The following is a 72,089-nucleotide window of genomic DNA, read 5'->3' as shown; positions in this document are numbered from 1 at the left end:
TTCTGGCTGCTCTTTATGTCTTTCTCTCATTCAAGAATGATGGTCTCAACCTAATGTCACAAAAAAACTCCAAGTTCTCCAAGCTATTTAGACACAAATCTAAGAAGAACCTTTACCAGAGTGCTGTAGATGAGGCCTTAAAGAGTCCAAATGGACACCTGGACTTGTTCCTACGTTTCCTGCTGGGCCTCTCAGTGGAAACCAATCAAACTCTCTTAAAAAGGTTGTTAAAAAAAACAGAAAATAGTTCACAGACCAACCAAGAAACAGTCGAGTACATCAAGAAGAAGATCAGGGAAAATCTCCCTCAAGAGAAAGCAAACGGTCTGCTCCACTGTCTGAATGAGCTGAATGATCATTCTCTAGAGGAGGAGATCCAACAGTACCTGACCTCGGGAAGTATCTCCACAGACACACTTTCTCCTGCTCAGTGGTCCGTTTTGGCCTTCATGTTGCTGTCATCTGGAAAGGAGCTGGATGTGTTTGACCTGAAAAAATACTCTGCTCCAGAAGAGGCTCTTCTAAGACTGCTGCCCGTGGTCAAAGCCTCCAAAAGAATTCTGTAGGTGAACTAACACATGGATATATTATATGATCTTTCTTTTATAGGCAAGAAAATAGAAACATCTAATTGTAGTGCTATTCTTTCTTTAGGCTGAGTGGCTGCAACCTCTCCGAGAGATGTTGTGAGGGGTTATCATCAGTTCTCACCTCCAACTCTAGTGTTAGAGAATTGGACTTGACTAATAATGATCTGCAGGATTTAGGAATAATGAAGCTTTGTGTTGGACTAGCGAGTCCAAACTGTAGACTGGAGACCCTCAGGTCAGTATTCCTTAACCTTTTATATAAATGAGATATATCAATAATTCCATAACAGGCCAATTTGAATTACTTCCTGTCAAACGCGCAATAACTTATGAATACATTTTGCTTTCATTCACCTGTGTGAGTCCCATAGCTGCATGTTCCTCCAAACACACCTGATTTTAATTACAGGGCTACTCCTTTTTTAATCTCATTCAAGATGACGTCCTGACAGCTTATTATTAGTTTTAAACCTAAATAGTCTAAAATATGCATTTGAAAACATTTAGGCTAGAAATAAGCAATGTAGTGACATGTTTCAGTTTGTATAGAAAGGGGGCGTGTCTGATTAATATATATATTAAATTAAGCAACTTAAAAACTAAATGGGCCCCTGGCTCTCTCTCTCTGTGCGTGTGAGCGTGCGTGCATGCGTGTGTGTGTGCGTTCGCGCGTGTGTGTGTGTGAGTAGGTTGTCAGGCTGTATGGTCTCAGAGAAAGGCTGTTCTCATCTGGTCACAGCTCTGAGATCCAACCCCCATCTAGAAGTGTTGGATATAAGCTACAATCATCCAGGAAAATCAGAAGACACGCTGCGCTCTGCTGGACAACTGCAGATCCTCAGGTAGGGAGAGACTTGCTGCCAGTCATTGCAAACATTCTTAGTTGTTTAAGAGTAGTGAAATCATACTGTGATGCTGTATAGGGCCTGGCAAAAAAACCAAAGGGGGCGTCAACATGTGTCACTTGGTAACGGGGGCCATGTTGGGGGTCAGAGACTACATAATAATGACGCTATTCTTACAGATTGACGTGGATCACCTGGTTTTTGACGGAGGTTTAAACAGTGACTCTTCCGTGCTATTAGATACTTTATTGAATTACAATAACCCGTTATGCAAATACCTCCATCTTTGATGTACCCGAGTGCATTGTGGGCATGCGCAAAGTATTCTGGGGTTTGAAAGGTCCCCCCCCGCGTATCTTTGCAGATATAAATGAATACATAATAAAACATAGATTAATGACTTTACCATTAACCACCTATTTTATACCTAGGCTATTTGAAAATAGCAGATCTACAAGAGAACATTTTAGTACTTATACTTGTGGTACTTTAAGTACATATTGATGCACCCTCAGGAGACAATAGGGCACGTTTTCACCAACGCCATGGTATTGCACATTATGGACATGGTCTGACATGTGAAGGGACTTTCCATCCCTCAAAGCCTCAGCACCACCAGTTAAAATGTCAATGATTATCAAGGAGGAATTGAGTTCCCTTGACAAGGCTGGTGCCTGCTACTGTAAATGCAACACAAAACATATCAGGTTTGCATAAACACCTCACTGGCATTTTGGCATGGTGTAAAAACCAAATGTAATCATTCATGTGTTTTCTATGAGAGAATAAAACACATATTTAGTTGGTGATGATTACAGCTACATTACTAAATTCATACAAGACAGAGGGCTAAAATGTATAGGTGATTAAATATATATTGAAAGAGTTGCCTATTTATTGATGAACAAGACAGTAACAAAATGAAGTGCAGCAAACTGTGATAGGCTGATTCTTATTGATAGGCTACAGTGGTGTAAAGTAACTAAGTACATTTACTCAAGTACTGTACTTAAGTACAATTTAGAGGAACTGAACTGGAGTATTTCCAATTTTCAGTATTTATACTTCTACTCCACTACATCTCAGAGGCAAATATTGTACTTTTTTTAACATTTTGAACTTGTGAAATGGGACATTCTGCACAATGAGTACTTTTACTTTTGGTACTTTAAGTACATTTTGAAAATTTGATACCAATACTTTTGTACTTTTTGTACATTTAGAATTCTGAACTTTTACCTTTAACAGAGTATTTATGCATTGCAGTATTGATTCTTTTACTTAAGTAAAACATTTGAGTACTTTTTCCACCACTGTTGAGACTATACTTACTTTTGTCAAAGTAGGTTTCTATACCACTCTGTAACATATGTGGCTAGCTTGATGGGCTGTCTTCCCAACCATTTTGCAGGGTATCAGGATCGGGTAGGCAAATTATACCCCCATCTAAAATTAATTTGGACCGCCTCTGGTTCTGTATTTCTTTTTCATATTCTTTTGGTGAAGCCTTAGGTTGGAGATTTAAAATATATTTTTAAAATGTATTTGACACTACAATATCACAGTCTAATAAATACTGTCTTAATTGACAAACAGTCAAATGATTGAATTGATCCTCCGTGTCTGACATTCTGGCGTCATTGCACTTCAATCCAAGACTCTCAAAGCAAAGATACGCTGGGGGGGGGGGACTTTTCATACCCCAGAATGCTTTGCGCATACCCACAATGCAGTCGGGTACTTCAAAGATGGTGGTATCTGCGAAACGGGTTATGGTGCAGACTTGCTCAGTTTATAAATCCCATAACAGACGACATATCTTGAAATGTCAACATTGTTCGTTTTTTTTAAACGGCCACATTAATTCATCATACAAGACAGCTGTGTCGTGACCAGTGTTGCCGGATTTTGTGAGAGAAATAAGCAACCAGGTCTATGAAAAGAAGCCCAAAATAAGTGACTATTTTAGGCCACATGAGCACTTTAAACCTATATGCACCTATATGCATACAAGCTCACAACAAATAAAAAGCAATCACAATCCCTTCATTTCATTCAGTGTGCCTGCTTTTCTCTTTTCTCTGTCACCCCCTCTCCCTGTAAAAAGAGCTTTAACTTACATCTTAGGATAAGCCATATTCTTCATGCAACACATATAAGTTTCACCTTTCTCAGAGCATTGTCAACATTGCTCTGAAGCATTTTGTCACTGAACAGTTTTAGGCTACGGGTTGACTGTCACGCTCTCTCTCGACTCGATATTAAACACCACATTAATCTAAGCATATGCTGCCTGGCAGCTGCTATCCAAAGTGACGGACTGACTCTCTCTGGTTGAAATCAATGCTCAACGTCATGACGCTATCCAGTAAAATGACTGAAGTGAAAACACGCAAAAATTACTAGGTAGCTTACCGTACATTTAGTTGCCATAATATGTTGAGCGCGAGGTCATTTCTATCCATCCCGTTCACTATGTAGTCGGCAAAGAAGTACATTTAGGCCAACCCTAACTTTTAAAAATACCCGATTAAATTCAACCTTCAAAATGTTTAACAAATTAGACCCTTCCTGACAGTTGGAGCTGCCAGATCGTATCTTCACTGTATGATCCTATCACACATTGAATACTGTTTTACAAACTGGTCTAAAACCCATTGAACAGCTCTACAAAAGTGCGCTCAAAGTATTTGACAGGAAGCCTCACTCTTATCATCATTGTAACATACTCAGGAGGCTAAATTTTTTTAGCTCGACAACTTCAAAATGTTCAAACAGGTTGGCATCATATACAAGACCCTACATGGTCTGTGCCCGCCCCTAAGTGAATTCATTAAAAGGAAGCCTGAAAGAGGAATCAGTACCAGAGCAACCACTCGAGAAGTGCCGCACCGGCAAACAACTTTCGGTCAAAATGTCCTCTCAGTACAGGGTTGTGTAGCATGGAATGGCCTTCCTCTACGTATAAGGGATTGTGCTACATTTCCATCTTTTAAATTCAATGTGAAAAGATGGTTGCTTGAAAACCAAAGCTGCAACCATTTGTTATCATGTTTTAGGTTTATTTTTAGGCTATGTAATGTTATGTAAATGTATTCCACCGTTTGTCTGTCTGTTTTTCTGCTTTTATGTTTTGTGTGAGGACTGCGGATGAAAATGAGCATCTTTGCTAAATCCGGTGTATTTACGTTCATGTGACATTCATTAATATGCTCTGTCCTGTCTAAATAAACAAATAAAGTATAAGTAAGTAAATGTTTACAAACACAGACCACCATCACTCTCTAGTCTAAAGCGCATCTTTTTGTACTCTCTGACCCCCAACATGGCTGCAGCTGCTACGCTATGTGCCACGCCCCCTTGCTGACGACACATTGCCACGCAATATAGTAGTATTTAATGTTTAATGGCATGAATGCATTATCTGTCATTGTTTCTATTATCAAATATAATATACAGGCATGACTTTGTCTCTCCTTCACCCCAGTGACCATGGTGGAGAGTGCAGGCTGAAACCAGGTGTGAGGAAGTGTAAGTGTTTATTCTGTTTCAATCATGAAATCAAAGCAGCACACATCCTGCTATGTAGAACAGCCCATATAAACAGCAGCATGTGACTTTCACTTAACATAACTGTAATGTGTTTATATTAACAAAAACATGCATTATATTTCCTGGGGTTTATGACGTGACAAAAATAACAAAATAAAAAAGTACCTACTGTACTTCTCAAAGCTTTCAGCACTTCTTCTCTGAATGTAAACTCTCTGGCCTGTAAGAGCACACCAACAGGAGTGATTTAATTAAATAGAGCCTCTTTCTAACTAAACACATGTTGATGTGGGCTTAAATAGGGAACATTAACAATTATGGAGACATTTATTTAAGAGTCTCAATCACTTGAGACCTACGACGAATAGCCAAAATAGCCAATTTACAAGCTTGCAACGTGTTGCATCATGACGCACGCGTTGCAAGCTTCTATATCGGCTACTTTCACTGTCTTTTGACTTTTTGAAATACAGGTTATCAGTACAACCACTGGTTTGTTTACATCTAGGAGATACAATACTCTAAAAGAGACATACTGTAAACACCTTATAAGCAATAAAATACTGAGTAAATTACTTTAATTGTAATTAAGGAACATCTATTGATTTAAAACAAACATTAAAACAAACATTAAGACACAGAAACTATCTGGAGCTTTTATTTTGACTCTGTCCATCAATATATATATTGTGGAAGTTAGTGAGAATGAGACGAACAGACGGAGTATGGAGTCGCTGATCTTTACTTCCAAACAAATGCATCATGAATACAGGTCAAGTCACTTCCTCTTATCACTTCCCAATCTCCTCCCATTACCACCCCACCAATCCATTCTGAGGTGAGATACCTCCATCTAGTGTCCACCTATTATTAACTCTATGGTGTCCACCACACAGGCCCCCCCCCCCCCGAACACTCAGAATTGACATTCAGTGCAACAATAAACCCCCCAAAACAGTACACCCAGTGTCTTTAATCTCTTTTAGGAGGTCTGACCATGCGGCCATAGCGACTATATTTCACAGTCACAGGGAACGTGGAAGGGGAAAGGGTCGAGATAGGGGCAGGGGGACGTCCACGCCGCCGACGAGGCCTCGCCGGTGGAACAACAGGGGTACCCCCGGACGGAGGGCATGGAACAGGGGCAGCTTTGGGCGGCCGGCCCCGGCGTGGGGGCTGAGCCAGCTCCACCGGCTCGTCCGGGACCACATGAGCAGGCTTAAGGCGATCGACTGAAATCCGCTCTCTATTCCCCCCCATGTCCACCACAAAGTTCTTGGGGCCCGCCTCCAGGACGCGGAAGGGCCCGTCATAGGGAGCCTGCAGTGGAGAACGGTGGGCATCGTGACGGATGTACACGTAGCCGGCAGCCATCAGGTCTTTCGGAATGTAGGACTGGGGAAGGCAGTGGTGTGTGGGAACTGTGGCAAAAGCTCTCGCCGCGTCCTGGAAAGCAGACCGGTGAGCCGTTGTGGACCAGGGACCATTTACCAGGGGCGCGAGGAACCAGGGAGGAACTCCCCAGGAACCCTCAGCGGTTGACCGAAAACCAACTCAGCTGAAGAGGACTGCAGGTCTTCTTTAGGGGCAGAACGCAGGCCCAACATGACCCACGGCAGACGGTCGATCCAGTTGCTGTCTGTGAGAGTGGCTCGGAGAGCAGCCTTCATGGAGCGGTGGAAACGCTCACACATTCCGTTGGCCTTCGGGTTGTACGCTGTGGTACGATGGAGTTTCACCCCAAGTCTCTCAGCCACAGCATTCCACAGCTCAGACGTGAACTGGGCTCCCCTGTCCGACGTGAGATCCGATGGCGTGCCAAACCGGGTCACCCAGCCGGAGATTAACGCCCGGGCCACCTCTGCAGTTGTTGTAGAGGACAGGGGAACAACCTCTGGCCACCTGGTGGTCCTGTCCACCATAGTGAGGAGGTGAGTGAAACCCTGGGATGGGGGAAGTGGCCCCACCAGGTCCACGTGGACATGGTCAAACCGCCTCTCTGGAATGCGAAACGGCTCCAGGGGGGCCTTAATGTGACGCTGTACCTTGGCACGCTGGCACGCCACGCAGGAGGCAGCCCACTGTTTAACGTCCTTCCTAAGGCCCGGCCAGACGAACTTAGCCCCCACCAGCTTAACTGACGCCCTTACCCCGGGGTGTCAAAGGGCATGAATGGCGTCAAATACCTGGTGGCGCCAGTCAGTCAGAACCGTGGGCCGGGGCTGGCCAGTGGAAACATCACAGAGGAGCCTCCAGCCGCAGTCCTGTCACAGCCGTCCTGAACGCCTGAAGGCCTGAATCGGTGAGCTGGTCAGTGGCCATAGCAGCATAGTCAATGCCCAGGTGCATGGGACTGATGTGCGCCCGGGAGAGGCAGTCTGCCACCTGGTTATTTTTTCCGGCCACATGTTGAATGTCTGTCGTGAATTCTGATATGGCGGAAAGTTGGCGCTGCTGCCGACCCGACCACGGCTCGGTAGTTTTGGCCATGGCAAAGGTCAGGGGTTTGTGGTCCACAAACGAGGTGAACTCTCTGCCCTCCAGCAGGAACCTGAAGTGCCGTCCTCAACAGTCTTTCATGAGCCCTCAGTGTTCGTTATGTCCCCTAAAGAGAAAGGACGACATTCCAAACACTGTAGGGACAGATCCTGTGCATGCAATGCACATAATGAATCAAATGCAGGTAGAGAAACCAATTGCTATGAATCAAATGTCTCAAATGTATTGTGTAAAACAGGGGCTCTCTGTAAACGAAAATATTCTAACTGCGCCACAGCAGTTCCTTCTTCCGTCCGGCAGATGTCTGCAAAGCGCCACTGTGGGACGGTGGAAGGGCAAGATGGCCGCCTCCCTCAACCTCCCCAATATGGCGGAGGAGAGGCGGAAGTTTACATTGCAGAGGGCCCCGGTGTTATACCGGCGAAACTCCCCTGGTGGAACGAATGTTTCGTTCTGGGTAACGTCACCACACAAGATGGCCGCCTCCCTCGACCTACTCAAGATGGCGGACAAGGTGAGGCGGAAGTCGTCACATCAGAGAGCCCCGGTGTTACACCATCGACACTCCCCAGGTGCGGAGGGAGTTTCGTTCCGGGTAACTACAACACCGCAGAAGGGTTCCGATGTTACGTCACTCGGAGCGACGGCGTCCCCGGTTCCCATGGGAACGGGCTCGCGCTCCAAGACGGTGTCACCATTAGCCCAGCTAGCGCTAACGAGCAATGCTACAGGGCGGATGTCGACGTTGGGCAAGACTCCCGTGCCACGTCACAGGTCTTCCCCACATCCGGTGAACGGACAGACGCTACCGCTGCTGCCCCTCGTGGACGCCTCCTCGATGATCGTTGTGATCAATCCAGAGGCGTCTCTGGTTCCCATGGGAATTGGCACGAGCTCCACGGAGCAGGTGACGTCAGCAGCCCCCACCAACCCCTCGAATCCTCTCGCTCGGTGCTTTTCTCAATGGAAAGCTTGCAAACCGAATCCTTGGGTGCTTCGCACCGTGCTAAAGGGTTACAGGTTGCAATTCTCGAGCAAGCCTCCGCTAACAACCAAAGTGGTATTCTCTCGTGCGTCAGGCCAGGCGGCCATAACGCTGAGGGAGGAGGTTTTGTCTCTCCTGAGCAAGGGTGCGATCAGAGAATTATCCCCGGATCAGAACCCGCTGGGTTATTATTCGGAATATTTTCTGGTGAAAAAGAAAGGGGGGGGGGGCGTGAGACCTATTCTGAACCTGAAGGGTTTGAACAGATTTCTGAAGGTCTTCAACTTTCGAATGCTGACAACGTCAACGTTGTTACGCTCGATACGACAAGGGGATTGGTGGACGAGTATAGATCTCAAGGATGCCTATTTTCACGTCCCAATCTACCCGCCGCACCGGAAGTTCCTGCGCTTTGGCTACGAAGGCAAAGTGTACGAGTACACAATGCTACCGTTTGGCATGTCACTGAGCCCCCGGGTTTTCGTGAAATGCACGGAGGCGGCGATAGCTCCGCTGCGGCAGCAGGGTCTTCGTCTGGCGACGTACATAGACGACTGGCTGCTGGCAGCAGACTCGAGGGAGGAGGTGGCTCGGCACACAGGTTCACAATCAACGCTCGGAAGAGCGTTTTGATTCCGTCCCAACAAACCACGTTCGTGGGGATCTCACTGGATTCGACCACGATGGTGGTAGTCTCACCACGGTGTGTGGTGTCACTCGAGCCGTGGACACATGCGACCTTCTTGTCCGAAGGGGTCAAGATAGGCGCAGTAGTGTCACGGAAGGTGATTACCACGGACGCCAGCCTCTCAGGTTGGGGGGCTGTCCACGAAGGCTACTCAGCCAGGGGGTTGTGGGACTCCGCACTGAGGGAGGCCCACATCAACTACCTGGAGCTGTTGGCGGTCTTCCTCGCTCTCAAGTACTTCGAGAGCCGCATTGTGGGGTGTCATGTCCAGGTCAGAACGGACAATACCACAACGATGTGTTATGTCAATAAACAAGGAGGCTTGGGTTCCCTTGTGTTGGACAAACTAGCGCGCGAGCTGGCGCTCTGGAGCGTGCAACGCTTGGCTTCGCTACGCTCCACCCATGTGCCGGGCCTCCTGAACAGTGGGGCGGACCTGCTGTCCAGAGGGGGGCTCCGTTACGGGGAATGGTCGCTTTGCCCGAAGGCTGTGAACCTGATCTAGGCCCGGTTCGGCCGGGCTCAGGTCGACTTGTTTGCATCCAGAGAGAACGCGAAATGCTCACGGTTCTTCTCGTGAGGGACAGGGACCTGTCTTTGGGAGTGGACGCTCTGGCACACAGATGGCCGAGCGGACTACTATATGCTTTCCCGCCCCTGGAGCTGATCCCTCCGACGTTGGAGAAGATCAGAACCCAGGGTGGGACGGTTCTGCTGGTGGTGCCAGCATGGGGCGTGTGGAGGTCGGAGATCTCTCCTCTCCTCTACGACGAGCCGTGGCTTCTCCCTCTGTTCAGAGACCTTCTGAGACAGGGAGGGAACGAGGTTTTCCACGAGGACCCCCAGAGGCTAGACCTGTGGGTCTACCCCGTGAAAGGACGAGTCTGAGCTCGCAAGGACTGCCCCCTGACGTGGTAGCCACCATACAGGGGGCTAGGGCAGATTCTACCAGGCGTCAGTACGGTGGAATATGTTTGAGTCCTGGTGCCTGGAACAGTCACCGTCGGTGGTGGCTTTCCAGGCCCCTGTGAGAAGCATCCTGGTCTACCTACAGGACAGGTTGGACCAGGATTTGGCTTTCTCTACCATCAAGGTGTACCTGGCGGCCATTTCCGCTTGCCACGATGGGTTTGATGGCAAGTCGGTGGGCCATCACCCGCTAGTGCAACGGTTTATGGCCGGTGCTAAGCGGGCTAGGCCGGTCAACAGACCTTTGTTCCCGAAATGGGACCTAGCAGTGGTGCTGGAGGCACTGTGCCGCCCCCCTTTTGAGCCTTTTGAAACCGTGGATCTGAGGATCATGAGTCTCAAAACGGTGCTCCTGGTGGCCCTATGTACGGCTAAACGTGTCGGTGACATGCAGGCGCTCTCGGTGAGCCAGGACTGCATGTGGTTCTCAGACGACAGCAAGAGGGTTTTGCTGAAACCCAACTTGGCGTTTGTGTCTAAGACCGGCATGATAGCTAGGGCCCCGGTGGAACTGGGGGCTTTCCATCCACCGCCGTTCACATCGGCGGAGGATAAACGGTTGCACTGTCTCTGTCCGGTGAGAGCCTTGAGGCTTTACTGTCAGAAGACGGCGGTCGGCCGTGGGTCGTCTCAGCTCTTCGTCTCCTTTGGCCGGGGTCAGAGGAAGGCGGTGGCTAAACCGACTCTGTCCAAATGGATCGTGGAAGCGATTCGGTTGGCCTATGAGAGTGGTGGGTCTGTTGTCCCGGTGGGACTGAGGGCCCACTCTACTCGGGGTGTTGCTGCTTCCTGGGCCCTTTACAGAGGGGTGTTGATGCAGGAGATATCTGCGGCGAACTGGTCGTCTCCTTCGACCTTTGCGACCTTTTACAGCCTTGACGTGGCGGCATCTGAGATGGCGCACACAGTCTTGGGTGTAGCGGCTGGTTCAAGCCAGGGGAATGCAGAGCGTGCCTAGGGGCATGCTTTTCTTCCTGCTTGAGCGGCCTTTTAAGCCTCCCCTGGACCGGCTAGGCGGGGTCCGGGGAAGAGGAGGCCCTGGTTTCTCTTGTCACTAGTGGGTGGACTGGGGTCTGACCTGTCTAGTTTCATGAGACAGGACTTTTTGTCTGTCAGGGCCTTGCCTTTTGATCCTTTCCGCGTCTTGACCCAAGGGGTCAAGGGTGCCTGGGGGCCAAGCGGATGGGTAGGGTTGTGGACTGGGGGCTCCCCCAGGGGCCGTTTATGTGTCCCATAGTAAGCATATTGCTGGAGATACGCTATAATAACTAGGGGTTACGTATGTTACCCCAGTTTTATTAGTATCGTAAGCCATATGCTTACGTAAAACCCCTTCTGTTCGCGTTGTGGCGTGCAGAGTGAAGGTTTTCAGAGGGAGTGTCCAAGTGACGCGAGGGTATTTATACCCTTCCGGTTTACCGGTGTCGCGTAACATGACCCTATCCAATAGAAATTGTAACCGGGAGCCCATTTGTTGTGCTCTGCGCATCGCTAGGGGGCGATGATATCAGCATATTGCTTACGATACTAATAAAACTGGGGTTACATACGTAACCCCTAGATATGTGGAACTGGGTACCGGTCATGCGTGGTAATGTTATTGAAGCGACGGAAATCACCACATGGACGCCACTTCCCATCCGCCTTGGGGACCATGTGCAGAGTACTAAAATGTTTGAAAATAGCAGATCTAGAAGCTCACAACGCGTCGCGATGCGCTGTGAGCTTGTAGATCTGCTATTTTCAAATAGCCTAGGTATAAAATAGCACTAAAGTGGTTAGTGTATGTTTCATAGTATCATAATATATATCTGAAAAGTAACTAGTAACTAAAGTTTTCAAATCATTGTAGTGGAGTAAAAGTACAATACTTGCCTCTGAGATGTATGGAGTAGAAGTAAAAGTATTGGAAATTGGAAATACTCAAGTAAAGTACACATACCTCAAAATTTTACTTACAGTACTTAAAGGTAGGGTAAGTGATTTTCTTTGGTTAAAATAAGTGTTAAATAGCTCTATATTCTGATTGTACTCATTGCTATAGAGTGTTTGTTCAGTAAAAGGAGTCTCCTTGTCTCTCCAGCTCTTTATAAAACAGAAAATGCATTTTTGTTTCAGTTTCAGTTTCATTTCCAATTTTATCCAATCAGGATAGAGAACTCAATCAGGATATAGATTAAACAAGTGAAATTGGAAGTGATGACACTAAGAAATGAGCAGGCAAAATTGGAACTGGAACACTATAAAAATGAAGCTTAAAAATTGGTACTTTTTCCTGATTGGCTGAGATTTTGACACCTACCGGAAAATGTATTTTCTGTTTATTAAAGAGCTGGAGAGACATGGAGACTCCTGTTACTGAACAAACACACTATAGCAATGATTACTATCAGAATATAGTGCTTTAACCTTTTAACAAAATACTTTTTGTTTTAACCCAAAAATATCACTTACCCTACCTTTAAGTGAATGTACTTAGTTACTTTCCACCACTGGTAATTATACAGTCGCTGAACATTACTCTGAAAATGACAGATCTACAAGCTCTCAACGCATCACACCGTGATGCGTTGAGAGCTTGTAGATCTGTAATTTTCTGCCATTTTTTAAACAGTGCTCCTAGTCTTTAATAAGTTACATTTGTACATTATTATGAAGTTCTATATGATTGTAAACTGGTGTTGTGTTGTGTGTTGTTCTCTCATCAGATGTGTGTGAACTCACACTGGATCCATACACAGCCCACAGAAAACTCTCTCTGTCTGAGAACAAGAAGGAGGCGACACTGGGGGAGAAGGATCAACCATATCCAGACTATCCAGACAGATTTGACTCCTATCCACAGGTTCTGTGTCGAGAGAGTCTGCCTGACCGCAGTTACTGGGAAGTAGAGTGGAGTAGATCGGTTTTTATATCAGTGACACACAGAGGAATCAACAGGAGAGGAAAGGGTGTTGACTGTGGGTTAGGACGCAATGACAAATCCTGGAGTCTGGTATGTGATGATGATGACAACGATTACACTGTCTTTCACAATGGGGAGGAAAAATCTCTCTTTGTCCGTCCCTCTGACGCTGCCAATGGAGGCGACTCTAGGGTCCAATGTACCTCTAGGGTCCACCATTTCAATCGTCGCTCCCACAGAGTAGCAGTGTATGTAGACTGTCCAGCTGGCACTCTGTCTTTCTACAAAGTGTTCTCTGGCACACTGATACACCTACACACCTACCAGACCACTTTCACTGAACCACTCTGTGCTGGGTTCAGGTGTTATCGTGGTTCCTCAGTGTCTCTGTGTCAGATCGAGGACTATTTTTAAACTTGAATACTGAAAAGCAACAGTTTTGGACTTATGAGGTTTCCACTCGGGGCAGAGGATGCTGCTACCAAAGTGTCAGTGGTGTAAAGTAACTAATTACATTTACTCAAGTACTGTACTTAAGTACAATGTTGAGGTATTTTTTACTTTAATGGAGTATTATTTTTTTAAATACTTTTACTTTTACTCCACTACATCTCAGAGGCAAATATTGTACTTTTACTCCACTACAATTATTTGAAAACTTTAGTTACTATTTACTTTGTAGATTTTGATTATCATTACAAAACATACATTAACCACTTCAGCCCAATATATACATTTCAGCCATTTGAAAATAGCAGATCCACAAGCTCACAATGTGTCGCGATGCTGCATAATGCAGCATAATGAGTACGTTCTACTTTTGTTACTTTAAGTACATTTTGATAGCAATACTTCTGTACTTTTACTCAAGTATTTTTTCAATTCCATGCAGCCATTTACTTGTAACAGAGTATTTCTACTTTGCAGTATTGATACTTTTACTTCAGTAAAAAATGAGAGTACTTTCTCCACCACTGTAAGGTGTTCAAGGAGTTAAACTATGCTCACTTTGTATTTTGAGGTCAGACATTCTTTTAGTTTAGCTTTGAGTTTGGGTAGAGAGTCCAGATCTTTAATGGGTTTTGGTAGTTCATTCCACGTTATAGCAAAGGAGAAACACATCAAAGTAACATGGGTATAAATATACAAATGGGTTCTACAAAGAGAAAGGAAACATACATACAGAGACAGAAGAATAAACATCAACCCCACATCCTCCTTTTCTCATCATTCCACTGTTTCTATTGATTTTATTCCTTAGTCTCAGCCTTTTCTTAATGTAATGTAATGACCTATGATTGTATCGATTTATTGTGCTTATCAAAGCCATGTGTTTGGTCAAATGGTCTGTAATGACCTATGAATTCATTGTATGGGACATTGACATGGGTTGTACAATGTTTTGCTTATTAACTCTTATGCTTTCTAATAAACACATACTGTAAGAAAGTCACCATGTTTTGATTCAATCTTTAATGATAAGTCCAAATCTTAGTGTGATTGGAACTTTGTTTAACATTAACTACTTGAACCCTAGCATCTCTATTCTGATGGGAACATTAGCCAAAAATAGCAGATCTACAAGCTCACACTGCCTTGCGCTGCGAGGCGTTGTGAGGTTGTAGATTATTAGTATTTTCGGCAAATAGGTTTGGTATGGGGGGAAAAAAGAGTATTGAGAGTTCACTGAGTTCATTGAGAGTTTAAGTGGTTAACTGTCTAAAGATACTCATTAACATGAATCCCAACATATTTAATAGAAAAGACAATGTGTAAACAAACAAACAAACAAACAATCAAATAAACACACACAGTGTTTGAAACACTGATGATAGTGCTGTCAAATAAGTCTGAAACTATCTATGAAAACTATGAAAAAGTTTAATATGCAACACAATGTTATAAAATATGTATTGGGGGTCCCTGCTTCATCTCTCTCTCTCAGCTAAGGGGTCCTTGGTCTAGAAAACCTTGAAGACCCCTGACTTAAGGACAGGACATGTGTGTTATAACAGTCGGGAAAAGTAACTTAGTAAAGTTCATTTACTCAAGTACTGCACTTAGCTTAAGTGCAATTTATTTGGACCTTTTTTCTTCCGCAACATACAAATGGAACCAAATGGACCCGTAAGGGTTCCATGTACACTCCATGTATCATACCGGTGTTCGCCTCTCCGAACCCTAGAGAGTTCGCAAGATTAAAGGGGGCATTGAAGGATGCCTTCCCTCCCAACACAACAGAACAATTCAAGTTCCGCATTTTATGCGACCTACTGAAGCTTGAAGACGCTTACTTAGTGGCGGAGGCTCACGCAGACTCATCACACCCCTACTCAGAGACTATGGCAGCCCTCGCGGAACAGTTCGGGCAGCCTCATCAAGTGGCAATGCAGGGCATTGCTGAGCTCATACAGGGACCCACCTTTCGGAATGGAGACATCGAGGCATTCCGAACATTTACTCTGAGAGTCCGAGGCCTGGTGGCTCTGTTATCAAAATCCGGGAGAGAAGGAAGAGCGGAGCTGAGATGTGCAACCTATGTCATGCAACTCTTAGCTCGGCTGCCGTATGATTTAAGGGTAATATTCCAAAAGTCCGCCAACAAGAACCGGATTCGGACCCCCTTCCTGCCGGACCTGGCAGAATGGCTCTTGTTTGAAATGAGGATGAGATGTAAAGGAGCACAGATAGGTGGTCACCAGGAACAGAGCCCACAGCGCGACCGGCACAGGACGACACGCGTCCCTAGCCCCCGACAGGCCGTTCGGCAACCGGAGGTACGCAGTCCACGCAACACTGCTCGGACACATAGGATCCGAAGTCCACAGAGAGCTACCCAGCCGTATAAGAGACCTGTGAATATAATGATGAATACCACAACTACGAACCTTGCTCAGTCTAGAAGGCAGAACAGAGGCAAGAGGTACCAAGGGCATTGCCCGTACTGTAAACAGGCTTATCACACACTGAACTCCTGTGCGGGGTTCAAGCAGCTAACTACAGTTCAGAAACGGCGCTGGATCATGGATGAAAGGATGTGCTGGAGGTGCGGTAGATCTCACCAGGCCAGGGATTGCGACCTACTCAAGAAATGCTCACAATGCAACCAAACCCATCTGGACATTCTCCATGACGTACAATCTCGAGAATGGACGAAGGAAGGACAGGGGCCTGGAGAGGATGAGCACCCGCAGGTCTAGAGACAACCGCAGGTCGAGAGCCGTGACAATCAACCAACGACCAACGACGGATCACAACCTGTCACCAAGATCATGCATACCACCGATGGGTTCCTGTACATGGACCACTCTCCCAGAGGACGGAATGTAATGCTGAAGATTGTTAAAGTGTTGATTAGAAACGGTGACCAGGCAACAGAGGCCTACGCGGTGCTAGATGACGGGTCGGAGTGGACAATTCTGCTACAATCTGCTGCTCAACGGATGGGTTTTGTCTGGGCAGCCTGAGGTATGACGTCTCAGAACTGTAAGGGAGCTCCAAGTTCTGCACGGGGCGGCAAAATATCCTCCTCATGGGGCGGCGGGACGCATCGCTACCGCAAGTACTGTATGATGAGTCAGAAATGATGAGCAGACGAAGATGGAGACACAGCCAAATCCTCGCCGACCAGTTCTGGAAACATTTCTTGAGGTGTTACCTATAAAACCTCCAAGTCCGGCAGAAATGGCAGACCGAGATGGCAGACCGAAAGGAGGAAAGGAGGTGTGGGAAAAAGGAGGAAAAAAAAGGGGGGGAGGAATAAGAGAAGGAAGCGGATGCTAGGGAACATCCTGGAATGTTTACGTATTTCCACCGGAAATCCGTAGGGCGGCGTATGCCAGGAATGTTCTTGAAATGTTTACGTTTTTCCATGGGAAAACCGTGGGGCGGCTGTTACGAACATTCAGGGCATACTTAGAAACAATAGCCTATATATGGAGATCCCTATAGATGGAGGCAATAGACCTGCAAAGTCGTCATAGAGACCCAAACGTGCCATATGTACAGAGTCTGACATCAGCGAACCCTTCCCAGAAACTCCATGTATAGACATAACCATCACGTCCAGGGCTGACGTCTTGATCCCATATTTGGCCATAACTAACTAACTAACTAATCGGCAGCTCCATATATGGAGACGTCTGACACTATCTGACATCATCATAGTGATGTCAGGACCGCAAGCCAGTATTATAAAGAGAGGCTCGAAACCTCTCAGAAGGGCATGTCCCAAAGAGATTCCGAGATACTTTGCTACCTACAGAGAGAGAAGCATCGAGGAGAAACCAGTAATAATACTCTCATCATCGGCACTAGACTCAGTCTTAACCCTTCCAGAGTGACCAACATTGACCCAAGCAGGATTAGATCGTCAGACAACCCAGTGCACTCAGCGACGCTCGAACGACTGGCTGGCCGTACAAACCAGCTAGGCCTCTCAGTGGCTCTTGAGCCCGGTTCTAAACAATCAGCCGATTATCAGTGTTTCACCCTAGTTGTTCTTTCGTTTCTTTCGTAAGAAACTTACTTATGGGACACATAGACGTCCCCTGAGGGAGCCCCTGCTGAAACCCATCCCTACCACACCTCATGGCCTCAGACCCTGCCCTCCCGGCAAGGTCCAGGCCACCAGGCACTTGACCACTCAGGTCAAGACAGGAAAGGACCAAACGCAAGGTCCTGACAGACGAAGGTCTGACTCTATCGGTCCAAAGAGACTGAACTTGTCCATCTCTCAGGCCGAAGAACAGGACCCCAGGCCCCCGGACGCATGACCCTCCGGGTCAGAGGCGAGGAAGGCCTCAAGGAAGTCCGTCCTTCACAGCCAAGGAGGTGGCATAGAAGACCAGGTCCTCCTTCCCCCCAGCTCCAGCTCCGCTGGGCCAGGGGAAGCACAGTGTCGCCACGGCCAGGTAGAAGGCCACGAAGTCAAGACCCCCTTGACCTGAGGGCGCCCCGTCAGTGGGAGGCGAAAGAGCTCAAGCCCTGACACCCCCCGCCTGACTGCTACCGGCCGCCACGCCCAGGACCGTGTGCGCCATTTCAGATGCCGCCACGTCCAGGCTGTAGAAGGCTGCGAACGTGGAGGGACACGACCAGTTTGCTGCCGAGCAAATGTCCTGCATCGGAACCCACCTGATTCATAGCAAAGGTTTTACTACCTGCATTTGATTCATCATGTTCAGCATGCACAGGACCCGTCCCTAGAGTGTTCGGAATGCTGTTCCAAGGCACAAACCGAGCACTGAGGGCTCATTGGAGAATCGAGGGCAGGGCACCTCGTTCGACTCGGGATATGAACCGCCTCGTTCATTTACACGTGAAAAGATGAGCATTTGTGATATTGGCAATACATTTATTCCACACGCAGGATGCACATATTTCACACACATTTAGACAAAAAGGACACTGTGAACCTATTGAAGCCCATGGCGAGGCCAGTTCATTGTCTCTTTTAGTCTCTGTGTACCCCTGGATCCGCCCGTGGCCCTGTCCGTGAAGTCCATGGGAGGGAGGCCCAAGACCCCAGGTCCGCCCGCTCTGGAGAGGATTCTTATCGGGAAGTCCCTTTTCTCCGGTTCCTTCCTCCCTTTCTGCCACGAGAAGTGCAGGGCCCTTCGGACTCCGTCAGCCTCGGGCAGTAGTTTGGACTCGTCCCGCCGGGGAGGGAGGGGTGCCAGGCCTTGGCACCCCAGGATGGGGGCCCCGATGATCACTCTTACGTCCTCCATGGGCCGCTCCAGACTTGCCTCTGGAGATCGCCCACTTCAGGATGGCTGCTACGGTTTCGGGGGACTCCGTCGCCTTGCTAGGAGCCGCCTAGGAGGATCCGGGCTGATCATCGTTACCTCCTGGCTGACCTGGTAGGAGGTGAGCTCGCTCTCTTCTCCCCCTTTGTCCATGACGTCGTCTCCTTCGGATCCGTCGCCGTCCGAGTCGATGACGTCTGGCTGGGAGCCGTCCCAGGCGAGGGAGACGGCGGGAGAGAGAGGAGCGTCGATCGGCGAAGAGGTGAGCGGCTCGCGCTGAGTCTTCTTTGCGGCACCGCTGGAACGTGGAGCAGCATGTAGCGGTGGGCCCATGCCTGGGCCTGTGCTCACCGCCGACGCCTATAGAGCCCATGGCGAGGCCAGCGTCGGGGTGAGCACCGCTACCTCCGGAGGCCGCTAACCTCCTGGCTCTGTCGAAGCGGCATTCCAGCTGGTGTCGGGAGAAGTCGCCACAGGCCTTGCAGGCGTCCGAACCCTTCGGACCATCCAGGACTATCCACTCGTGGTTAGGCCCCAGGCAGGAAATGCAAAGGCGGTGACGATCTTCTGCGGCGACGAAGAGGCTGCAGCTGTCCAAGCCGCAGGCACGCGGCGCCTCCATCTTCTCCTCTTGTTTTTCCCCCGAGGCTAACAGGCTAGCTAGCTAGTACTTAGCTCTAGCACTAGCCTGGCTTAGCACTTATCTTAAGCTGCTTCACAGCGGTAGCGCTGCAGCTTCTGCCTCGAGGCAGGAAAAACTTGAGAGGACAGGAAAGAAAATCAAGTAACTCGGGAGAGTTTTCGGTTTCGCGTCCCATGACCCTGAACAAATGGAATTAGTACCGGGAGCTTATGTGTTGTGCTCTGTGCCATCGCCAGAGGGCGATGATATCCCATAAGTAAGTTTCTTACGAAAGAAACGAAAGAAGAACTATCAAACTCCCAACATTCACCAGAACACAGGAAATTACATCTACTCTGTTAAAAAGTAAAACGTGTACTTTTTAAAAAGTAAAACGTGCAACGCTGTGGGCGCTTGGGGCGTGTCTTCTCCTCCGCGTCATCAGCGCCCATACCCTAGGTGGGGTTGGCGAAAGGGCCTTTCTGTGTGGAGTTTGCATGTTCTCCCCGTGTCTCCAAGGGTAGTTAATACCCTCACAAAAACATGTAGTAATCCTGGTCACTATACCGCCTCCCCCATGACAGCCGGGGCGCCTGATGGAGGAGAAGGGAATTGGTTGGAATAACGTGTTCCTTCCACGCGCTACGTCCAACCAGGGAAACTCCCCCCTGTCAGGTGACAAGAAGGTCAGTTGGCTCTCATGCCTGAAGGAAGCATGAGCTCGGCCCTGGCCTCCCTACTGTGGGGGACTGGTGTAATGCTGGTGTAGGGTTGGTGTAGCGCCCAGGATCACTTAGGAAATTGGCACCGGGTGAAAAAAATGGGTTACAAAAATCGCGGGATAAAAAAAAAAAGTAAAAAAAATAAAAAAAGTAAAACGTGTACACCATTTGTGACATGATTCCTAATAAAACATTAGAGAGTAAACTTGTTTTACTGAGTGCAAATGCTTCTCTAATGTAATAATAGCCACACACAATGCTTCTAATCTTTATACATGAATGAAATAAAAAGGACCACACACAATTGATTGATTGAATTAATACTTTATTAGCAGTAACAGTGAAAGTACAAGTACAGTCAAAGGTTATGTAAAAAAGATAATACAAAAAGCCCAAGGGGCCTTGTTTCCATTGTGGTCCATCGTACTCAATTCAGCAGTGATACATATCGTTGCTGTCGGGCAGAAACCTCTTATCTCCATATTCTAACTTGTTGTGTTTTCTTTGTAAATTAACGCCCTACTTGATCATACTACAGTGTCACACCAAAGCATCAAAAGTAGCAGATCTACAAGCTCGAAACACGGCGCACAGCGACACATTTAGAGCTTGAAGATCTGCTACTTTTTCTATTTTTGAACTTGAATCCTGAAAAGTAACAGTTTTGGACATGAGGACATGAGGTTTCCACCCGACAAAGACAATGTAGGCCTAATACATACAATACAATATAAACATACAATACATAATACATACAATGCAATACAATACAATACAATACAATACAATAGGTGTTAGAATCTAAATGTCTTTTTCCCTGGGCCCCGGGGCCTATACTGCTAGGATTGGGGTCCCGACCCCAAGTTTGGGAACCACTGCCCTCGGGGTCCATACTAAGGCTCCTCCTTTTCCCCCTTTACACCAAATCTCTTTGCCGAAAATAGCCGATCTACAAGCTCACAACAATGCTTCACTGCAACAAGTTGTGAGCTTGTAGATGGGCTATTTTCACAGAATGTTCCCCCCTGAATAGAGATACTATAGTTCATGTGGTTAATAGTCCTCTTCAGACTAGCGATGCTAGCGTCTAGACTAGAGCAATAATAATAATAATAATAAGGGTAATGATAATAATAATAATAAGGGTAATAATAATAATAAATATAGCTGCAAGCAGCGATAAGCGGGGCCAGGGAAAAGAGAAGAGAGAGAGAGAGAGAGAGAGAGAGAGAGAGAGAGAGAGAGAGAGAGACGGAATAGATTGAAGAGAGAGAGAGAGACGGAATAGATTGAAGAGAGAGACGGAATAGATTGAACAGAGAGAGAAAGAGAGAGAAACGGAATAGATTGAAGAGAAAGAGAAAGAAACGGAATAGATTGAAGAGAAAGAGAGAGAGAGAGAGAAACGGAATAGATTGAAGAGAACGAGAGAGAGAGAGAGAAACGGAATAGATTGAAGAGAAAGAGAGAGAGAGAGAGAAACGGAATAGATTGAAGAGAAAGAGAGAGAGAGAAACGGAATAGATTGAAGAGAAAGAGAGAGAGAGAGAGAGGAACAGAATATATTGAAGAGAAAGAGAGAGAGAGAGAGAATCGGAATAGATTGAAGAGAGAGAGAGAGAGAGACTTGGAAACGGAATAGATTGAAGAGAGAGAGAGAGCGAGAGAGACATGGAAACGGAATAGATTGAAGAGAGAGAGAGAGCGAGAGAGACATGGAAACGGAACAGATTGAAGAGAGAGAGAGACATGGAAACGGAATAGATTGAAGAGAGAGAGAGAGAGAGACATGGAAACATAATAGACTGAAGAGAGAGAGAGATGGAAGCAGAACGGATTGAATGGACATCTCAGCCTATTGCCATTAACAGGAATCGAACCCTCAACCTTCGGATTGACAGGCTGCAACACTACCTATAGTGCTATAGCTTTGTCTAGGCTGAGGTTGTCTGTTGAAGATAAAATTGAACCAGTGAAAGCAGCCGATCTACAAGCTCAGAAACACGTTGCTATCTGAAAAGTTTTGAGATTGTAGATCGGCTATTTTCAGAATGAAGTATGTCATACATTGAAAAGACATACTCTCAAATAAGCATTTCAGGTTATCTTTAACAATTGCACTTGCATTAATTGACACAAGTAAGACGCGCGAACGCTGGAAGCGAACGCAGATTGACTGAGGCTGCTATATTTCAACCACACTGTAGTAGTGCACTCTGCCGCACTCTGCCGGCTGTATACAGGCAGTGCAGCTGCTGGCATTTCAGCACGGAGTTTCGAGTCACATGGGGGCGCGAGCCAATGAGAGCGTGAACACACGCTGTATACAGGCAGTGCAGCTGCTGGCATTTCAGCACGGAGTTTCGAGTCACATGGGGGCGCGAGCCAATGAGAGCGTGAACACACGCTGTATACAGGCAGTGCAGCTGCTGGCATTTCAGCACGGAGTTTCGAGTCACATGGGGGCGCGAGCCAATGAGAGCGTGAACACACACGGAAAGACCATAAATAAGGGACAGACACACACACACACAACCCAAGCACGTGATATAGTAAGCTCCACTTGGTCGGAGGCCTCCTTCCGCTTTCGCAACAATCATGTTGTGTGCAATGCAACCTAAATGAAGTCTGCATCAAGTGAGGCTTGAACTGGCAACCTTGAGGTTTTAAGGCACACACTTAAGCAAGAAGCCATTGGAACAACAGACCTGACCTGGTGAATAAGAGAGAGAGAGAGAGAGAGAGAGAGAGAGAGAGAGAGAGAGAGAGAGAGACGGAAACGGAATAGATTGAAGAGAGAGAGAGAGACACGGAAACGGAATAGATTGAAGAGAGAGAGAGAGACACGGAAACGGAATAGATTGAAGAGAGAGAGAGACACGGAAACGGAATAGATTGAAGAGAGAGAGAGAGACACTGAAACGGAATAGATTGAAGAGAGAGAGAGATAGAAGCAGAATGGATTGATTGGACATCTCAACCTATTGCCATTAACAAGAATCGAACCATCAACCTTCGAATTGACAGGCTGCAACACTACCTACTGTATAGTGCTATAGCTTTGTCCAGGATGAGGTTGTCTGTTGAAGATAAAAGTGAACCAGTGAAAGCAGCCGATCTACAAGCTCAGAAAGAACGTTGCTATCTGAAAGGTTTTGAGATTGTAGATCGGCTATTTTCAGAATGAAGTATGTCATACATACTTCATACCCTCTCAAATAAGCATTTCAGGTTATCTTTATCAATTGCACATGTATTAATTGACACAATCATGTTGTGTGCAATGCAACTTTAATGAAGTCTGCATCAAGTGAGGCTTGAACTGGCAACCTTCAGGTTGTGAGGCACACGTTTAAGGGAGAAGCCATTGGACCAACAGACAAGAACCTGTGAAAAAGGAGATCACACAGTTGATACAGTTTCACGCAAATAGCTGAAAAATCCTGGGTTTAAGTGTTTTTCAAACTGCTCAAAATTGCGGACAATCTAAGGGGGGAGCTTACTGGTCAACGTGATACATGTGTTCCTCATGAGTCAAGGCACATGTGTAAGCAGGTTTAATGGCTGTCGGCCAAACGAGGCATGACTTTTGCCTGTTTAAAGTTTGCACTTTCAAAAAATCGCTATAGCGCCCCCCTTTGACCAATTGGAGTAAGATTGGTTTCAGTAATATTTGGAATGACCCTCAACATTAACGCAAAGTTTCAAAGAAATGTGAGTCTGCATGTATGTGTTAGGGGCAGATGAATAATTGTCATAAAACTGCAATATTCATTGGCTCATTAAAGCTTAATTTTTTCACTTATGGAAAATCTTTTGTATCAGTTTGTCGGCATAGGTCCAAAGTTCATGTGTATAACGTTTCGTGCAGATTACTCAAAAATCCCAGGAGGAGATTAGGAGGTTTTAACTGTTTTTCATATAATTCAAAATGGTGGGAGATCTAAAGGTCAGAGGTCAAAAGTCAGAGGGTTAAAGTTGTTCATCATGAGTAGACGCATGTGTGTATTGAAGTTTTATGGCTGTAGGTCAAACAGGGCATGAGTTGTACCTGTACAAAGTTGGCATTTTCAATTGAGTGCTATAGCGCCACCTTTTGACGAAAAATTGTGAGATTTATTTCTTGATAGTTTTTCATGACCATCTACCATATGGCCGAGTTTCGTAAAAAGCGACAGCACGGTTCACCCAGAACTGCGAAAAGTGGCAGAAGAAACAGAATACAGGGAATAATAAAACAGGTCCAGAGCTGAGCTCTGGCCCCGTAATAATAATAATAATAATAATAATAATAATAATAATAGCTTGAATGAACAATCAACAAACAAACAAACAACCAAACAAAACAACAAACAATAAAAACTGTGGGAGGAGATGCAGTTTGAAATATTGTTTATTAACATTGTTCAAGAACAATGTTAATACTAGACGCGTCGCAATTCAGGGCAATTGCAAAGTGTGGTTGCGCCGACGCCGGTCGCGGGTTGCCGCCGCCCGGACGCGAGGAATACGCCTGGAGGAATACCGTCGGAGGCCGCGTGACGTGCCATTCGAATTTGGTGCTGATTGGATCCTGTGTTCGTGATACATGGCGTTTTGATTTGAAGAAATAGGCCCCTCCCACTAAAATAAATAAGCCCCTCCCACACATGTAGCGGGCCAATGACATCGTCATGTCACTCCTGAGATCACCTGCTTTTCAATTTGAGAAAAAAATTGTAGGAAAAGGAGCAAAAAGTGTGTTTTGAAGAATATTCAAAATGGTGGAAAGTCTATCCAGACGCAAATGGGCGTGGCCTATATGGGGAGTTGCGTCATGACCCAAGGAATCCAGGGGAAAATATTTTTTTATTCTACGACCTACACTTCAAGAGTTATAGGCCAAAAGGTAAAGTGGGCTGTTATAGCGCCACCATGTGGCCGACTGGTGTGATTCTTTTATTCATAATTTTGCAATAAACTATAAACCTCCCCTCCAAGTCTTGTAACTGTAGCCCTTACGGTTTCCGAGAAAAAAATACTTGAATGGGAGTTTTTGCAATTCCCATTAAAGTGGATGGGGAAATTTAATGCACTAATAAATCAATATCAAAAAATCTATCTATACGGAAATGGGCGTGGCCTATATGGGGAGTTGCGTATTGACCCAAGGAATCTAGGGGGAAAAAAGATTTTGATTCTACAACCTACGGTTCAAGAGTTATAGGCCGAAACGTAGAGTGGGCTGTTATAGCGCCACCATAAGGCCGACTGGTGTAATATTTGCGCCAATTACATTGTCTCATAACTCCTGAGATCACTTGCGTTTCATTTTGAGAGGATTGATCCCCCCAACATAAGGTTTTTGCATCCAACGGTTACGTTTTGCAAAGTTGTGGCGCCCCCTATGGATCAAAGTGGAAATGCTTTTGGGGATTTGTTGAGTAAACCACCCTTGACATTTGATTCAAATTTGGGATTGACTGGACATTTCGTTCGTGATTTGTGGCCTTTATGGTAAAACGGGCCCCTCCCTCTAACTTTGGAAGCCATTTACGGACGAACGGTATGGACTATCAAAATTCTGTTTTGCTCCAGATTATCGCATGGGTCCAGAGATCATGTGTACCGATTTTTGTGAAATTTGACCAAAATATGTGGGAGGAGGAGCTAAAAGTGTGTTTTGAAGAAAATTCAAAATGGCGGAAAATCTATCCTGACGCAAATGGGCGTGGCCTATATGGGGAGTTGCGTCATAACCCAAGGAATCTAGGGAAAAAGACATTTTGATTTTACGACCTATGGTTCAAGAGTTATAGGCCAAAACGTAAAGGGGGCTGTTATAGCGCCACCATGTGGCCGATTAGTGTAATTATTTTTTCAATAATTTCGGAACAAATCATGAACCTCCCCATCAAATCTGGTAACTCTAGCTCTTACGGTTTCAGAGCAAAAAATACTTGAATTTAAGTTTTTTCACTTTTCCATTAAAGTGGATGGGGAAATTTAATGCACTAATAAATCAATATAAATTCAACTATTGAACCAATCTCTTAGCAAAATACAAGTGCACGATTCCCGGTGAAGCCGGTCATTTTGACATATGGCACTAAATTGGGAAAAATAAACTGTGGGAGGAGTAGCAGCCCGAAATAAAGTTTATCCAGAATAAAGTTTCACAATAACAATAGTCTGGTTGCCCCCACTAATTACAACATTATATTTGTTCTTATCTAGAACTCTATTCCAGAAAAGAGTAGAGTAATGTATCAAAAGTGTGTATAATATTACCATTAATGCTATATTGCGGTCGTTAATATAACTAACTGATGCTATTAGTACTACAGCAGCAGATAGGCTACAATTATACTGTTGCTGACCTGACTTCTACCATTGCCAGTTCTACAGTACATGTCACTACTACTACTACTAGTTTGGAAGGTTTTCACAATTCATAAGAAACGGTGGACGTCATGTTCGTAACCAAGTTGTTTGGGCTGAACACCGACCACTGGAGTGAAAAGTATAGCTACATACCACTATACATACTGCATATTGTCTACTCTAGATACCTGATGCAAAGAGACGAACTGGCGTAACGTTGTAGTAACTATTGTCCGGCAAAAATACATCAAAGTCGTGGTAAGTCAAATATACATTTGCAATATGTTGCAAAACACAGTATTTTTTATCACTTCTGAAGTAACAACTGCCCATGTGTGTTTTCCTTTACCCTCAACAGCATGCATGTACTGCCCAGTAGGCACAAAAACATGCCCTTGACACACAAATCAACAGCTTGGGCACAGCTGCAGTGCAAGCAACAATCAAAAAGTTCTACTACTACAACGTCATAGAACACCAGCAAAAACTTCAAACAGAAAAGTCACTTGAACTTGCTGCAATCCAAATTGAAATCGTGCGACTTCAGAAACAACTGCAAGATGCATCAGAATTTATCAAAACAACTCAAAACAACATTTACCCCTGGTACATGCATGCCTCCAATTGCATCATCAACCACAATGTTTCAGCACAGAATTATGCATCCCTACAATTCTATATTGCTTTTTTTGTATTAATTGCTTCACTGACAAATACAGCTTTTTGGGACAACTGGCCAACTACTCACCGAACAAGCATTGTGCAGGAGTCTTCGTCCACACAGCAGGACCCTGCCACACCAGTAAGTGCTACATACATTATAGTACAGGCACACTTTTTTGAGAATATGCCAAATAGGCGGCCACCATGACATCACTGCATACATCTCAATATTGCTGTAGAGTATATATTGATGTAACATTAACACTGCTGTACACATCACAAGCACATTCAACATAACACTGGCATGCACCTTGCCAAACAGGCAAAACCACATGTTAAACAAACTCTGCACCAAACACGAGTTCAGTCTCTGCACTAACAGGCCAATACCCTATCATGACAATATGTCATCATAAATACTTATTTGTACCATCTGGTTGCCTTCAACAAACCAGCTTTCATCCATGTTTTCATTGTAATTACACTCCAACGGCAAGAACCTCACTACAGTGAAGTCACTACACTATAGCTTCCAAAGTACATCACACATCTAATTCATACCACAAGCACACCCAATCATGACATTATTGCCTTCACCATGCAACAAAAGCAATGTTTATACACTCATATCACCATACGTTCACTAAACAATACATGGCATTTGTAAGTTGACATTCTCTTTATTAATACATTTGAACAATATGCCATGTCAATGCCCTGGTGCACGGTGGATCCCGTCCTGATGGATGGGACATTGAAGTCCGTCAACACCGTGGACTATCCGTCCATCACACGCCCTGCCCTCAGACATAACAATATAACCTACAGGTTGACCGACTGGCTTTGGAGCAATCACTTCAACATCCTCCTGGTCGCGATGGACACCGACAGGTGATTTTTTTTTTATAATCACTTTGAAAACTGAGTTTGTTTCAAGTTTTTCAAAAATAGAACATTTCAAAAAGATCTGTAGACCTGTTTGTTGTCTGTTTATTGCCTCTCATTCTGTCCTCTCTCTCTGCCGCAGGTTGGAAATGAAACTTGACCAGTTGGACGAAGAGGGGGGTTACATCAGTGATTCCAACAGTGGGCCTAGCGGCTGGGTGAACCAAGTTTGGACTTCGGACGTTGAAACCAAGAAAAATACTTTGACTTTCAGTATGAGTACAGACCATGAAAGCGCGGCCTCACGATCCTTCTGGCATTTTGGATTTTAAGCGGAAGGTGTCAGAAAAGTTACCACAGGGATAACTGGCTAGTGGCGGCCAAGCGTTCATAGCGGCGTCGTTTTTTGATCCTTCGATGTCGGCTCTTCCTATCATTGTGAAGCAGAATTCACCAAGCATCGAATTGTTCACCCACTAATAGGGAGCGTGAGCTGGGTTTAGACCGTTGTGAGACAGGTTAGTTTTACCCTACTGATGATGTGTTGTTGCAATAGTAATCCCGCTCAGTAAGAGAGGAACCGCAGGTGCAGACATTTGGTGACACTGTGTGGCGCGTCAATATAGCGTTGGCTGTTCCTGTGACTCAGTTCTGCTTTAACTGGTTGGGCCCAAACATCCTCAATACACAAGCTAAGATCCCACTCAGAGCACTAGTGACACCTACTGTTAATGAGTTTCGTCGTTCCTAGGCAGAGTACGCAGAGAACGAGTGGTGATGCTCCCACTTAGCATAGCATCAGTAAGTGGCACAACTTTGTATCCTAAACTGTTTAGTCTGAGGTTTTTTTAACGTTCCTCACGGTTTACATTTCTACAAGATGTTTCCAAACAAAGGGTTAATAAAGTACTTATACGACCACTACCATACCTTTTGCTCAATATGTCATTTTACAATATTCTTTCTGTATAGTTTGTCTGTTGTGAGTATACAGTATATGGCATATTATGGCTTACTGCAATTAAATTAGGGATAAAAAAAATACCTAAATTTAAGCAGTTTCTAAACTAAATGTATTGCCGTTACTCCTGCTTGTTCTGATACGAAGGCAAATTACAACATGATATTTGTTCTTATCTAGAACTCTATTCCAGAAAAGAGTGGACCCAGTTATGTATCAAAAGTGTGTATAATATTACCATTAATGCTATATTGCGGTCGTTAATATAACTAACTGATGCTATTATTAGTACTACAGCAGCAGATAGGCTACAATTATACTGTTGCTGACCTGACTTCTACCATTGCCAGTTCTACAGTAGCCTACATGTCACTACTACTACTACTAGTTTGGAAGGTTTTCACAATTCATAAGAAACGGTGGACGTCATGTTTGTAACCAAGTTGTTTGGGCTGAACACCCACTCACCCACCCATAAATGCTGTTGGGTTGAATGAGAAGACCTACAGTATAGGTTAAAGTAAAATGCAGACCAAACTGTGATACATGATGGTATGTGACACGACATACAGTATAAGCAATAATTAATAATGAGGTAGGTACCTTGGTATCAATAGATCTCTAAATCTTAGGGTGCACCCAACTACTCTGACTAATACCTGTATGTATGCAACTTAGTTACAGTATTCAAACCAGTTCAGTCAAATCAAATACTGGATTTGAATCCAAAAATATCACATAACATTTACAATAACCAGGACAATATAAATCAACACACAGTCACTGACAATAAACCCATACACCACTAAGTGGCTATAGAATAGTCCCAAAGACACAAAGTGTCTGAACCTTAGCATGTGTGTATGTCTTGCAGGGCAGAGAGTTGTGCGTGTTGGTGCCAATTGTCCAGTCCTGCGCTGTTCCTCACAGGGCAGAGGGTGTGGTGAGTATGCGTGTGTCAATGTCCAGTTCTACACTGCTGGCAGGGCAGAAGATAGTGTGTGGTTCTGTATGTGTGTATCACCGTCCAATACTGCACTGCTCCTTGCAGGGCAGTGTGAGTGATATTTTCCTACCACACTGAGGACAAGGGCTACGGCTCTGGGTCTGTCCAAGGAGAATCTAGCACGTTCTGGGTTCTTCCCGACCTTCAGCACGGGTAGCTCGCCATCCTTGGCCGACCAGACTCGGGCTGCAAAACAGATGTATCCAAACAAAAAACATGACCTGCATAAAGCAAGGCCAGAGGCATCTCTGTGTTAATGTCTAAAACAATACTGCATAAGGTTTCACTTCAAATACTTATTGGAAATAAATACATTCAACAATAGTTCATAAAACACAATAGGTATTATTGAAGGGGAGAAATAATCGACCAAGATTAAGTTTCCGTACCTGCACCAACTCAAAATGCACAATTTTGAGTTGGTGCAGGTACTTGGCACTGTCCCCAGGGGAGTCAGACCTAAGACAAAGAAAATAAACTTGAACCCTAGCATCCCTATTCATTTCTGGGACTAACATTTACTAAAAATAGCAGATCTACAAGCTCACAACGTGTCACCACGCAGTGCCTTGGGAGCTTGTAAATTGGCTATTTCTTGTAGATCGGAAGATATTTATTGTAGAGGGAAAACATGACGTGAGATGGGCCTGTCAAAACAATTAACATAAGAGTACAAATTCTGCTGTGGGTGAGGTCACATGTCAAAGGTGTAACATACTAAGAATATAATCTGTCAACGAGGTCAGTCTGTCACGTTATGTTTAATTGCTTACCTCCCATCACCACACAACTTTGTGTCCCTCTAGCTGTCTAAGGATCATTTCTTTCTCTTGGTTGTATTGCTCATCAATGGCTGGCAACAGGTACGATGACTGTATTGTATTCATTGTAGTCTTACAGGGGATTTGAAGGTTCATCAGAGCTGCTATGTCTTCAAGTTGTTGAAAGTTGGCATCATTGAATATGACAGCTGAGCCGAGAATTGTTTTCAGCCATTCCCCTGATACTGGGGCACGAACTCCAAACCGCTTCATGTCTTTGTGGCAATACCGTTTGACTTTTATCCGACTACCGACTGTGGTGACGTCTTATCAATGATTCCCTCAGCACAAACCGGGCATGTGCGGAACAACTTCATCAGGTGTGACTCATCAACAATCAATTCCTCTCTTTCCATTCCAGTTGGTCTTCCTTTGGTGCAGAACTAGCCTCACTACCAGCTTGGCTGCTTGATGAGGATGCTGGATCATAGGTGACATCAGTACTATCATGACCAAAGTCCATTGAACTTGTGTCTATAGTGAAGCAAGGCCAGGTGAGGCTAGAGATTTTGGTGGACGCAGAGAGAGGCCTATATGGATCTTTTGATATTTATGACAGCTGGTGTTGACTCTGGTAAAGCATCCTGTTTACAAAAGAAAATCAATGTTACACAGGTATGGGTGGTATAATCACCATAGGATATGTCCAGTAAACTATTCAACAGCAAATTCAGTATAAATATACATCTAACATGGATTCAGGCCCCTCAACCTCCCTTTTGTGGACATCTCCAGGCTATTTGATGCATACACTTTAGAACACATCATATGGAGATATACTTTAATAACAGACATTTAAAATAAAATGGAGTACATCCATATTGCCAGAAAATAATTCAAAAATACCTTCTCTTGGTAAGCTTTGCTGACACCGTAGTATGTCCCGGATATGGATTGACATGGACGTGCCCTTGATGAAGGAATGTCTTTTTCTGCAGGGCTCATAATCAAGGCCAAAGCAGGAACATGTGTTTTCAGAACAAGGGATTTCCTGAAATAAACAGAGGGTGGGTTATACATTAGAACAAACTGTACTGTATTGCAGTGGTTCTCAAAGTGAGGTCCGGGGTCTGTTCCAGGGGGTGAAATTATTTAATATATAAAAATCTGTTTAACCACTTTAACTCCATATGGTTGGCTGTTTGAAAATAGCAGATGAACAAGCTCACAACACTTGAGCTTGTAGATCGGCCATTTTCAAAATATCTTGAAAACATTTGACAAATTAGGAATATTTTTGATACATTTTAACAACACAAATCTTGTATGGGGTCCCTGGCAAAAAGAAATGATCAGATGGGGTCAAATATATGGTATTCCTCGACATGAAAACGAGAACCACCGCTGGAGTGAAAAGTATAGCTACATACCGCTATACATACTGCATATTGTCTAGATACCTGATGCAAAGAGACGAACTGGCGTAACTCTGTAGTATAAGCCAGATAATGATCTGTGTGGTCGTGCCTGTGTAGCAGAGGCCTTTCTGAGCACTGGACTGTACAGGTCAAGATTTGGAATACAGGATGGGAATTCTTCAGAAATTGACTGTAATGAAATAAACAAGATAAGAAAATGAATCGAATTAGCAAACAAACACTATTAGGTTGTGTTTTACTGCAATATCATCATGTTATAATACACAATCACACTATAAGACACATTCAACTATGAATCCAGAATGAAACAAAGGATGAAGAATCAGTGTAGGCTAATAAGTGTTTGTGGTTCAGGAATTTCCTCAGTAATTTATGCCTGCTGTGAAAAAAACTAAACTTTGGCTTTCCCCACCAAAACATATTATCTAGCTTGCTATGTGGTACTTACTAAATACCTTCTTCTAGCATTTTTCTCACAAAGTATGAAAAGGCTTGAACGGCCAAGGCTCCAAAAAGTCCACCAATGCAGGTTTTTGTGTTTCATTTACCTCTTCTAAAGTGCAGGGTGATTCACAGTGCAGGCCCGGACAAAAATCATAGTTCAAAATTAAACACTGGCCAAAACAAAGTCTGTCCAAATAACGGAACTGAGTAAATACTGAGTAAAAAACTTGAGAGAAACTACAGCAGGGAAAACCTTCTACAAAGGCCCTGGTAGCTCTCCCCTGAATGTCTACATGGCTAGCCTCAAGCCAAACTGGACTAGTAGTTCCCTCACCTGTAGCTAGCATACCAAGCAGGTGAGGCAAACCATCACATGATTACTAATTGGTAACTCTATAAACTCAAACAAAGCTAACTAAGGCCCATGAGATATTTTACACAATAATGTCATAATGAAGTAAGCTAAACATGTTCATTTTCCAGGCGCCAATTCATTCACAGATTATTAACTAAAGTCAAAACATAATACCAACATAAACACCCACCCCCTCCTCCGCTACAGTGCTTGGTACATTCCAATCAACAGGATTGCCAGCACTGCAGAGGAGAAACCAGTGACCCCACAAACAATTCAACTTCCCCACACAGAGTCAATCAATGAACATTTAAAAACCCTTTCAGTCATTGATTGTTATAATGTCTTGAGATATATATATATATATAAGGACACGTGCAATACAACACCACTAAATACCCCAAGTGGTCTTGCCCAAGTAAAAAATGTGAGTACTTTTTCCGCCACTGCTGGGAGGTCAGTTGAGAGGTAGTCAGGTAGATGATAACTCAGAAATGTCATGCAGTTGATCACAGTATTCATGAGGCGGTCATATTAAGTCCCACCACAAGATGTCAATGGTAGTATAGAAAACAGAGAGAAGGACTGTTATGTGACATGAAATCCCTCACTCCCCCCATCTTGTCCAGTTGGCAAGGAAGATGCAATGTTACACCCAGATGATTACATTCTCTTGGGAATCTTTCACAAAATATAAATCCGGAAACAACTAAATGTTACATTTAATGTGTTACTACTACCTTTGAGTGGCAGGGGTAAACTGACGTGCATGGTGGCCATGACCTTCATGGCCTCCATGAAATTCCTGGCCTGGGTAAAGAGCATCAGCTTGAAATGTCAGAAGATATTAGAAAAGCACAAATATATATATATAATTTCAGCAACTTTCTTGCACAGTGCCAATGAGTGCAACTCTAACTCACTGGAGATTTCTCCTTCGCAAAGAAACCTCAAACGGACATAAATTTTGGTTGGGCATTCCCATTTGAAAACTACCTCTGCTTAAATGTTTTTATTAATTGAACATTAAATGTAATTTATTTCAACATAATTTTTTTTGTTTGCAGCAAAAATGTGGGGATTAGTTGCCTACAGAGGGGACTGTCGGCTTCACATGCTGTATGTGCACTTATAAAGTGGTGAAAAGTGATTCATAGGGGGCCTCACAATCACAAGGGTTCTGATGTCAGAATATTAATGCCATCATCAGTATGTTGTATGTTTTAAGGGGCACAGTGGGGCCCTGAATTCCTGCCACTGGCCCTGCTCATACGGAGTTGTGCAGAACTATTAGTCTTTGACTGTTGGATGAACCTTCAGTAACCCTAACCCTAAATCAACTGAAGGTTGCACACTTTTCCCCATTAAAGTAATTTAATTCAATCAATACACCCACGTGTTTTGGGAAAATGCCATCACTGCTGAAGAACCCCAACAGAACAGAGGGAGGTTTCAGCACCTTGCTCAATAGCATTTTCATGCAGATTCTGTAAATAAAATGTAAAACAATATTGTCATGACAACAGTTTATAAAGACTTTCACAAACAATCAAATGTTTGTTTTTTTCAAAAAAAAAACTGAACTTTTTGCTGGGAATGCATGCCCCAATACTATTCCGTTGTCAGAGTACTTGCAGTGCAGTAACCATTATCATAGCTTGGAGGCATGATGATGTCAGTATTGTAACGCCATATTCATGACACCAGGAATCTCCATACATGGGCATAAAAGGGAGACAGCCAGAGGTTTTGATTTTCGGTTCAGGTCAACCGCTGGTCCACCTGAATTCCCACTCGGCACAAACACACCATCGGTAGTTATTTCTCATGATTATTATCTTCATAAAAGTCAATGAAATATATTAGTCATCAAGATGTCTTTTATTCCAGATTAATACAATAGCTCCGACTGTGTCTACAATGACAACATTCTGTTACACACAATGAAAGCACACTAACAAAAATCATCACACTAAATCAAAAGCAAACTCCTGTTGAAGAACACAAACACACTGGCAAATCTGTCAACGCGACGGCATAAAGTGTGAAAATAAAATCACATACTGGCATACTGGTTATAACATATAAGTGCTATATGATATATTATGTGATATGACACATGTTGAATTATAAGATAACATAGAATAGATTGTATACACTTACATTACTTATAAGTAGTAATAATGTTCTAAAATCATAGGGTTCCTGCAACACTACATTTTCATTACATATCTGCTTTAGCTGCGTTTATCCAATGATGCCTGCTGGAGGCATTATCAATCTCTACTTACTCATGTTATCTTTACATCATCACTGTTACAGCCATCTCTTAATATTAAGAGCTTTACTGTATTATCACTGCCAATGTTGTTGTGTGAGAACTCCAATTTGATTTATTTTCCCATTTTATTAATCAAACTTTACATGACGGTGCTTAAGAAAGTGTTATCATCATTACCATTCAAAATCTCAAATACACTTATTTTAGAACTACAAGGTGTTCAACGGCCAGCAACAACAAACTAACATGTTGTGGAGAGTATAAAACTAAATGTACTGTACTTCATTCTGACAGGCACTGTAAATGTTAAAGGGGGACCCGGAGGACACTTAATCTTTTATCCACTTGACATTAAGCAGAATGAGTGGTGTGCTCAGCATTTATTCTGCCTGCTTACCTTTGAACATGCTGTGTATGTTTCAGTCAACAGTGCAAAATATCTCTTTCATATCAAAAGCACGGTCAGACAAAGTGCAACCCGTTTTCCTTCAACAAAATGCAAAGCTGTGTGCTGTTGTACTAGTGCCGTTGGCATACAGTGGCATTTCTAAATAAAAACTAAATCGTTTTTAATAGTTTCATTATCTCTGATAGAACATTTATCCTGATCATGAGATACTTTACTCTACTTTACTCTGTCTTTTTAGTAATTATCCTAGCCTTCAATACAGGACCAATCACTCTCTCCAACTTGCTTTCCCACCAAATATATATACATATTTTTTTGTGTGTCAAATTAAAACAACACGCATACTCCAATGTTGTATTTAGAGTTTTTCCCCTACCCTGGCCTGACTCTTCTATGCAAAGATGCTGACTGAAATGATGGATTTTACTAAGAAAAGACTGGTCTTGTCTGAGGCCTCTTGACTTGACCCAAACAACCATTTGTTTGTAGACTGGACTTGACTAGGCACAGTTAACTGAGATTTCCTCACTAGAAAATTAATTGAAACGTCTGTGGCATACAGGCTCTTTGTAGCATTGTCTGTTGGGTGGAATGTTTAGAAATTCACTGAATACTATGACAGGCTTGAGTCATCTGTAGCCACAGACAGCTTCATATGGCTTAGTATAAAACACTTTCAATGGGCTTCAGTGTTCCTGAGCATAATCAATTGGCCGTGTGTGTGTGTGTGTGTGTGTGTGTGTGTGTGTGTGTGTGTGTGTGTGCGCGTGCGTGCGTGCGTGCGTGCGTGTGTGTGTGTGCAGTGGTTCTAGTGTATATAATCTGTGTGAAATGGCTTACTGGACCAAATAAACAAAAATAACTGTAAGAATAAACTAATCACCATACAAGTACATCATTGACATTAAAGAAGTGTTAGGACATGACTTAGATCCTGATGTGAACAATAATCCTCTGGCCAGATTTACAACAGCTGGAAAGGGGAATATCACTCATTTTCATCGTTCAAGTATTCTAATTACTGTACTATCTGTACAATACTGCATTAGTGAAGATTCATTATAGTCTACCCTAATCAGAAACAAAAGTGACATGTTGACTTAACAGCTTAATCTACTGTACCGAGTATGTGTATTGTGATGTAAAATGAATACATTTGAAAGTCAAGTCAAGCTAGTTTTAAATATAGCTCTGTCACAAGAAAAACATGAATTTTGAAATTGAGTGTATCCCCCTTTTTGCTTTCACACCACCTTCATAAACGTACAAGTACAAATGTACACCTGAAAAACATCACTATAGTTAAAAAAACTGTTCCTTCACACCTCCAAATCCACACCATGATATCACCATCAAACAGCTATGTCAAGAAGCTGAAAGCAATCACTATTTGTTTTAGTGGACTTTGTTGTTGTTGTTTTTAACACATTTTAAGTTAACATTTTGGAATGCATGAGGGCACTCATTGTTTCAAAGTAAAGTCAATGGTCACCAAACAACAAAATAATTTGGTGTTATGGTACAACTGTCCAGTAGTAATCGGCTACATTTGGAGGGTGTTATGTATACATACATGTATTTAAAATATAGCTACATATACTACTTAACTTTTATGTATTTGTTCATGCCAGCTGTAGATGCAAATTGATTACGAATGATTACAGAAATGTGTGAATACAATCCAGTCTAATTAGTGTCCCCCACTTAGATCTATGCAAATGAAGTAATAGTGATACTTTACAGGCAGAGCCATAACTTCATTGATAAGGCTTACCATATGCATACATAGTAGCCATGTGATGTGAACACACTGGAACTACCTAAATAAAAAAACAGAGGCACTACAGTGTACAAGACCCTGTTTCACTATTTGTCAAAGGAAAAATTCTTAAAGCTAAAAAAGGCCTGATTATGAAATGTACTTAAGGGCCATGTATCTTTTTCTTTTTTTTCCAATTAGTTACTGCGCAACATAATCCACTGGTTGGAATTGTGTTGCTTGACAACATTAGCTTCTGTAACAGCTGATCAGGGGCACTGGGAACAATTGGGGCCATGCTAATTACAATGACGCAACACTGTTAGACAGATGGATCCTGGGAAACGCAGTCATGTTCACTACCGAAAATATGAGAAAACAAGATAACTACTTACCAAAAATCTGTCTCTTAATCAACAGTTTTTAGAGTGAAATTATTACATTATATTATTACATTATGATTTATGTTCTGCTGAGTAATTTTTCACAAACTAAAAGAAACCTATGATTAAAAACACGATAGTGAAAGACTTCATGATTTATCAAAGTATGGAACTTGAAGGATAGTTGTGCACATCTAAAACCTCAGTAGGCTAGCTGCTGGATAAAAAACTAGTACATTAAAGGAAGACTTATTCAAGTATGAAACCTAAAGATTTTGGGCACTTGGCTAGTGGGAGGATCAGGCTGGGTATTGTTGCATACTGTACCCACCTGTATCCCCACTGCCACACATTTATATTCAGCTTGATTTAAAATAAAAGCTACAGTGTATCTCTATAGATAGACATGAAATTACAATTAGAATTACACATGAAATGCTACAATTTGTAATATTATTGTAATAAAATACAAATTATAAACTCTAGTAGATAAACAATAAAATAGGCACTCATAATAATCTCATTCAAGTGTAAGCCATTGAAATGACAGAGGAAACAAATTATTTGGAAAGTAAGATTGAAAACTGGCAATGAAGGGATACACTGGCATTTTGAAAATTTGTCACACTTCAATTGGACAAAAGGTTTCTCTATCGGCACAAAAACTGACCATAATAAATTATGAAATGAAGACTGTAGCATTTAGCTAAATCGTCTGTGTTTGGGGTGGCAGATATTACTTACTAAAATACAGGAAAAAAACTAAAATTCAAAACATCAATGCATTTTTGGCAGCCTTTTTGCCATCTTGAACCTACTATGTGCCTTTTACTTTTCACTGGCCTCTATTAAGGAACACCAATTTTCTTAACTGCTCCATGTCTTTCACCTCCCCTCTCTTTCCTTCAACAGCTCCTCGTTTGTCCCCTTTACGCCTGTTTTTTGTCACGTCCTCTGAATGTGTCCATGAGGTTGAAGGCTCCCAGGTACTGACCCAGCAGTAGGCCCTGTTTCTGGGGTAGGATACTGTCAAGAAACAAACACAGAAGACAAAGGTTAGCAGGTCCTCGCTGTATGTGCTGCCCCAGTGTCGTAAAAAACTGATGAGAAAGATGGTTAAGAGTGTCCGTGTTCCCACAACCAACTTGACTTGCTTCATACGTATAATAGAGAAAAATGGAATGTGAGTGATGTTTAGAAAGTGGTCTTTCCAGAAATGTTCTACCAAAACCGACAATGAGCTGAAAGAAATGTTGGTGCAGAACAGTTTAACTAAAGTAAAGCCTACCGTAATTTATATTTATATCACACAAAGTGTAAATTAGGCTTAAGGTTAGACAAAGTAACCAAGTATCAAGCCTAATAGGGTGTGCCATATGTAGAAAGGAATTACCATGCACGGGTGTTAGAGGCATTACGGTAACGCAAAGTGCATTGCATGGTGTTTTGGTGTTGAGGTATTTGAGACAAGTTGACCTGTTTAATAAAAGACTGTAAATAAGCCTCCGTCATCTTTTACAGCAGGGGGTTACATCACAGCACAGAGGTCAGTAAAATCAATGCCAGTATGGAAGACTGGCTTTAGTGTCAAAGAACATTTTAACCTCTTGTATTTGGGAATATTACGAGTTTTGCCCCGGTGAAACATCAAAATGATTGATTTAATGACAATGTCTCCTCTATTCAAACAATGGCTCCCTTTTAAAAATAGTGTCTGTGCTTGGTGTGACAATAACACAGCCTCGTGTTCCGTTTAACAGTATTAACTTATTTATCACAATCCGAATCATATCTATACGTTAACTACTGATATGGAGTGCAGAGCAAAGTTCTGGTGAACAGGCACATGGAGAACGCAACAAGTTGTTTTGAATAGGGTTGGTTGTACTAGAATGTCTGTTCTCCATCTTTTCTGCTGTGTTTATCCTCTTTAATAGTGCAGCATGTTTACAAGTTCTACCTGACTGAGAGGATGAGCAGTAGATCTTGTGTCGTGAGTTTGTGCACCGGGGAATATGTAATATAATAATAATAATTATATTATATTAATAATATAGAGCATCTGCGTGTTGTAATAAAATGTCGATACTTGGCGCCAGTGTATCGATAACGTGTCACAAAAGGAAGTACGACGATATATCGCAGTATCGATTTCTTGTCCCACTCCTAGTCTCTCTACAGTAATAAGCAGTCCAGACAATTTCCCACGGCAATGCTCAAATACCTCATAGGTGAAGTTTTATGGTATGGGTGAGCCAATTTCCCCCATTTAAATAATGCAGAAATTAGTATACAGCAATAAAGATTAGATAGTAAAAAGCGGTTTAATAAAAGACAAGACGACAAGATCAGAGGTTTATGAGTGTGTAGCGATGCCTCTGGCAACGTCCCAGTCATTACAGTTTGTCTTTACCAAAATATTTAGAAACTGTATTTTATTAATGGTAAAATATAAAAGGCATAAATGGCATTTCTAATCACGTTCAAGGTGCCAAGTCAATTGCATTTATTTTCTTTTACTGTGTTCCCTAAAACAGTAGTTTTCAAAGTGGGGTCCAGGGACCCTCAGGGTTTCTTGAGGGGGTTCCAATTTCTTCCAAATGGACCAATAAGGTCTGTAACTCTGAGGGTACAAATGGAACCAAATGGACCCATAAGGGTCTACTTGTACACTGTCAGTTATGGGGGTCTTTAAATAAAAAAGTTTGCGAACCACTGCCCTAAAATGTACAACTAAAAAAGGGCATTAGGTTTATGTATTGCTTCAAACAATGGAGATGTAAATGATTTGCACTAAAAGGGAGAAAGGGTTTAATAATTCATTTTAACAAGAAGAAATTTGTATCAACAATGGGAATGTAACCAATAATTAGTACAAATGAATGGGAGTGCATTTAATAATGGGTGAATACACTGTTTGTATATTTGAACCACTTATCTATACCAACCTGTGGTATACAGTATGGCATAACACTGGCTGGAACAAATCAGTTAATATTCGTTGCCACTTACATCACCCACTGCTTACCAGCCTTGGATGACAAACCTTTCTCTCACAAACAATGACTGTACTCTAGTGGTGAACAGAGCTGAAGGCGGAACAATACGACATATTATTAAAACCTCACATCACAAAGGCTTGTATGAAGTCCCAACACAGCCGACAGGCAAGGCACAATATGCATTTGTTAAGGTGGTTCTTCACATGACAAGAAGCTTTCCAATATGGAATAATGGGTCTGTCTGTCTGTCCTTAGCTAAAAACAAGAACAAGACATCTTCATAATGCTCTCTTATCAAAGGTAATTAAAGGGTGAAGTAACTCAGCTTGAATAATGAGTAAGAAACGTGTACAGAAGCTGCATTCAATGTCTTGCTTAAGATAATCATTTTATATCATACCACTTAGTCAAGTGAGGTCAACTGATGGATCATTCCTTCAGTGTCAACATGCACTTAGCTCTCCTTCCACTCAGTGCAGTGGTACATTATGGTATAGAGGCTCTCTAAGCTACTTCAAGTTGAAACCAATGATTCTAGGTCCCATAATATATATCGGAAGCACTGGTTTAAGACAACATAATCACACACAGTACACTTATCTGGTCATCTCTGGTTCATCTGAGGCTTTATGTACATGTGTGCTGATATTCCCTTTATTCACAAATACATGTTGAAAACCTTTTCAGTTCCACAGTCAAATCCATATATCTAAATACAAAAGAATCACTGTCAGGAAATAACTCATTAAGAATGTTATGAATATTCCAGTGTGTTTTTGCATCTTAAGACTATGGAAAATAACAAAAGTAAAAGTTTGCCTTGCTCTCCTGTCTGATGTTTTCATGAGAGACCACTGCTGGCTTTTATCGTCTCCGCCAGACCGAAACTCTATGTTTTCACCCCTGTCCGTCCTTGTGTGTCCGTCTGTGAGCAACTAATCTCCAGCACCATTGGAGCGCTTGCCATGACTGTGCGAGCATACTCATTGGAGGCCAAGTAAAAACCTCTTCCCCACATTTCTCCTATTACAGCGTCACCAGGAGGCCGACTTTTGCTAAACAATTTTTTTTATGATTTCTACAGATTTTGTCCAAACATCACTCAAATCAGTACACATTACCTTTATAGTCAAGACGGATCTGTCTGATTTTTCATATTCCATCCTGATTGGCTAAGATTGGCTTCTAAAGTATGCAGTTGTGGCCTGTTTTGAACAGAATGCCTCAAATCATGAACGCAGCCTTTGATTGCCCTGAAACTTTGCACGCACATTCCCACTAAGCCATTGGCTTAGTGGGAATGTCACGGTGGCGCTATAACAGGCAGATTTCTGTGAGCAGGTCATTTTCAGCAACGTTGGACCAATCGGTGTGAAGCTTTGCATGCATACTCCTTGGAGGCCAAGTAAAAACCTCTGCCCCAAATCTCTCAAATCGGCCTTAGTTTGGTTACGCAGCAAAGCCAGGAACTGATGTGGAGAAGATTAACCACATCGGTGTTCTTTCAACAGATCCGTCTCTTGGGAATGAATATCCTTGACCCAAGCAAGGAATCATGAGCAAATATTCTAGTCTGTTCTCTTCCTGACCCAAGCAAGGTCAGGAAGACAGCCTTGGGTCAGGAAGGCACATGCAATCATTTAATATCCTGTATCACAGTTCACAGTGTTAACAATGGGTGTCCTTAGCTCTGAGCTATTTGTATGCACATAGCTTTGCTTTATTGGACTGTCACCTGCCCAAAAAGTCTTTCACATCAACATAAAAACATCTTCACTACCTGCCCTGGCGGAGACCTGTGCTCAGAGGAGCATTTTTTTTTCTAGTTAGTTAAATGAATCCTGTTGAGAAATTAAGTTCTTCAAGCATGGCTTGTTACTGCAGACATTTTGAAAGCATACTGGTATATCAGTATATGCACTGTTTATCTGTAAAGCAACTCATAATAATGAATTAAACATCATCCTCTGCCACGATTATTATTCCTGCACAAACAGAGCTGGATGGGGGGGTGGATGTTGTCATTCCATTTGACTGTCTGTTAGCAGGAAGGACATCTGCAAAAGTTATGAATGGATTTGCATGCAACTTTGTGGAAAGGTGTGTCATGGGGCAAGGAAAAAAAATAATGAATAATCTTTTACACTGTTTTGTTAAAAGGGGGCGTGGCTTTTTCCATAAAAGCATGTAACTTCCGAACAGATTCATGCAACACTATGAAACTTTGATGAAAGTTGTCATGACAATGAACAACTGATAACTGACTTTTCATGCCTATGGTGTGGCCTATCACAAAAACTCACAGGTAAATCCCCAAGCTAGTCCCACTTCTTGGTTTTAGAATATCTCTGAAGGGAGCCTTGTCATCGGTGTCGGCTCAGCACCCGATTGGCCGGTCAATGGCCCAGGCCACACCCATTTCACATTTTTCAGAAGATAATTATGCTAGTCCACTTTTCAAATACAGTAAATTAATTCAATACTCATATAAATTTATATTTTAAACCACAATGGAGTCTTGTTTTATTGTACAAATATGAAATTGAAACTTTCCTAACAGGGGACATGCCGGTATGCACATATCCACCTAACCATCTCTCCCGTTATTCTCCATCTATCCTTTCTTCATTCCCTCCATCCGTCTCTGGATCCATGTATCAATTATTTCTCCCATCTGCCTATACCTCATTTAACTCATTCAGTGCCCGACTTATTTCTGGCAGTTTGGCTCTGAGTGCCAGAGCCAATTTTCATTGTAAAACAAAAGTGCTTAGGAGCCGAGATACAGCCTTTTTCAGTAAGAAGTTAAACAAGAAGTGAATGGAGCAGAACATTTTCAAATAATGATATCTTGGGTTCTGAACTTTAAAAAAATAAAGAAAAACGTCTTAGACGTCCAGTGGCACAGGGCTTATGATAAAACGGGACGTCTTAGACGTCGAGTGGCACTGAATGAGTTCATGCCCTTTGTTCCATCCATCCATCCAACCATCCATTATTGTGGGTGCTACTGTGAGTAATAGCTTGTCTTCCATCACTTCGTTTTGGCCAGCAGCTTCAATATGTCAGAACAATGGCCGTTTAACTGGCAAAGTGTCTGGTCGAGCTGACAATCCTACCTGCCAACAAAGCCAATCCTGCCACAGTGTTGGGCTCATATTTGGCAGGGGTCAAGCTGACAGAAATCCTTTTTTTCTTCTTCTGGGGATAGGTTTTTTCAGTGTTGTATATTCTACTGTAGAGTCACAGTACAGCAGTATAACAATCAGCAAAGTCTCATTAACACAACATAAAGGAAAGAGGATGGAAGGAGGAGGAGTTCAGTTCCTATATGATGTGGCAGTAGAAGACTATGTTATAATATACACAAATATGGCTGAGGAAATTGCTCCACAAGGTTCTTGTCTCCAGACAATGCATATACTGTAACCCATCAAAAGTCTTTGATGCAAATCCATTTACGTTGTGCCAACAGCAGAAACAAAAGCCAATTCCTGATGTTACAATTAGTAAGAAACTAATAATTCAAAAGCCATACGGAGACTTGGGGGCACATCCTCTGGCATTTTGTAATGCAATTTAGGATCATGGGTGGGATGGCCAACTTGGAAGGATTTTAATGGATATCACGGCCCCCCGCAAATTTGGCTCCAACGATGTAGTTTGTAATCATCAAAATGTTGTTACATAAATCCAAAAGAAACAATAAGAAACTGCAATAAAGTACAGTACCCATACTTCAGAGTTGTCGGACTAGTATCACCCACTATTGTCAGACTTGCCATAGCATTAAGTTACAGGGTAAACACAGCTTAAGTCAAGGTTTGGTCTCATTTAGGTGTTTCTATGTGCCAGTATGATGTCAACTATACAGGAGTTGTCCATGCTGGCACAGAGTAACACCTAAATAACACAAACTCGCACTTAATGTCTCCAGCTGCATCTACCCATTTTTTTTATCTCTCTAAATTTCCTCCCCAATTTAGTCATGTTGTATAGTCTCTGTTGTGCTTGCTCTGGATAGGGTGTATACTTCCACATCTCCTTCTCCTGGAATTTCCTGTTCAATGTAATGAGATTTGTATATTATACAGTATTGTATGTATTTATGCGTCCATCTATTCTGAACAAGTCTTGACATCTATCTCTGCAGCCTTGTGCCACTAATCTTTTAGCCTACATTAGCCATGCTAAACGACAATGATTTAAATGATCACGGTTCAAAATAAAATGCTAGCATCAATGCAGCTCTGCAGGGTCGGCTGCAGGCCAGCTGGGAATTTCATTTGCTTTCATTCAACTGTTGTTTACTATTACAGATTTACCATTACGGACTAAATGAGTTCTCCATAAATGGCTTAGTGCACACGCCACTATTCTCTCTCCGAAATTTTTGCGTGACTCATGTTTTGTGAGCATATTGACTTCATTATACGACGGTGTCGCATTCTGAAAATAGAGACCTACAAGCTTACATTTGTTGTGAGCTTACATGTGGTGCTACCTTGTTGATCAGCTATTTTCGGCAAGTGACACCATCACATGACAGATAATTTAAACAAATGTAAACAAACGCTGTGCCAACCCATGAATAAAATATAAAGAATCTTTATTAAACAGCTCTTTCAAAACTTGACATTTCTAGACAAACCACTGAACATGACCGAATGCACATGTAAACTGCCTTAGATAAAAAGTAACAGGAAAAGCACCATGGCAGAGATAAAAAGTAACAACAGGAAACCACAATGGCAGAGAAAGTAACAATAACAAAGTGCCATGGCAGAGAATTAACTTGTGTTATTCTCATCATCTTCAGACAGTTTAAGCAGTATTGGTGAAAATAAACAGGTCTCTCCCAAAGCTAGAAACCAGCGATAATTTCTATAATCTCCAGTAAGGCATGAAAGCACTCACCTGAAGCTGCATAATTGAGGACATTTTATAGACACCGTTTACTTAACCAAAATAAGTTCCCTTTCTTTATAGTAGTATGATCAGTAACTGGCAGATAAAAGGAAAAAGGCAGATGAAAAGACTGCCTATTGTAATTGTGTTAACAAATGCAACATGGCAATCATTCTCAATCTCTCCTTCTCCTGTCTGTTGGCTTTCACAGCAACGTTTGCTAAATGCAGCGCCAAGATTTGTAGCTTCATGACATGACAGTGCCAAGAGGGGCTCTCTATGTGTGTCTGGCAAAGGGAGAGAATTGTTCTAAAATGGCTATATGCCGAGTTTCAAAGGCAAGATCAAAGGCAAAACAACGTGCCATCTCTGTTTCATGGTGGACTTTCCCTCTAAGCCAACGAGAAAAGTGACTTTTCGTGATAAAGTGCTTCCATAAAATCAGCCATAGGCCACTATAGTGCATCATGCCAACACCACAACCACCACCACCCAAACAGTGCACTCCACAGGTGAAATTCTACAGGGCCATTCTGAGCTGAAGAGGACAGCTAAAAACAGCCTGTGTGACGTGTGAGCTAGCACCAGTGAAGTTTATACCTACAGTATACACACCAGTATACAAACCGGTGTGTGCTTATGTGTTCATGTATGTGTCAGTGTGTGTTAGTGCAGTTTGCGGTGTGGGCTGGGATTAGCATGGTCGCTGTCTATATTGTCGAAGACGCCCAGGTAAAAGCCATACAGGGTGGTCAGCTTCCAGTACATAGTGCTACAAAAAAATAAAGAGAGGAAGAGGACAGAATACTGAGATCACTTTCAATCAAACAAACAAAATGTGTACACATTTTGGGTTGATTGTGTGTTTTTGATAATGGATCAAGTTTTTTTGGGACACATGACTTAAGTGGGGACAAAATTGGTAGTCCCACTCAGTTTAGATTTTCCTGCAGGTTAATAACCTCATTCTGGTAAATCTCTCTCCACACTGATAGGCAGTCTCTTAAACAACTTAGCACTATATACGATACGATACGATAATACGATACGATAATACTTTATTGTCAGTTCACACTGAAATTTGTCTTGCGACCCAGCAGCCATGTATGCAACAATAAACAGTACACACATTTGACATGACATAAGAAAACAAAACAAAATACATACATAAAGACATACAAAGACAAGAGCAATGTCCACCTCTCAGCCTACCCCAAGCCTACAACTCCTGATTAACCCATTGATACCTGGAACGCATCTGTGTCACTTTAGAGGTCTTTGGCTATTCAAAAATAGCAGATATACAAGCTCATAGTGCGGCACCGAGTGCCGCGCTACGAGCTTGTAGATCTGCTATTTTTAAAAAATCTTGAATTTTTATTTTTTAGATTTTTTTTCCAAAAAACAGTTTTTTTTAAAGAATCGCCTCAGGTCTTAATGGGTTAAGCCTCAATGTCGTCTGATGGACAAAGGACCTCTTCAGTTTGACCTTATTGTATGTAGGAACACTGTATCTCCTTCCTGAAGGCAGCAACCTATATTCTCCATACAAAGCATGGCTTGTGTTTGAAGTGATATTCCTTGCCAACCTTATCATACTGTCATTATACGTAGATGTATAGAGCCTCTGAAGTGGTTGTCCAACAATCTTTGAACAAATGTTCAGTTGCTGCAGCAGTTGTGACTTTAAGGCTACAGACAGACATCCATACCAGGTGGTACTACAGTACTGAAGAACACTCATAATAACAGAAGTGAAAAACAAAAGAAGAATCTGTCTACTAGCACCAAAAGATCTCAGGCGGCGAAGGAAATAGACTATTTGCTTTGTCTTCTTACCCACTGATTCAATCTGGTCTTTCCACGACAGAAGGTGGTCAATTACTACTCCTAGGTATGTATACGAACATACCTGGTTGATCTGTTCACTATGAATAGTAATGGGGGATCTGTGTATCTCTAGTGGGGCACCAAAAACAATCTCCTCTGTCTTTTTTGTGTTAATGATAAGAGCGTTGTTATCACTCCACTCCACCACCTTATTTACTCTGTGTTGGTGCAGTCCAGGATCACTGGAACTATCCAAAAGAGAAATCAAAACTGTATCATCAGAGTACTTTAGAATGTATTGGTCTGGTTTGTCAGTGCGACATTCAGACAGACATTCCTCAGTACGACAGCTGTCAGTATAAAGGGTATATAGTTTGTTGTATTGCTCCCGATGAGCAGGTTGGCGCCTTGCATGGTTTCCTCCGCCATCGGTGAATGAATGTGTGTGTGAATGGGTGAATGTAATGCACAATCTATGTAAAGCGCTTTGGATAAAAGCGCTATATAAATGCACCATTTACCATTAATAGTTTGTTGTATGATGAATAGCGAAAATAGCTGCTCCCGCTCTTTTTGAATTTTATGGACTTTTTTTACACTTTTGCCTATAATGACATACCCAAAATAGGGCCGATAGGTTGAAAGTGGTTAAAGGACATTACGCTCACAATGAACTCTCTATGCTGCCATATGCAAATCCCCCTCCACCCCCAGCCTGCACCACTGCTTTGGTTCTGCTCTACATGAATACTTATTGGATTTCACCCCACGACTAGCCTGAGGCTACGAGCTCAATCCATGGTCTTGAAGGGCGGACCCAAACACAGCCGCCTGGATTTGTGCGTGGCTTCCTATTGCTTCACCAATCTATGTCCCCGCCTCCCCTCCCCTCCCCCCCTCGGCCTGTGCACGGAGCACGCTGACGTCACCAAATTTAGAGCGACGCCCCTCTGCACTCTGATTGGTTAGGAGATAACAAGGTCCAAGACCATCGTTTCTGCATCGCTCCCCCAGGCTTTTTTTCTTTTGTAACAAAAAAAAAAGCCTGGGTTTCCGAGGCTACCCCACGACTGACACAGCCCTGGATAGGCAACCAGGCCAAGCGGAGATCTGCACTCCAAGGAGCACACTTTTCAAGTTGCATTTCAACTGATGATAGAAGAGAGAATAGATAGAAGAGAGAATAAACGGACATAGTTGAGAGGAAAATAAGGGATCTAGTGAAATGGGTTTTATAAAAGGGAAGGGCTAACTGATGACAAAACTTTGCCGGTTTTCAACATAAATCCCATTGTTCCCATGTGAGGAGATCAGTAAAATAATGTGCCAAAAAATAAACAATGGGTTGGCGAAAGGGCCTTTCTGTGTGGAGTTTGCATGTTCTCCCCATGTCCCCTAGGGTAGGGTACCGTCACAAAAAACATACAGTAATCCTGGTCTCTATACTGCCTCCCCCTGGTGGCGCCTGATGGAGGGGAAAGGAACTGGTTGGAATAACGTCTTCCTTCCACGCGCTACGTCCTACCGGGGAAACTCCCCATGTCAGGCGATAAGAAGCGGTCTGCTCACTCCTCATGTATTGAAGGAAGCATGAGCTGAGTTCGGGGCAATTGGCATTCCAGGGAAATTGAAAGGGGAGCGCTTGTTTTTACCACCCACCCAGGCAATTCTGTAGAACCAACGTTAGAGGGCAATGAAGCCACACGCATGCGCGCGCGCGCGCGCGTGCGTGCGTGCGTGCGTGCGTGCGTGCGTGCGTGCGTGCGTGCGTGCGTGCGTGCGTGCGTGCGTGCGTGCGTGTATGCACACGCACACATGTGTGTCGTCGTGGATAGTAACCCATAAAAAGTTATATTCTCCCCCTATCGGGTTACAACTCGGACGGCGCTGAGTCGACTCGGCAGAGCTTGAGGCCGAGGAGACGCGCCCGAGCGCGCGAGTGCCTGCGCCGACCGTCATGGACAATAACTATTATCACGTGCAGTCCACGTCGCATCAAAGCCCCACCTCGCGCCTCCTCCTCCTCGCGCCGCCTCGTATCAAAGCCCCGCGCCTCCTCCTCTGAGAGAGAGAGTGAGAGAGTCTGATACGAGGCTGCGCGAGGAGGAGGCGCGAAGTGGGGCTTTGATACGAGGCGGCGCCTCCTCGCGAAGCGGGGCTTTGATACGAGGCGGCGCCTCCTCGTGAAGCGGGGCTTTGATACGAGGCGGCGCCTCCTCGCGAAGCGGGGCTTTGATACGAGGCGGCGCCTTCTCGCGAGCCTCGCGTAAAAAGCAGGAGTGTCTACTCTAAAAGTAGTGACAATTTAACTGACAAAAAAGTATTTCAGAAGAAAATATTAGGCATAATGCAGTGATAACTATTAATTATGGTTAGTAGGGGTGGAAAATATAATCGATTCAGCAATTAATCGCGATTCGGACATGGACGATTATAGAATCGATTCAAAAAAATCGATTCAAAAAAATAATAATAATCATATCGTTAATTGCACAGAGCAGCAGACATATTTTGGTTGGTTATCAGAATATTGAGAAGCCTTTGTTAGAAGTCAGTATTATTTTACAAAAAAGGACAAAAAAGGATAGCTCCGATAATATATAATATTTGTTTTGTCAGCTGTGATCTGCATGGACTCTCTCGGTTAGACACCGTTGTGTGGAGAAGTACAACTCTCTCGGTTAGAGAGACACCGTTGTGTGGAGAAGTATATGCAATCCCCGGCCAGTCGCCCCAAAACACACTCGCCCCGGGACTAATCCGGCGACCTCGGAACGGCCGCCTCCGCGGAAAAAATGGGGGCGACTATGTTTTGGGGCGAGGCTTCCAGTTACCAACACGAGCCGTAAAAACGAAAATGAAACACAACTCTACTTTCTGCAAATCCCCGATGCGCATTGCAAGCTTGACAACGCTGGGATGCATGTCCCGCAGTCTCACCAGGTCATGCACTTAGTTTGTGTTGCTGTCAAATCTAGATAATAAACCTTGTGTCAGGTATGTTTATATCACCACCAGTCAGTCAATCAATGCAATTTGAAATGTGAGTTCGCTACCCACGAGCATTAGTGAGTTAGTTAGGAAGGAGGGTAGGAAGGGGGCGACGACGGCCCGAGAGGGTGATTATCTCGCAGCGCCATTATTTATTATTTTATTATCTCTATTAGGCAGTGTCTGTAAAAAAAAGAAAAGTTGGATGGGTGTGTTTTGCCAAACTGCTACTCTGCTTCAACTTCACCTCCTAGCAAACCTGTTATCTTAGTCCTGAAAAATAATATCCATTGGAACTTCCATTATGGAAGTGATCTGTTTTACAATTCTTCGTTGTAAACTAGTTTGGTCAGTGAGAGGTGCACGGGAGCAGAAAGACAGTCTTGTCTCATCATCTCTGTTCATTGACAGCGCGCCGTCACGTTACTATAGTAACCCGACACCGGCACTGCACGTGTTGCAGCCTCGTTGTACGACGGACCGACGGTGTCGTGCACCAAAAATGGCAGATCGACAAGCTCACAATGCGTCGCGGACGCAAGGCATTGAGAGCTTGTAGATCTGCTATTTTCGACACGCGACCCGCTATATAAATCTAGCTTGTATGTACAGCTGGCTGCAGTCATAAATCTGCATTATGATTCAAACAGACTGTAACATCCAAATCGTTGGTTCTTGAATTATTTTTTGTTTCAGTGTACCACACTGGCTGCTGTTATAATATCTGCATTACTGTTCAAGAAGAATGTAACAAACACAGTATAAGTAAAATGATGTCATGATATACTGTATTTGGTTAGGTAAAATCTATGTTAAATCCACCTTTGCCCACTACTAGTATTTCTTACCATAAGGTGTGCTAATACTACAGATTCATATACATATTTATCGGTTATCGGTATCGGTCTTCAGAAGCAGGAAGTTATCGATATTGGTATCGGTTTCAAAAAAACAATATCGTGCACCTCTAGTTTTTCTGCAATTGTTGATGTTGGCAAATATAACCTTCCAGCTGACAGTGACACATCTCTTCCATTAGTTTTTATTATCAATAAAACATAATGGAAGTAAATTAATCGCAATAGTCGCAATTTAATTGAATCGTAGCCCTCGGAATCGGATTGAATCGTCAGGTACCTACCAATTCCCGCCTTGACTATTAATCACTAACCATTCCAAGATGTTACTGACAGGGCTTTGGGCAACATGATAAAACAAAAGAAAAAAGAATTAAGATACTGAATCTCAGATTTCCCCAGTAGATCAATCTGGCCAGTGACTTATTATAGCTCAACATGCCCCTAAAGCACCGACATGCACACACCTGGCTTTTTGCCATCTCTCAGTTATTTCACTGAACAGCCTCAGAGAAAAATATGAGGAATGTTCCTAATAATGTAAAGAGTAAAACAAACCCTGCACTAGCATCTGTTGAAGTGTGTGTGTGTGTGTGTGTGTGTGTGTGTGTGTGTGTGTGTGTATATCCTCGCTGTAGGGTGGCTTATGTCCCATATCTAAAAAAAATATTTTTCAAAAAATGGAAAAGCTAACCTGTGTGCCTAATCTAATGTAGATATTTAGTCACAAGCTCGTTAATACATTGCACTGGTTCAATAATTATAAAAACCCAAAGACACTTAACCACTTTCACTTAAAAAAAAGACATTGTGACGCGTTGTGCTTGTAGATTGGCTATTTTTGTGAGACACTGTAGTGTATGACAAAGCAGGGCATTAATAGTTGAAATACATTTCTGCCTGACAGCAACGATATGTCATCACATTTTGTCATTGAAACAATTGAGTCATTTTGCTTTACATAATTATATCATGCAGTCCTAGTCGTGACATTTTGTCCTGAACCAGTAAACCAGTACAGAGTGCTTTTACATAACAGTCATGTTTTACACCAACACCACTGCCTATAACAAGGCAAAGCCATGAAAGTGGGCACATGCGGAGAGGGGGAAGTTATGAGGGTTTTATTTATGTCTGAGCTGACCTGTGACTCCGAGCAGGTCATGACCTGTAGGGCCACATGTGGTGCTTAGCCAAGGAGAGCCTGCGGGAATCTGACTAACACATGTCAGAGGAGAGGGTGTCTACAAGGACGGGGTGCAAGAATCTTAACATGGAAGATGGAAGTGACTTGTGTATCCAAAAGTCGTCCATAATACTGTGTAAGAATATACCAAACAAATAATAAATTTGTTACTTTTAATTGTTGCATCCTTTACATTTGCAACAAGTATATTAAAATAATCTAAAAAAAGATTTAAATCCCCCAAAATTGAAGAGTGAGGGAGTGATACAGAGATTTGAAAAAAGCACAGTTTCCTGCACGGCTTAATAGCCAAGGAGGGTCCTCTTTTGCTAAGAAACATGTGATGATTCTGATGAATGACGAAGAAAGAAGTGATCAGATACCACACATGCACAACAAAGTGAGGAATAGAAAGAGTGTGTGTGAAAAGGGGAGAAAGAGAGTGTCACATACCGGTAGAAAGCCAGATACACACACACACACACAAGGTCAGAGATGGAGAGACAGATATACTAACTTCTTGAGTCCAGCGATGAGGTACATGCTCTTCGGCAGCAGTAGATAGATTTGGTCCGTTAGGACAGCCTGGATTATCTTCTTAGCTACGTAATTCGGGTCTAGGATTGGCAGCACTGTTGGCCATCTGATGAAAAACAAATATTATTTATAACAAGAGACATTATAACAACCGTGTCTCTCACCAAAAACATTTCATACATTATTTTCTTCATCCAAGTATAATTTAGGCTTTACAGAGCAACAGTATTAATGGTTTGTTTTCAAAGTCATCATCCACCTTCTGTACCTTTCAATAAATGCTCACTCAAACGCACCAAGGAGCTCAGAAGTAGGCTATTCTTCCTTTCTTCAATTAAACCACCCAGAGAAGGTCCATTAACCAGGGTGATTTTTGTATGCATGGGTCATTAAGACAGACACAAAGTGCCTCAATTAAACAGACAGCGAAACTCATAAACAATTATTAATACTAGATACCCAAAATACGAATAGGCTCTACTAATTAAGCCCGAGCCGCAACACAAATGAAGACCGAGCCGCAACACAGAGCTGTTGGGGTGATGGGGTCACACCAGGTCTTGGGCTACACGTACAGGGACAAGACTAGTAGGGCAATATGGATTAAAAGTTGGGCATACAAGTTTTATAAACCAAAACAATATTCCATCTCTCTCCAGTGTTACAGTTCTCCCCCTAATATCTTACATTACACTCATATAGAAATGTTCATATCGTTGATTAAAGTATATTTATGTTACAGGAGAATATGATGTGTTGCCCAGCCTTGGCTACATGCTAGCGGGTGCGGCTTTAGGGGATGATAGATGATCGAAGGAAGGAGGGAATTTATATAAATGGATTGATGATGAGGGAGAGATGGAGTGACAGACAAAGTGCTTATAGAAGGACAATGAATTGGTGGACATAGACTACAGGACTACATGGACTACTAGCACATTTTGTATTACACGACAAACTGACGTTAGGTGTCCGATTCATGCCTGAGGCACTGTTTTAACCCGTTTATTACACATTTAGCCTGTGTCTTCTCTATCACGCACACACAACTGCCATAATCGGCTTCATTTGCATTCTCTCTGCTACACACGGGATGACTGAGAACTGTGCAACATGTGCCCTAGGCTAGGAAACGCATGTTACATGTTTCCTCTTTTATCTTCACAGACAGACTAACTCCTGAGACTAGAAACCTCTGTGGCTGAACAAAAAAGGAAGTCAAAGCCAAAGGGACTCATTCACGAAACATGCTTACGATCATATTTGGTCTTAAAGCACTCGTGTTAGCGTTTCCACAAGTGTAGTCTGACTCATCATTCTTCATCTTAGCTGAATCTGCTGAATGAGTTTGTTGGTACACACAAAACTCCATGTCTTCTCTGAGAAAACATGTGAAGACGCACAAATGCCTTATTATTTATTGCTAAATCAATTACAGTAATGACAAATCAAAATGTTTCAGTGCCCCACAAAAAATAATAATTGGCCTGTTCAATTATCTATTGCTTTGTATTGTATTGTATCTGAAGGATGCATAATTGAGCTTATACAAGTTCATATAAGCTATATGAAGGCCGATTCATATAGCCTAGATATTTACACTGTATGTATTAGCCGAGGGCCGATTTACACATGGATAGGAAGCATAAACTGTCGGTGAAAAAGTACTAATTTATCCAAAGTAGCGGGGGTGACGTCGGGACTTCGGTACTCGATGTCGTTGCTTAAACTTTGAAAAACTTCAGTTTGCTTGATACTGCCGAATCAAGACTTTATTATTTAAAACGTGTGCTATTTCACCTTACAGGACAAGATGTAATGTATTTAACATTGGTATATATGTAATATGTTCCGAGTTCTGAGTACACATTCGCAAAAGTCAGGCTATACATTATAAATAATCAAGTATTATTTCAATATATGACTAACATGGATGAGATCAACTGAATTTGATAAAAGTGCGACAGAATTGCAACCATTTATGCTATTTTTTTATCTTAATTGTCTATGACTGTCATCTTAAATCCCTTTCCCTTCATCCTCACTTTCACCACCTCCTCCTACCCTCTTTCCTAGATCCCTCTCTCTTCCATGTCTCTTTCCACATCTACACTGCCGTTCCTTTCTCTTTACTCTTCCTCCTCTTAAAGCATTTTAAAGCCTCTTTGGGCTATTGGCTGTCATGGCTGGGCTATAAAACCCAGCAGCTAACGTGGCCTAATGGACTTTCTTTCTATACGTGCGCACACACAAACCCATAAAGGCAACCAAGAAAATCTATAGGGAGCCATTATCACAGAGCATTCTTGATAATCTACTACTAAACAGCCCTTTTACAGCAGTGATGACTCAATAAGAAATGAAGAGGGGGAAAGAGAAAGGAGTGACAGTGGGAGAGGGAAGAGAGAGGAAAGACAGAGGAGACACAAAGAGAGAGAAAGAGAAAAGAGAGAGGAGAGAGAGAAGAGCCAGAGAGCGGATAAACTGAGAGGAAACAGAGATAGAGAACAGACAAAGGGAGAGAGGACAGTGAGGAGAGGAAAAGTGAGAAAGGTAAAAACTCAAATACAAAAGTGAAGTGTGACAAATTTACACGCAAACATACAGACAGACAGACGCAGAGAAAGACAAATGCAAGTCCATCAGATCAAATTTGTTTGTTTGAAGAGACGCCAGGTTGATTGAGATGATAATAGCCAATTCACCATGAGTCATGATGGCACTACAATCATTAACTTATTGATTCAGTGGGCACAGAGGCAATATACCAGTCCATCAAGTTCTTCTGAGGTGTCATCCTATATTAAAATTGGCTAATGGGAGCCGGTGGACCACGGCCACGTCGCTCTGACTCAGAGTCCATAAACAAACAAAGATAAGTTCAGATTTAGGAAGGACCATAGCCAGGTCACTCTGACATAACCATAAACAAACCTGTTAGTATGTTTTGTTAACTGATAGTATATTTGCTTGCAACTATATAGTTTAAGGCCTCTATCCTTCTCCATGATTTATAATGACTAGGAACAGATGTTCCTGAGACCATGTCTACTCTAGTATAGGAGGCTCATTGTCCAGCTATTTTCATGGAATGCTTATTTGACTTAGACCGGAGTAAAGGTCAATCTAAAACAGGGGTGGGCAACTTTGATGATGGAGACGGCCACTATATTTCCACACTCACTCCAGAGTGAGTGTTGCATATAGTACTGTCGGGCAGAAACCTCTAATCTCCGTATTTTTACTTTTTTTGTAATTAATGCCCCAACTAGTCGACTAGTATAACCACTAGCGACTCTGTTGGTACTAGTTGGGGAAAAAAAAAAAAAAAAAAAAATGTAATTTGTTTTAATGCCATAGTAATGGCCCATCTTACTATTATTATTATCCTCCTGACTTTATTTTTTATCAAAAGTATGCCCAATAAAAGCCTATTATTGGGCAATGGGGATCCTTGGAGACGCTGCTGTGGTGCTGTGCCAGAAGCACTTCCCTTAAAACTTGGCAGGAGGATAATAATAATAGTAATATAGTAGTAGGACGGCATTAACCCATTAACTGCCAGACGTATTTTCATATTTTTTTTTACCAGTGCCAGAGTTTTTCATTGAAAAAAGGAGCCGAAATACAGATTTTTTAAGTTTTAAGTTAACAAGGAAGTGGATAGGAGTCTAGATCTTTGACTAATCATATCTCCTTGGTCTTTGGGTCAAATTGGAAAAATATATATATAAAAAAGAATTAAAAAAAATATATATCACTTCACGTAGATCTACGCGATTGGCACGTGGCGGCTTTAAATAGGTTCGCGTAGATCTACATGATTGGCAGTGAATCAGTTAAAACAATGCCCCCCCTTAAACCCCCCCCCCCTTTTTTTTTTTTTTTATGTAAATTTCGACTAGTCGACTACTACTTGGTCAAATGAGTCGACTAGTAAAAATCATTAGTTGTGAATGCCCTACTCTACGCAAACATGCTGAAGTAGCCAAGTAGCCAGAACAGAAATGATCAAAATCCTATTAAAAACATTAAGCAATAATTTCCACTTTGGCCATATAAAAGCCAAAGTTGCATTAGTTTTACAAACACAGGATATGGTGTTATTATCCAAAGTGCAATGGACTCTGCATGGCAGGGACGTCCTCCTCCCTGAGCCAAGCTTGCGCCTGACCGCATACCTGAATGGGACTAAGTGTTACAATCCTTGTTTATTATTAGAGGAATCTGGGGAGAGGACATTCTGTATTGTGAAATGATTATCATGTTAGACCAATATGTGACCTTTTTGTGGAATCCAGTGTGGTGACCTACTTGGTTTGAGCACCGTCGAACATGCCGGTGTTGATGAAATAGGGGCAGACAATGGTGGTTTTCACGCCATCTTTCCCCGTTGCAAGGAGCTCTAGGCCAACTGACTCAGCAAAACCCACCGCTGCAAACTTGCTGGCACAGTAGTCTGAAGGAGGGTGGGGTTTAACGTCACAGGAAGGACAACAAATAAGAGTTAGAAAGGTGTATTCAAATATTTCATACATAGACAAGGTTATATCACATGCAAACGAAATGAAAACAAGTGGTGTAGTAGTCAGGGAAGCTGGAACCATGGCATCTGAGGATGACTGCAGGTACTTTTTTGTTGTTGTTGATTAAGTAGCGGTTTAAAAAAAATAAAGCACTTCTTACGGTTCTCGAGACACGTGAACTACAGTACAGACACGCACAGACTGACACGCGCACAGAGATTTCACAAGGTTTTCAGATCAGTCATGTTCTCACTTCTTTATTCTAGTCTAAATAAAGAAATAACATAGCAGAGCCAGCTCTCATGACCTTAAGTCACTTTAGACAAACCTTTCAACCCATTCCTGTTTGATGTATAGAGCAGACCCTGTACAGAAATATATCTGTCCACTGCTGTACCCCCATATCATTTCATGCCATATTATTTTTAGCAGTGCATTTAATTCAATGTACCAGGCAAACCTTTGGCTTACAGCCCGACAGGGCAGAGTAAAAGGGTTGCTGAGAGATACTGAGTCAACCTCGCCCACTATCTGTCCCTCCTGATTTGGGTGAAAAGTCAACAGGGTTCTGCAGAGTGAAGGTCTATTAAATATTAATCTCTTCTACTCAAGGCCAGAACAATCTGGCACCAGCAGGTCTTCGCTCTCACTGATGGAACGTTAATGAAGCTACCGCACGTGCGGTATACAGGAATTCTAGCAGGCTTGAGAAGCTCACTGTCGGCCACTGTATTGCAGAAAGAATGGGATACCATTTATATAGCCATCAGCTGTTCAGCATTTGATGATAGGTACACAATTCTTTTTTCTGATATTCTAAATTAAATTAATTTCATAACTCATTATGAAGCCTAATCAAGTGCACACAATCGTAATACCTTCTAATAGAAATGATGCACTGTCATTTCAAACGCTTATCAATAGTTACAATCCTATAATCTCAAATGGTAGTTGGGACTGTTTGGAGGACAATACTCCAGCTACAGCCTGCATGAAAAGGGTTTGCTGAAAACTGTACTAACTTGACTTTGTACGGTGATCATAGACCACACAAATAAACCCAGCTAGGGTTGAGAAATCCTTTCATGGTGTCCCATGGAATCAACCTTTACCAGTTCATCCTCTAATGCTTCTATTGAGTGGCATTAATGTTTTTTTCTCTGGGTTAAATAATAAATTACAAGAAAAGCTAAATGGAACAACAGGTAATATCACTGTCTGGAACATAGATCTAAAGGATTATAACGTCTGCATAAATTGGCAGAATGTATGGAATTAGTATTCTAATAAAGGATTTTATTTGTCACCCAGGAAACTGCCAAATAAACATTTTACAAAGTCCTCTATGTTCCTTATGTCCGCAAAAAGCCATGGGAACATATGTACATATAATGTGGGAATGTTCAGGAGTACTAGCTTTTTGGGCCAAGGTTGCATCATTTCTCACTGACATACGGAGATAAATATACCTTGTTTACCACACATTTGTCCTCCGGCCCTAGCCAAAAAAGTCTGTCCCCCTTTCGTCCATACATGGGCATAGACACAGGCTGACACGTCATGTGAAGTCCGGTGACGTAGTGCTCTGATCTTATAAAGTACTTATTCTGGGTCTGGCAGAACCAGGTCTCCTGGTCTTGTTTTTAGAATACACACCCAATTATGGCAAAGGAAGTACAAAAATGCAGTGAAATACAGGAAAAGTAACAGCCATAGCTGAGTGGCAAGACCGTAAGGACTTTCATGAACGGACCTGTTAAAGGAATTATCCTTATCCAACACAGTTGTGTATTATCTTCCAGTCCAATTACTGAAAGATGTCATGACAAACTACACACCTGCCAATCCGTTGATTCCTATGAGTCCTGCTGTGCTAGCGATGCTGACCAAGTGGCCATGGTTGTTGGCTATCATCGCTGGCAGGAAGGCCTTGTAGGTCTGAGGAGAGACAGAAAATATCACCCAAAAAATATACCAAAATGCCTAAATCTAGCAGTTGCATACTATAGAGATGCTTGTTCTTTTGAAGAAACAAAACAAACCTGTTAAGTGGCGTACATACTAGACGGAGATGGGGATTGACGTACGTCGGGGGTGAGGAACTGGTACGTTCTTTACGTCAGTGCATTCATAGTTTGACACGTTTCTTATGCGTGATTAGGGCCAAGAGGCTATTCATCCTCCAGAGGGAAGCAGTGAACGTACGTCAGGTACGTCAGGTTGAGCTCAGAGCTCAACCTGACGGATGACATAATCGACGGACAAACCCCCCCATCCCCCCTCCCCTTTTTGGTCTTCCCCTCCGTTCCTTATGCTTACTTAAGGGTCTTACGTCGAGTATGAATAGGCCTTTACGCATAAAGCCATGAATGAAACATAACATTATCTAGGGTTCAGTTGTGAGTGAGTCCTGGAGGGAAGATTAATTAACTCATGCATTACTTTAAAGATGGTCTGATGGCTATGCAAATTCTTAAATTCAAGGAGAGGTCTGACTGGCTAGACCCTTTGCAAGACTATCCTGAAAACCTACCGTTAACAAATCATATTGTACCATTTTAATGGAGCGCATAAAATACAAATGTTGGCTGCCATGGCTGGTGAAAAAAAATGGGCTTGTTAATGTATCAAGTGCCAGCTAACCATGATGCACAAAGGTTTTTTCCTCCAGATTTAAGGCCTTTTCATACCAAGGCAGAGTTTTCATATGCAAATACCTGCCGTGCTGCAATGGTGAGTATTTTTTTTTTAATGGAACCAGTTAGATTTCTTTGCCAGTTCATATACTGTATGTAAAAAAGACCAATGTAAACATATTCATAGAATTTATGCAGCTGTTGTTGATGCATAATGTATCACCAAGGTAAACAAACATCGTGTTTAATAAACTTATCATTCACGAGAAAATGTATAAATGCTGTATTAAAAGATGATGTATGGCAGAACATTGCTGAAAAGATGCGAAATATAGATGGTGTCCAATTAATGGCAATTAAAATGCTGCGACTGTCTCAAACTTTGTTGTCTGTTACATTTGGTTAGTTTTTGTCTCTCTTCTGGGAGCACCTTTCTGAGCGTTTAAATATTTTATTTTGTAGTAATAAAAAATGTAAAAAATAATTCAGAGTTGGTGTGTTAGGTTTGAGTACAACAAAATCGCACGCATACTTTTTCATCTTGTGAACTCATATGGACTGTGAAAAAGCCTTGAGTAGAAGCTTACTATCAGGCAAGCTTTTGACAACATGCTTTAAAGCCTTGGACTTCAACATTGGGTTAATCTCTTTCATACACAAAAAGCCTTGAATGTCTGTGGATAAAAAAATGCAAAAAAAAGAAAAACTAACTTGAGGCTACTATGGCAACAGTCATGCATGTACATAAGCACAGGGAATAATCAATATATTAAACAAGACTATTATGTAGTAATCATAACTGTACATATCCAGTATGGTCTACTGACCCAGAAGTGAGCCATTGTGTTGACTTCCATCGTTTTCTCAATGAGAGAGTCTGGAGCATCCATGAACTTCTTCCCCGTCACAATGCCAGCATTATTCACCAGGATGCTGACATCTCCCACCTCACGCTTCACCTGCAAGGGTCAAAGATAACGGTTACATAACCCAAAACAAAGATTATCATTAAGAGGAGATATTGACAAAAGGAAATACTGATAAGGTAATTATTTACAGTGATACTTGTTAACAAACAACAAAAAAGTAACTAACCACACACAAACAGGCACTCCCCTAGGGTTGGACATCACACAAGTCTAAACATAACAGTCCAACATGAGCCAACATGTTTATCAAATGGAACGCAGCTTCAGGTGAGACTTCATCCCCCGACATACTGTACAGTACAGTAGAAAGTGCTCTACAGTAGATGCTGTTGGAATATTATGGTTTCCAAAGACGGAGTCGTCGTCGAGAGAGACCCCAGTGTGTAGGGAATGTCAAGTTACAGTACATTGACTGAGACCCCAGTATGGAGGGAATAAGTTACACTGACCGAGAGCTGGGGCTGCCACGATTATGAAATTTTACGTGACGATTAAGTCACACAAATAATTGCGATTAGCAATTTAATTGTGTTTTTGTCATTGAGCACTGGAGCATATGAATAAAAATTACATTTCTGTTTGGCTTTTAGGCTTTGAAGTTACACAGGGCAGATATGACAAATAACCTATATACACAGTAGTACACACAAAGAAATGACTGGCATATTTAACTTAAAAGAATGTACATTAATAGTGGAAATAGACGATCTACAAGATGTGATGCGTTGTGTGTGAGCTTGTAGATCTGCTATTTCCACTACTTTTTGAAAATGTTCGAAACTATATGAAAGATTGTCAACATGGAAACGATTATGCAAAATAATTGCGATCATCTCAAATAATTGCAATAGACGATTATGCAATAATTGTGACGGGCCTGCAGAGAGCCCAGTGTGTATGGAATGTCAAATTACACTGACTGGACCCCAGTAGAGGTGTGGAAATAATCGATTCTAAGATGCATCACGATACGGACGTGGGCGATTCTTCATTGATGCAGTGACGTCACATAATCAATCATAGCTAACATTATTAGCTGTATTTTTATGTTGATATTTTAACTGTTTGGTTGCTACTATATATGTCTATGAAATGAATACCAAGGACCCCAAAGGAAACAAGTCCGCAAGGACTTTTTTGGACTGACCTTTTAGACAAAAGTATTATTAATGTAATTGTGATGTTTTACATTCTTTTTGCCTAATACAAATTTCAATCAATTAGGCAGCATTTATTTTAGATTTTCCAATTACTTCCGAAGGCAACAGAATAATCACCTGAATGAAATGAATGAACTGCCAACATTTGAAGGATTCGGCAGAACAAAAGCACCAGTTTCAAATAACAAATTAAGATGTATGGTTTTGGCTTGGACCACCTCACCAGACACTTTTGAAGCATCAAAGGTAGAGACATAGCTTCGGAGGGCATGGTATGTCATCCTCCCCTGACCACCTCAGGGCATTCAACGTCTGTTTACTCAATAACAGTAACACAGCTGACAATCTCATCTAGGCCACATTAGCTCGAGTTTCAAACAAACAGGACTTGAGTCCATTCGTGTTATTCCCTGTTGTACCATGGCCACAGAAAATACTAATTTCTGATGCAATGATATTGGCTGTTGATATCAGATACCAGGTGATTTACTGGTGACCGGGACTATGTTTGAGGTGTCCTGATGTCTGACAACAGCTTTTGTTCATACAGTGCTGTTTTTCTCAAATATGAAAGTAAATATATTATAATAAGGAAGAAACAACTGTTTTTTCTTTGTTAAGTGGCCATCGTACAGTATTAACAGTTTACCACATTATGAGGTGTCCCGATGTACTGTAGGAAAATAATGGAATTGGTATAGAGAGATCTTCACCACCGACTCGTTCATTATTTTCAATGGAGAATGTTGTGTATTATGGACTCTTTTCATAATAGTCATTTTGGCAGGTAAACAGCTGAAGGTAATATGTCATTCATTGTGGTTCTTTTATGCGTTTCTGTGTACAAGCCGTGTACAGACTAGATAAGCTGTCCATGCTGGCACAGTAACCCCTGACCTACATAAATGAAACACACCCACAATTATTGAGGAGAGCACATCCAGCCACATCATCACCCGGTTACAGCACAAAGCGACCTGGGTCAGTCCTTTGTGCCAGAAGCCATCAACCTTCACATGAAAGCCCGACATGCCCTCACCTGATCCGCCACCCTGTAGACCTCTGCTTTATCACTGCAGTCACACACATAATAGTGGACCTTGACTGCTCCTGCCTCCTTAGCCAGCCTAGCGGTCTCCTTCATGCCCTCCTGGTTGATGTCCCACAGCACCACCACCGTGCTCAGACGTGCAAACTCCTGCGCCATGAGGCGTCCGATCCCGCTGCCCGCTCCAGAGATCAGCACCACCTCCCCGGCCACATTCTTCCTCTTGCTGGGGATGAACATAAAGACGAAGGACTCCAGGTTGTACCAGATGGAAAGGAGCAGCACCTGGAGGGTCTCCAAGATGAAATTCATGGCGGCTGACGGATGGTGTGATCTAGTGGGCAGAGAGAAACAAAAATGATTAGATTTATTGACAAGGCGTTTCATATATTTTTTTAATCCACATAAGCCTGATTTATACTTCATCGTTTGACGATATCACTCACGGCGGAAAAATAACTGATCTACAAGCTTGTGATGTAACGTGTTGTGTAGTGAAATCACCTGGCTGTGTATAGCTTTGGGCTATGTTGCTAACCTACCACAAAACAAGGGGAATTACACCATTGTGTGTCAGAACAAGACAGATCTCCCCCGCCCCTTCACACACGCCCTAAAGACAACCAACATGCCCAGGCTACTACTGAAATGAATACATTTTACTGTGCAGTTTAGTGTACAAGGGAAAGAGCGAGGAACATACTTTTAAATATCTTTAAGAAATAATGCTCAGTTCAACAGCTTAGGCCAGAGGTCATTTGTGCAACACCTTACCCCTAAACAGTAGGGTTTTATTAGGGTGAAATGATCCTGGTGGATATAGGAACACACTGTCACACTAATGTTATGCATCTCATGCAGTGTTAAGATAATGGGTGGGGAAACCAGTTATAGCTCTCTTCAATGGAAATCAATGGTAGCTGTGTGATACCGATTATGTGATTATTTCAAATATTGGTCATGCCATGGGTAAAGGACTTGAATGGGTAGTGTATCATCTATTGGGTGTCATCATCTGGATAGAATGACAGATAGGCACATCCTGTCAAGAGAATATGCAGTGACAGCAAGGAATAAATGCCCTTGACAAAGATGAAAGGCAAATTGGCAAATTACACAAACGTACCTTAATGGTTACTTTCGATGCAGTAATGGTATTTTTTCTTTATTTTGTTTTCCTTTTTTAATTTAATTACCTGAAAACACAGAGTAGAAAATGCTCCATGTCTCCATGCTCTCTGGTGTGGGGATCATTTTGTTGGCTTCCCACCATAGTATGTATAGATTAGTTACGATTCACGATGCATCACGCTTTTAAGTTCCAAATCAGTTACTAACCGCTATTCCGCTAATCCTTGTTGAGCTTTTGGCAATTTTTAAATGTAGGCCTATAAATATATATGTCGTTAAATTAAAGTAACTATTGTGAATCCTACGAACGCAAAACTTGGCTAAAATAACTAAATAATCACGTTATTTGCGTGAGTGAACTCACTCTTACCCCCGTGTATCGTACCCCGGCGGTCTGTAGCAGCTCAGCTTCAGAGGAAATGTGATTTACGAGGTCTCTCTCACTTCTTCCTCAAGTAGAACAACGCCTCGGCTCTTTAAAAAGAAGACCTTTGCACTGCAGATAGACGTCGTCACACACCTGCAACAACACGCACCATAAAGGGCTGGGGAGTCGCGGTACCAAGCTTCCTATAAATATATATAAATACACACAAAAGTTGTGACACTTGAGCGTGTGTACCTGCTCAGTTCACTCAGGGCCGTAACGGTACTGCTCCACTGTTTACTAGTCGACTGTATTATCCCATTGGCCGAGAGGACCACCGCGCCGTGATTGGCTAGTTGGTTGTCGGTGGAGATTGTTTCAAGCTGAGGTTTATGTAGATCAGGGGTCTTCAAAAGGGGGCCCGGGACCCTTAGGGCTAGGGGGTCCTCAGAGTTACGACAGGGGGGCCGCCAAATCTTTGTGTGATTGAGGATTCTTTTGTACATTAACGCATCCCTATTCTGAGGGGAGCATTAAAATAGCAGTTGTGAGCTTGTAGATCGGCTATTTTCAGCAAAGATATTTTTTTGGGTGGTTAAGTGGTTAACAGTGTGAAAATACACATTAACATGAATCCAACACAACACTACACAATGATAGTTGTCAAACAAGTATGAAATCTATGAAAAAGTTTAATCTGCAACACAATATTGTATACATTAGTGTGTGTGTGTGTGTGTGTGTGTGTGTGTGTGTGTGTGTGTGTGTGTGTGTGTGTGTGTGTGTGTGTGTGTGTGTGTGTGGGGTCCCTGCTTCATCTGTCTCTCAGCTAAGGGGTCATTGGCCTGAAAAACGTGATGTAGATCGGCACCATGCCATACAGAATCATTATGGCACCGGTGTGAGTACAAGATGTGCTCAGGCCGAGCACATCTTGTACTCACACCGGCACTCAATTAAGTAAGCTGAACAGCTGAGCCTGTTCAATTCACTCGTTGTGAGTGTGTCACCCAGTGCTTTTCAGGCTGGGTGTGTGGTGTTATAAACTAACTACTAGTAGTCATGGATATACAGAATTGGCTAAAACTACAGTTTATTCGAACGAGAGTGATAGGAACTTCTACAAAGTCTCAGGCAAGAAGAGCCTATGACAGCACGGCGCGTCCGTCCGGGCAATGGGATTGGACTCTAAAGTCTAGCCTGAAGGCAACTGAAGGAAGACCCCGCTGACTGGTCAGAGCATTTTGTTTGTTTTATATCATAGGACAACCAACCAACCACCATGGTTGGATTATTGTATTAACCCACGCCTCTTTCGCGCTAGACATTGTGGGAATTTGATGCTTTTAGGACAGTCAGGCTGTCTCCTGCATAACACAACACAGTGGGAGAAAACAGAAGAAGTTGCTGACAACAAGACAGGACAGTGTTTTTAGTAATAATAGATGGATAGATACCTTTATTGATCCTGTGGGAGTAAATTCAGCCGCCAGAGATTTACACATAAACATACCCAAACAGGAATCAGGGTATTTATTCTCGAAATTACACTGAGTAATTAAACTAATTTGCAGTGTCGTCGAGCAATACAATATGGTGCAATTCAACAACATCACAGTTGAAAAATACATTACATCTGGGAATTAGAAAATAAAAGGCATACATGTGAGATATAAAAGTTACAAATAGAAACATTTCTAAAATGTTCTAAAAGTTCTAAAACGACTCAAGGCAAGGGTACTAGAGTGGTTAATTTCAATGTAGTCTGCCCGTCATTCCATGTGTTAGGACCACAGAAGAAGCAGATCTACCAAATTCAGAGTTGACCCTGGGCACCTTAAATGTGAAAAAAACTACTTGAACAGGTGTGATAGGGTCCAGTGGGGGCCCATTCCAAATGATGAGATGTAGCTAGGACAATCTCCAAGTATGGCTTTATATTGTTAATAAATTATGTATTATATATATTGATTATCTGATAATTGGCCCTCAATATGCCATAATAGTAAGGAAGGCCCTGCACTACTAGGATAACTAGTAGAGGTACAGTGACACAGCAAAACAGTATGAAGAGGAGACATGGGTCAGTCTGAACTTTCACCCACTTCTGAGCAAGCTAATGTAATATCATACCTGGAGTTGTGAAAGACTCATTGCAAAATACACGGACCACCACAGTAATAAGAACCTGAACACACAAGTTAAGATGCATGAATGGTGAGACCTTAGGATATCCCAGCCTAAAGTCAACAGGTTACTTATAGACAAGAACTGGCAAATGTAAGACAGGGGTTCCCGGTGTGACCAGTCAATGTGACATGGACTTGGAAAGGTTAAAGCTCTCAGATGGGTAAATTGTTCTACGAATAACGTTAATGAATGTATTTGTATTACACTGTGACGATATTCATCTCATGTATAAAGACACCCTGAATCCTGTAAAATCGTAGGCAGACCTGCAGCGGTCTGCTTCAGCTTGTGTTATTGGCTTATGTATGGCTGACTATTGAAATAAACTAATATGTGATTATAACTCGTCGTTGTCTGTCGTAACTTTGATTAATAAGTTAACAGTATGAAATGTACTCTAGACTAAATTGTCAGCTGATTGATTGATAGCTCAGCCCCAAATAAACCCTAGCATAAGCGTCCCTCTGGTCAATAGGCACACATTTGGTGAAAATAGGTGAGCATTCTGCGAAAATAGATGACCTATAAGCTCACAACACATCACATTGCAACGCTTTGTGAGCTTGTAGATCTGCTACTGTATTTTGCTATTTGCCGTGCAACTAATTACAGTATATAGGGTTTAAGTGGTTAAATCGGGGGGCAGTTTTAGATTCATCATCATTCCCACCCTTCACCCGCTGCAAATACAGAGGGTGTTTTATGGCAGTTTGACTGGGGGTTAATGTCTCTGTAGGCCTTTCAGATAACATCTGCAATGTGCACAGGAACCTGTCTGACCTCTCGGTGCCAGAGAGGTATGTTAGTGGCTGGATGAGCATGGGTAGAGCTAGCAGAGAGACACATTCATGCGTGGGTTTTCCTTTTAGTTTTGGGATTGGAAGAGAGGTAGGGAAAAAAGAGAATATTTGCCTGAGGTATTTCTGCTTCAATGGGCAGTACAGTGAAAGAATGGCAAGAAAGGGAGAACAACTGTAGAGAGGGAACGTGTGACACAGGTCAGGAGGTTAATTCAAACCCATGCTACTTGGAACATACTGTTTATAAGCAGTTTATAACATTGCGTAAACAGAGCCGAGCTGACCTAAATTCTTGCATAACGCTAAAATGGTTGTGTTTAGGCATTCGGTTAGGGATGGCTTTGGGGAGGTTACAGTCAGGCAAAGGATCTGTGAGGGTGGTTGGTTAGCCAATGAGATTTTGTGACCTCAAACTCCCGCATTCAGAGCATTTAGAAATTGGGTACCAACCTGTTGTGGTTATTGTCTCCGCCAGGCCGAAAGGCATGGCAAGAGAGTATGTTTTGCCCCCTGTCCGTCCGTCCGTGTGTCCGTCCGTGTGTCCGTCCGTCCGTGTTTCCGTCATTCTGTTATTTTGTGTACAGCTAATCTCCGGCACCGTTGGCTTGATCGCAGCGAAACTGTGCACACACACTCCCTGGATGCCAGAGCAGAACCTCTTTCCCAAATTTTTCAAATTAGCCTTTTATAGCGCCACCAGGAGGCCGCTTTTTGCAAAACACATTTCTTGACAGTACTCCTACAGATTTTATCCAAACATCACGCAAATCAGTATACAGTATCTCTATAGTCATGTGATCAACACGGATCTGTCCAATTTTCCATATTTTATCCTGATTGGCTAAGGTTGGCTTCCAAAGTTTGTAGGATTGCTCCGTTTTCAACAAAATGCCTCAAATCATGAACGCAGCTTGCGATTTCCGTGAGATTTCACACGCACATTCCCACTAGGCCGAGGAAGAAATGCCACTTGAAAATGTTCAAATCAGCCTCATGGTGGCGCTGTAAATGGACGATTTGTGTTTTTAACTATAACTGCACCGATCTGCATGAAACTTTGCACGCACACTCCCTAGAGGCCAAGGAAAAACAACTGCCCATTTTTCACATTTGCCTTTCATAGCGCCACCAGGAGGCCGACTTATGTAAAACATTTTTTTTTATATTACTCCTTCTGATTTTATCCAAATTTCACGCAAATCGGTACATGATCTCTATGGTCATGTTATCAAGACAGATCTATTCGATTTTTCATATTCCATCCTGATTGGCTAAGATTGACGTTTAAAGTTTGCAGGAGTGGCCCGTTTTGAACAAATGCCCACAAATCATGAACGCAGCATCCGATTGAGATGAAACTTTGCACACACATTCGCACTACGTTGAGGAACAAATACCACCCTTTTAACATTGCCCTATTATAGTGCCACCAGGAGGCCGATTTTTATATATATTAAAATATATATATATATATATTAAAATATTTTTTGACACAGAATCAAATGTTTTATGGTCATGATTCACCAGGAGCCTGGATGTCTTGGTTCCAGACTTAAAATAATGAATAAAGATATTTGCTGAAATCTCTAGGAAAAATTTGTTGGCTTTCTATCTGTGGAAACACAAAATGGCCACCACTGCTATGCTCCATAGGCCTTCTCTCTATCTGTACAAGGGGTGAACCTATAGGCCTTTTCTCTACCCATAGCTAGCAGTCATAGCAGTTGAATAACACTTAACTGCAAATGTGTCATTTTTTTTTAATAAATGAGGCTATAGGTATGTGATAATTTATCATTACCCTGGCAAACCTCGGGCACAGCTATCAGCCCGAGCTTTGTTATCGAAAATAAATCTTTCCTTTACGCAGGTTATATGATTGAATGGTTAATATAAGGTTATCACATGGTATCCCGATATCGTTTCATCTATCATCTCCCAGGTTTGATGTCCAGACTTGGAATTCATATTCATTTATGCAGGGCAATTAATCTCCATGAGAAGACAGACTCGACATCCAGATGTTATGTCTACTTCTCTGACCACTTGATTTATGAAAAGTGAGAATCGTCTTCTGCGCCAGAAAACAATGAGGGATAATAGAGAGTTAGAGGTACTGTAGAGTTATTTAATGAAATAAAGCAACTTCACAGCAGTGGAAAAGCACCATAAGATGTTACGGACTCCCACATGTGACACTGACTGTTTTTCTGTCTGCCTCAGGCAAAACATTATAACCAAACGTTTTGAAGTTGAAAATATTGTATTTCTTATGTCACTTTGTTGCCGATGCATACAGTAAATAAGCCTTTTGTGCAACTCTGAAGGTAGTGGTTTGAATGACCTGTACTTCGTCATACTACAGTGTCAGACAAAAAAATAACCGATCTACAAGCTCACACCGCATCGCAATCTGACAAGTTTGCTTGTAGATTGTAGATCTGCTATTTTTGCTTATTAACAAAAGCTTGTGACTAAATAATATCTACATTGGATCTATTGGAACACAGTTTCTCCATTTCCTGATAAGTTACAGTTTTGGACATACATACAAGGTTTCCACCCAACAGCGACGATATTGTACACTGTAACAGCTTGTGCATAAACAAGATACATAGCTCATAAAGTGATGCAGGAAACAGAACACAAGAATTAAGAAGAATGGGAAAAGAATGGAAAGAACAACAGGAGAGCTTTACATACTGTGTGTTATGTGATAAAGGTGGAGTGATATTAGAAAATCAGATATGTGATGAAGCCATATCTCTTACATATATCTCGCTCCAAAACTAGACTTTATTTGGTCCATAAAACATGGCAGATGTGATAATGAGAGTCTTAAATTAGTTTGCTGGGACCTGACGTGGACATGCTATCTGAGCACGCTTTTTTTATTACCCTGTTCCTTTCTGGGCCTGTGTGTGAGTGAGACAGAGAGTACATTGGTGGTTATCATGGGTGTGTCCATATTTGCATGAGTATGTGTACAAGAGAAAGGCTGGGTTCTATTTGCATGTGTGCATTGTGAATGGGTGTGTGTGTGTGTGTGTGTGTGTGTGTGTGTGTGTGTGTGTGTGTGTGTGTGTGTGTGTGTGTGTGTGTGTGTGTGTGTGTGTGTGTGTGTGTGTGTGTGTGTGTGTGTGTGTGTGTGTGTGTGTGTGTGTGTGTGTGTGTGTGTGTGTGTGTGTGTGCGTGCGTGCGTGCGTGCGTGCGTGCGTGCGTGCGTGCGTGCGTGTGTGTGTGCGCGCGTGTGCGTGTGCGTGTGCGTGCGTGTGTGTGATCATGCATTATGTGAACATCTCAATATTCAGGTAGTTGGAAAGGTAGAAAGGAAAATCTGACAGACAGACAGACAGACAGACAGACAGACAGACAGACAGACAGACAGACAGACAGACACACCTAACTAACTATCAGACCCACACTGTGGTCCCTCTGTGGGGTGATGAGTTTATAGTCCAAACTAATTGGCAGTAAAATACTGATCTGTTTTCATCTGAGCAGGACAGACTGATGACTCCATTTCACAGCTGAGAGCCAAATAAACAGTTGTACTGAGATGGAGGGAGAGAGAAGGGGATTGAGATAGAGAGAGACAGCGGGATGAGAAGAGAGAGGGAATCCAATAAAGCGAGATGAGATGTGGAGAATCAGTGATGGAAGAAGTACTCACATGTTTTACTTAAGTATAAGTATCAATACCTCAATGTAGATATACTCTGATACAAGTAGTCGTATATAAGAAGTCCCGTATTCAAAATGTACTTGAGTAAAAGTATAAAAGTATCGGCATCAACATGTACTTAAAGTACCAAAAGGGATGCATTGTGAGCTTGTAGATCTGCTATTTTCAAATGGACGATACTGTGACTGAAGTGGTTAGTGTTTTTGTAATAATAATCAAAATCTACAAAGTAACTAGTAACTAAAGTTTTCATATAATTGTTGTGGAGTAAAAGCACAATATTTTCTTCTGAGATGTAGTGGGGTAGAAGTAAAAGTACCGTATTGAAATTTGTAAATACTGAAGAAAGTAAAAAATACCTCAAAATTGTACTTGAGTACACTACTTGAGTACACGTACTTAGTTACACCACTGTGAAGAAGGTGAGGGGGGTTAAAGAAGAGAACATGTACGAGAAATGAGGGAGAGAA

General features: G+C 42.5%; 2 protein-coding genes across 3 annotated transcripts in view; one reads left to right on the top strand and one right to left on the bottom strand.

The window, feature by feature from the left end:
• The window catches only part of LOC308093342 (NACHT, LRR and PYD domains-containing protein 7-like), a 1,509-nt gene extending 20 nt beyond the window's left edge, over window positions 1-1,489 (top strand). The window contains exons 1-3 of the mRNA XM_080439676.1: window positions 1-562; window positions 655-825; window positions 1,280-1,489. The exon at window positions 1-562 is cut by the window's left edge and continues 20 nt beyond it. Coding sequence (XP_080295802.1) covers window positions 54-562; window positions 655-825; window positions 1,280-1,436 — 837 coding nt within the window. The 5' untranslated portion in view covers window positions 1-53 and the 3' untranslated portion in view covers window positions 1,437-1,489. The remainder of the gene's footprint in view (window positions 563-654; window positions 826-1,279) is intronic.
• Window positions 1,490-34,870: 33,381 nt separating this feature from the next.
• Window positions 34,871-65,238, bottom strand: LOC308093875 (epidermal retinol dehydrogenase 2-like). 2 transcript variants are annotated; one of them, XM_080440255.1, is made up of 7 exons: window positions 64,942-65,238; window positions 63,438-63,780; window positions 61,137-61,268; window positions 59,512-59,611; window positions 57,462-57,606; window positions 53,128-53,253; window positions 34,871-38,862 (listed from the first exon to the last, which is right to left on the bottom strand). In XM_080440255.1, exons 2-7 carry the CDS (start codon window positions 63,756-63,758, stop codon window positions 38,766-38,768), a joined length of 921 nt encoding a protein of 306 aa, XP_080296381.1. In that variant the 5' UTR covers window positions 63,759-63,780; window positions 64,942-65,238; the 3' UTR covers window positions 34,871-38,765. The 2 variants fall into 2 exon arrangements, with proteins under 2 accessions (XP_080296381.1, XP_080296380.1); XM_080440254.1 differs by having other exon boundaries at window positions 64,948-65,238.
• Window positions 65,239-72,089: the final 6,851 nt, after the last annotated feature.

Source organism: Gymnoscopelus braueri (genome assembly GCF_963280865.1).
Source record: "Gymnoscopelus braueri genome assembly, chromosome: 10".
NCBI classification, from domain to species: domain Eukaryota; kingdom Metazoa; phylum Chordata; class Actinopteri; order Myctophiformes; family Myctophidae; genus Gymnoscopelus; species Gymnoscopelus braueri.
The sequence above is the reverse complement of the archived record's forward strand: the minus strand, read 5'-3'. Positions and strand labels throughout refer to the sequence as shown.

Bases quoted from the DNA above. Each gene is read 5' to 3' on its own strand.
- LOC308093875 (XM_080440255.1), bottom strand. From the start codon at position 63,758: ATGAATTTCATCTTGGAGACCCTCCAGGTGCTGCTCCTTTCCATCTGG. The intron at 59,612-61,136 runs GTCAGTAGACCA...GTCTCTCCTCAG, and splicing joins ACACAATGGCTCACTTCTGG to ACCTACAAGGCCTTCCTGCC. The intron at 57,607-59,511 runs GTGTGTAGTTTG...ACCCTCCTTCAG, and splicing joins AGGAATCAACGGATTGGCAG to ACTACTGTGCCAGCAAGTTT.